We start from the raw sequence: 72,089 nt of genomic DNA on the forward strand, positions 1-72,089 counted from the left end.
TCGCAAGCTCAGCGGTGCATAGTTATGGAAGGTCACTATTTCGAAGGACAGTAAGGTAACTGTAAGACCATAACTTTTCCCGGCGAATCGAATGTTCAAATAACTTAAGGGTTTGCTGCCGGGTGGCGTCGTCGAACACCGCCGATATTTCGACAGGAGCACACCCTGACATTCTCAAGGCACAAATGCAAGGAAAAAAAAATGTGCAAGCAAATTTAATACCTCGGTTCACAGAGGAGAAACAAGGAAGACACCACACACAGAAGGCTGATGGCGCAACGCACGTCTGATCTGCCTCTCACTATAACCATTCTGATGAAGGTGACTTCGCACCTGGGTTCACAGGGCCCACGTTATCTCAGACCCTGAAAGTTTGGCAGCTGAGCTAGCACATCTCGAAGTCACCTTTCGTCAGAATGGTAGTGAGAGGCAGACCAAACGTGCGTTGCGCCTTCAGCCTTCTGTGCAACGGGTGAGTGACGATTGCAACGAAGTGGCACCTAAGTCTACGGCCTTTTTGCCTTACGCAGGAAGCCTTTTCAACAGGATTGGCCATATTTTGCGGCAATATGATGTGAAATGTGTTTTTCGACCACCTTCTAAGATTAAGGCCCTGTTGGCGTCCGTAAAAGATGATCTTGGTTTGCGTAAGGCTGGGGTCTATCGTATTCCTTGCAGTTGTGGCATGTCATATATTGGCCAGACATTCAGGACGTGGAAGACCGGTGTATTGAACATATGCGTCACACACGCTTACAACAGCCGAGCAAATCCGGTCATCCTATGGAATACAACAACACGGAGATTTTGGCTTGCACGTCCAGATATTGGGATAGTGTTATTAAGGAAGCTGTTGAAATCAGACTATCAAGCAACCTTATTAACAGAGATGGTGGATTTTGTTTAAATGCTGCTTGGAATCCGGCTCTGTCTCTCATCAAAAAACAGAGGAACAGAATTAGTGCTACCTCACCTGTTGATTAATAGTAACTATCGATATTTCTGATGTTGGTTATCTTTGGTTATGTTGACACTTGTCCTGTGTGTGGTGTCTTCCCTGTTTCTCCTCTGTGAACCGAGGTATTAAATTTGATTGCACATTTTTTCTTCCTTGCATTTGTGCCTTGAGAATGGCAGGGTGTGCTCCTGTCGAAATATCGGCGGTGTTCGACGACGTAACCCGGCAGCAAACCCGTAAGTTATTTGAACAAGGTATCTGTAGTTCATAGTTCATCTACGTTAATGTTACATGACTATTCACCGGACTTTATTGACAGAGGTTGTATAATGATCTTGCAACTTTCCTTACTGTACGCCCAAAGTTACTTTTTACGCGGAGGAGTCCTCTTCGTTAACAATGACTTGGTGTGCTCTGTTTGCTAGTAACGAGAAATAATGACGTTGTTTGATTCCAGAATAGTAGTTCTAGATGAGTTTTGTTGCTCTTAAGGCCTTCTCGATAAGGTAGTCGATTGCCAGTTAATACCTCATTACTAGAATTCGTTGTAGATCTAAAACGCATTTACGAATTAATAACGCTGAGATACTAAATATTTTATGAGATGGACAAATTAAATGAAGTGCGACATATACCGCAATATGCTTGATCTGCACAGACTTTGATTTCACTTAATTTCATTCACATCTTCGGAAGGGCAATACACTGTTAATCGATTATCGCATATCTCGGCGAAGCATGATACTGTTCAGAGTACTGAACCCATAACAAAATTTAGGCCGGCCGCTGTGGCCGAGCCGTTCTAGGCGCGTCACTCTGGAACCGCGCGGCCGCTACGGTCACAGGTTCGAATCCTGCCTCGGGCATGGATGTGCGTGATGTCCTTAGGTTAGTTAGGTTTAAGTAGTTCTAAGTTCTAGGGGACTGATGACCATAGATGTTAAGTCCCATAGTGCTCAGAGCCATTTGAACCATTTGTTGCCATGGTGCTAACTGCTGGTCAAATTGCTGCTGCAGATGCAGTACGATGCCGTAGAGCAATATGCCGAACACGATGGTCTTCCTTCTCTGTAGTACCACGAGACCGTCCGGAGCGCGGTCTTCTTGTGACCTTACAGTCTCGTGATATCTGCTACCAGCAATCATGTACAGTGGCTACACTCCTGCTAAGTCTTTCTGCAATATCGCTGAAGGTTAAAAAAAAATGGCTCTGAGCACTATGGGACTTAACATCTATGGTCATCAGTCCCTTAGAACTTAGAACTACTTAAACCTAACTAACCTAAGGACATCACACAACAGCCAGTCATCACGAGGCAGAGAAAATCCCTGACCACGCCGGGAATCGAACCCGGGAACCCGGGTGCGGGATATCGCTGAAGGAACATACAGCTTCTCTTAGTCTTATTACACGACCTCGTTCAAACTCAGTGAGGTTTTGATAATCGCGTCTTTATCACCTTAGAAGCATTCTTGACTAGTATTAGCATACCACGTCCAATCTCAAACGTAACTAACGCTGAAGTTCGTTACGGCGTGTATTTAAAGGAAATCTGATTTGCATACACATAGTGACGCTTCTAGCGCCAGTCTTAAACGACTGGCGTGAAATTTTAATAGCCATCATCTTTCAGATGTAGAAACACGCCTAGCAACTTTCGTTTATGTCGTACAACGCCTTCTTGGTGCTGCAGTATGTTATTCCGTTCCTAGAAGACCACATTCAATTTTATGTGCTGCAGTATTTTTCTAAAATTATAAAAACTACTCCGAAAAATTGTTTTCGCAAATGTGAAAGATGTTCCAAGGTACAACATGGCCATGTATCTAGGATCAAATATTTAACTGAAGTTTAAAAGTGTTGCAATCGAGAAAATCTTGCGACTACTGTTTTTAATAGTCCACATGTTACATTATTACTTTACTACACACTAATAATTAATAAGTGAAATCATGTTAAGCAGAAGAACCGATTACATGTTAAATACATTTTGAAATAGAAGCTAATGGAAACCAACACAAATTTCCATTCTCAGTATAGGTGAAACCGTAGAAATTAAAGGAACCCAGTTAATTTGCAAGTATCAGAAGTCCCGTGGCAAAAGATCTTCTGTTGTAAGGTACAAGACGATACACGACCGACAAAGTATGTCCGCACTATATATATAAATATTTCGAAAAGATATAGCATTTTACCCACCATAAAATTTTGTGCCTGAAGAATTAACAATGTATTCTAAATAGCTAGTATATATTATACGGAACTTACAGGGTGATAATTATTGAACTATTGGAGAAAGAAACGGAAATTAGTTACAAACGACGTCGTGCTCACACTTTAGTGAACATCTCAAATTCACTACAGATATTCGGATTTAGGTTATGACATGTTCGATACGCCTGCCATAGATGGCGATGACGTGTCGCAGACGAATAGGGAAATTCCGCCTGACCCACTGAAAACTCGGAACATCGATGCTGTCTATGACCTCCTGAAAGGCTGTTTTCAGCTCAGCAATGGTTTCAGGGCTATTTCTGTACACCTTATCTTTAATATAACCCCATAAAAAGGAATCACATGTGTTCAGATCCGGAGAATATGGCGGTCAATCGAGGCTAATGTCAGTGGTCTCTGGGTACGCCAGAGCCAGAATGCGGTCCCCAAAGTGCTCCTCCAGGACGTCAAAAACTCTCCTGCTTCGATGGGGTCGAGCTCCGTCTTGCATGAACCACATCTTGTCGAAATCAGCGTCCCTTTGGATAATGGGGATGAAATCATCTTCCAAAACCTTCACGTACCGTACGATAATCACCGTGCCATCAAGGAATATCGCACCGATTATCCCGTGACTGGACATTGCACACCACACAGTCAGCTGTTAAGGGTGAAGAGACTTCTCGATCACGAAATGCGGATTCATAGTCCACCAAATTTGCCAGTTCTACTTATTGACGAACCCATCCAAATGAAAGTGGGCTTCGTTGCTAAATCAAACCATGCGTGCGCTTACTAATTCTCATCATGCCCGCGGTCAACCATGCAGTTTGAAAATCCTAACGCAAACCATTCCGAAGTTACGACGTCACCCTTTAAAAGAGTAGAATGCGAAATTTTACAAATGTCACGCAAACCACAACGTGTCACCTAACAACAACCAAAATTTTAGAAAATGTCAGAAATAGCTTATGGTCATCTCGAGCACGTATTCCTTCACGTTTTCCTGAAATCAGTTACTAGCCTGAAGCAAAGAACAAACATCGTGTGTTCATAGGAACGCTATCCTCTAGGTACAAAACTTTCTGATACTTCTGCAAGATGAATGTGTGAAGCTACATTCGCTCCAGCATACCTCTTTCTCTGTAAGATACGTAAAATTTGATAGAACACACACTGTCAAGGTACGTCCGTTGTCTTTCATCCAATGACAGTCTCATCAGTTTACTCATTGCCTCGTATGATCCCACAGTAGATAACATGAGGGAGCGCAATAGTTGAAAACACCGTATCACTAAACAGTTAACCGGATGCACTGCCTAGCTCCGTTGTAGGCAGAAGGTGGAATATGGCTTCCTCTCGAACAAGATTGCTTAATTATTTGATCTTCAGTGGTTTCTGCTCTGTGGTTTCACGCTAAAAACACCCTTACTTCAAAATAAAACGAATAAAATGGTGGGTTGCCGCGAAAACGACTGATTCACAGAATTAACGTGCTCATCCGGTGCACCATTGACATTGTCTCATGACTGCACTCCAGTAACACAATAGCAAGAAGTTGCAACAGTAACCCAAGACATTCATGTGATGAGGAAATGGATGCCACCATCTCGTCTCTCCTTGAATGCCTAATCGTACTTCTTGCACTGTCAGGACTCCTACTGTTCCGGGTCGCATTAGCATGTGTGAGCGACCTTGGCTACACCGGCGCGCTATTCTACAGGCAGCTGCATTGTAATGCTATTTGAAGGGCATCGGCACGGCTTAAGGGGGAACGAATGAGAAAATACACGGATGCATATAAACTAATGTAAATTTTACAGTCTCAGAGATAATTGAATCAAATTTTTTACGTGTTGCGATTATGTTATTGGTTATAATCCGATTTTTCAATTTTTTTGACAAGTAAGTGTCAGGACGTTGCTGGATACTTTCAGGAGATACGCTGTGGCATGAGAAACATTTTCTCAAAGGTTACTTTGCTTATAACTCTCAGAAAGTGGTATGTTATTTTTAGTAATTACGTATACAAACCTGTGTATCATTTTTTAAATATTAATCTTAGAACTCTCGTAACACGTTTTTAAATTTATGTGTATACTACAAAGCAATTTTTATTTGAAAGTAAATTAAATGAATTTGAGAATAACGCAATTTGAAAAATTTTGCACCACAGGAAGCTGTGTTATAGTATGTACAAAAGTTTGTAAAAAAATTCATCTTTTTATTTGCAATGGTTCATTGAAAAATGAAAACTGTGGGAAATGCAGAGAAAATATTTCTCTAGGATTTATGCCGGAAACTAGTTCCTTAATGCTGGAACTAATCACTAGTCATAGTTTCATAAGTATCCTGATCGTTCCAGTTTTATCATCATTGTACCCCAAACAACATCGTATGACGAAATTTTAACAATAGTGAATGAGCAAAATGTTGTCTTAGGGAGTCTCTTCTAAATGGTGCTATTAAAGCTGTCATTTGGGATTTGTGTTCCATCATGTATCCATTTTTTGTAATAAATCTTAATTAATCTCATGTCAAACGGGATCACAGAGTAATATGTTCTACTGTCATGTAGAAAAGTGGACGTGACACTGCGCATTGATTGAAACAAGATGGCTTTTTAATATAAACTAAAACTCTGAAAATTGGTGAGAATATTTCTAACATGCTACAGAACTATCTGGTGAAAAAAAGAAATAGTATTTTTGATCACTTTTACACAAATCCTCTCTTAAGGATCACAAAACTCTTCTGCAAAACGTGCAAAACGTGGAGTACGTCAAAAAGTTAAAAACATGACAACCTGTGAATTAGGGTGTACGTTTTTCTCTGTCTTGATCTGATGCAGGTCCTTAATTTCTAGAGACTCGTCTGTTACTGCTATAATCCGTTTAACAACAGTACGAGCAGATCATTACTCAAGGACTCTCGTTGTTGATAGAGAAAAATGACACTGGTGAAAGTATAACGGGTTGTCAGATGAAAATGAAATACATGGAAAAGTGTAAGTAAGCTGTTTATTATTTAAAAAGTAATCGCCATAGCTGTTAATACATTTATCCACTGTGAGAAAAGACGGACAATGTCATCATGACAAAATTTCTGCGGTTGCGTATGGAGCAATTGTTGTATCCGGCGTGCACCTCTTCGTCCAAAGCAAATCTAAGACTACGATTGTCTTTCTTAACGGCTCCAAAACCAGGGAAACCGCATGATGGCAGATGGGGACTGAATAGAGGATGTGCAAGGGCTTCCCAGCGAAACATCTGCAGCGTAGTCCAAACAATCTTGGCAACAAGTGGGCATTTGTAGAGTACGCTGTAGAAGTTTCGCTTGAAGCCCTTACATATTGTCCTTACAGTCCCGATCTCTCCCCATGCGGTTTCCAAATCTTTGAAGCCCCGAAGAAACCCATTCGTGGCATCGTTTTGCTTCGGATGGTGATTGTCTAATAGTGGGATTAATGTATTAATAGTTATGGCGATTAGAATAAACAGTTTACTTACTTTTTCCAACAGTCTTGCTTTCATTCGACTGCCCCTTATATACGATAACTGAAGCAAATACATGTGTGCACCAATGAAACGTTTTCGAGATGATTGTGACTATGTGGCTGCAAGGCGTCATTTACTTCAGAATGGAATATGGTGGCATTTAATACAAATGTATGTTAAACGTCAATTCGTCGATTTAGTACGCAACTATTGGCTTAAATTTCACCCATGGCCCATGTTCGAGAAATGTAGTAAATGCATGATTTGGCACCGGTATCTTTTGCTGCTGACGTAACCTATCTAACACGTCAATATGGTACAAAATGGTTAGGTGGAAAAGAGCCTGTACCTTGGACTCCAGCGTCTCATGAGCTCTATTCTTTGAATTTTTCTGTCGGGGGTCATCTTTGAATTAAAGTGTACATCACTCTCTTTGATACTGTCGAAGAAGTCTAGCAGTGAACTGTTTTCAGTCAGACTTTACGAGATGATGCGGAGATGTTTCAAAGAATTCGTAACTCGCCACAGGGTCGGGTGAAGCATTGCATCGAAATGAGAGGATGACACATGGAACGCCACCTTTAACAGCAAGGACTTTACAGTAAACAGTAATATGTAAAGTGCTGAAGCAGTATCATATTCCTTGTTCAGGTGTGACACGGTTGAAGGTTGAGCCAAATTACGTGGGGAACTAAACAAATTCAAATATATTTCTTCTAACTGTGATAACAGTTCTTACGGAACTTGATGATGTCCTGTAGCCACACATTCAAAATTATCTCACGAATACCTTGTCTGCGAACTCTTTGTAACGTTTCTGCTCCTGTTATTAAATGTTTTCACCATTGACAGTTTTCGTCGCTAATTTTGTTCTGATGTTGCAAACTTCAGTGAATGGAAGACAATGGCTACTGAATCAATCTGAGATGGTGAGATGGAGAACTCCTGACCAGAGCCAAGTACGAGGCCTGTCTAAAAAGTATCTGACCTTTAATTTTCCCACGCAAAATAGAGATGATAGCGCGGCGCCACTGTACACAGTAAAGGAAGAGACCTTTATGCGCATGCCTGAATTTTGTCCCCGACTTCCAGCCCGTCAGTCGCTGCCTGTCGGTGGCTGAGTGAGGTGCTACACAACGTGTTCGTCGGATTACCGATTCTCTCAAGGTGACTGAACGTGTTGAGCAACGACACTGCATCAAATTTTGTCAAAAGCTCGATTATTCACAGAGTGAAACAATTCGTAAGATTCAACAGGTGTTTGGAGAAGATGCGATGGGTGTAACACAAATTAAGTAGTGGTTCAACCGATTCAAAAATGGCCGCACATCAGCGGAGAGTGATCAGTCTTCTGGCAGGCTCCAAACTGCTCGGAATGGAGCTGTTGTTGAGAGGGTGCAAAATTTGGTGATGGCAGATCGTCGTTTGACCGTGTGGGAGATTGTCCAAGAGGTTGGAGTGAGTAAAGATTCTGGACATGCAATTTCGCGTGATGATTTGAACTTGCCCCGAGTGGCTGCTAAATTCGTGCCCAAGTTATTGTAACTGGAGCAAAAGACCTCCGTTTTGACGTTGCACAGGACCTTCTGGACACCAGTAATACTGCTCCTAGGTTTCTGAACACCGTGATAACTGGAGATGTCGTGGGTGTACGGGTATGACCCAGAAACAAAAATATAGTCTTCGCAATGAAAGCATCCCGAGTCTCCAAGGCCAAAGAAAGTGCGGCAGGTGTGAAGCAAAATCATGGTAATGCTGACTGTCTTCTTTGATGTCCGTGGAATTGTGCATCACGAATACGGACCCCAAGGACAAACAGTGACAAAGGAGATCTATCAAGATGTTCTCCGGCGATTCTGTGACGCTGTTCGGCGCAAAAGACCAGACACGTGGACGGAGAAAACGTGGACGGAGAAAACGTGGACGGAGAAAAACAGGCAACTACATCACAACAACGCCCCCACAGATTCATCCCACTTGATCCAGAATTTCTTGGCCGAACATGGAATTACAGCCATTCGCCAACCTCTCTACTCTCCAGACATGGCTGCTTGCGACTTCTGGTTGTTTCCAAAATTGAAGACGCCACTGATAGGATCCCATTTTGAGAGGAGAGAAGAGATAATGCGGAACACGAGGACGGAGCTGAACACCATTCCAAAAGAAGACTTCCAGAGGTGTTTCCAGCAGTGGTAGGATCAGTGGGCTAAGTGTGTGCAAGCACAAGGGGCCTACTTTGAAGGGGATTAGGGTCCCAACCCAGTCAGGTCCTCGAAATATTTTTTCTGGCCAAAGGTTGGATACTTTTTAGACAGGCCTCGTAGATTCACTTTTATAATACTGCTTATTTTACTCTTCTGCTTGTAAAACATGTTGTATTCTCAAATGCTGACCAAAGTATCGTCCTCCATCTTCTACGCCTGCAGAATAATGTCGCGCAATGTTCCCCTTATTAGATCGAACATCGACGACGTTGTTCGAACAATATTAGAGACAGTGAGTATTGTCGCCACGAGATCGTCTTCGGTCTAGGCACACAGTGATAAGCCAAATATAGTGACCATTGAATACCGCTAGACTGAATGCCGCATGGTATTGTGGGCACATGACACGTTGTTGTTGTAGTTTTCAGTCTAGAGACTGGTTTCATACAGCTAAGGAAAGCACATTAGCGGAGCAGAGAGCAATGGGGAACCATTCTAGCGACGCTGCGGCCTGCATATAAGGAAATCCACTGACATATCGACTTTGGCAAAGGGCAAATTGTTTTGGCTCTGTACTAGGGAACGAATATTTCCAAACTAGTTGGCTGTTTGAATGCTACTGTCTTGCGCATTTGTGGGAAGCTGAGAGACGGTCAGATCCCAAGGAGACGACAAGGTGTTGCATGTCAGGATCTTCGTCATATAGGCGATGAGCTGCTCGAAACATGCACTTTGCCACTGATGCAGTCTATTATGGGCAGTATTATGCTAGAGGAGATATTCACCTGGGTAGTCTTCTGTGGGGCCTATAGTACAAATATAAAGCAACATAACAGCTGTGGATTATGTGAGCATTATCGCGGACAACCACGGTTGATGTCATTCCTGATGGTGATGGTATCTTCTAACAGAATAACGATGTGCGTCGCTAGTCCAGAATAGTGCTTCAGTAGTTTGAGGTGTATTATAGTGAAAGGAAGTTCATGTCATGGCCACCAATTTTACCTGAGTAGAACCCGATGGAACACGTCTGTTACGATATCCAGTGTCAGCTCCACGCCCACAAACCACTTTACCGAAATTACGGGAATTGCGTGACCTGTACGTTGACAACAAATGCTACACACCTCCATAAACCTACCAAGGTCATGTCTAACCCATGCCATTCATATTTGTTCCTGTACTGCATTCCAATAGATGGACCGTCACTCTGTTAAGCAGGTTGTCATAATGTTTTGCTTAATCAGTATCACGTACACAAAACTTTTCACATGACTCGAAAAAGAGAAATTATGTGCGATTAGATTAGGTGAGCGAGTTGATCACGAAACAACAGCACCTGTTCCCATCCACACCTCATTTGTCTTTTGACGCAGAAGATGAACAAGATGTTCAAAGTGAACTTTAGCTCCATAGCTCTATAACCACGTGCATTCACCAAGATCACGTGCTATATCTTCCAACAAAGTGAGGAGTGTTTCATTGGTGCAGTTAAGCGGGCACGAAGCAGAGTCTATTAACGTAGCCTGCCTATAAATCCACTGAATATCTGTGTTGATGAATTTTCATCACTGTAGCGTGGGGATTCTCAACGACCGACAGGACTATTTCTACCATTAAGCACTCCGTTCCTTGTGAAAAAAGGCGTCAGTCCTATACTGTTTGCAACTACGTACATAATAAATAAATCAGACAGCGATTCGTAGGTTCTCTTATTTCACAGGCGGAATCATTCACAAGAGGTCTGGCTTCTTAACTTTCAACTCATTCACTTCTGGATCAAGATTCATTATATCGAACTTTCCATTTATGCTTCACCATCGTCAATGAAGACTTCTGTCATTACCATAGAAATGCCATTTGGTTCCTTACGTGCTGCAAGTTTTTTTTGTTTTTTTTAGTATGGTTGTTTATATTTTAGTATATCGCAGAACATTTCGAGCCCGATAACATACAGGCACGCTGAAACGTTACATAAGCTGATTACTTACAGTGCAGTATGAAGGTCCGCCTGATGTTGACTGCGCACGGTTTCTGGAGCATGTAGGGAGAGAAAACACAAAGGAGGTAATAACTACTACTGTGTTCAGCTCGTACATGTTTACAGCGACCAACTGTGTCCAGAGAATCCCTCTACGAGCATTACACACTGCCGCTTTTCCCTGACGGTTCAGAACACTTTGCAGCCCTTGATTTTTTTGTGATTAAGCCCAATGACATATTCTTGTATCTGCGAGTAGCTGGCACTGAACCATTTACTTCCTCGTACTGAATTAAATTGCCAATAATAATAAGCAACGAAAATATTGGGCACAAACTGTTGCGCTTCCGAATATATTGTAGTCACTCACTGTGACGTGCTATTCACTTTCTGCCTGATTTCAGTTTCTGTAGATATTGTCATGTTTCAGCACAGAATCGGATATCATGAAAACATATTTCCCCGAACTGCTGATGTTGAGGACTCTAAAATGCTAATTCCATATTCGATGTTCATAATGAAAGGTTTATTTTTGACTTGAAGATCCCCTAAAATCGATGCTATTTGTGGGAAAGCAGTCATGCCCACATGAAAGACAGTTTATGTGTAAGTATCTTCAAATTTCAATAACTAGTCTACAAATAGACTTGGTATCGCTTTAAACAGAAAATGTCTGGGACTATTTGAGACACCGAGTGAAACGTAAGTCTCAACATCCATACAATTTGGTACCTCGACGTTAACTAATCATTAGTGTATCGCTTCAGCTGGAGATGGCGTACCAGAAAATAAAAACAGAAAAAACTAAAAAGAAATCGTGGACTCTCTTCCTCAATGAACTGTGGCCATTTCCAGGTTAAAAATGGCCACAAGCACTATGGAACTTAACATCTGAGTTCATCAGTCCCCTAGACTTAGAACTACTTAAACCTAACTAATCTAAGGACATCACACACATCCATGCCCGAGGCAGGTTTCGAACCAGCGACCGTAGCAGCAGCACGGTTCCGAGCTGAAGCGCCTAGAACCACGCGGCCATGTTTGCTTATAAAATAAAGTAAGTTTGAGGATTTCACCTTGAGCAAAACACAGTTTCATCATGTTGGTTGTTTCCTGGCATTTTTCGGTGCTGTTACACCTCCCTCATTGCATTCATTTTTATTTTCCTGCAACAGATCTTGTTTGTTGAATGTTACTTACATTCTACAGTAAAGTAAAGAGAACTCACTGAGGGTGGAGTCACAATATGTAAGATACCATGGGTACAAGGGATAATTTAGCAAACCTCAAAATGCGAAATTACACACACACACACACACACACACACACACACACACAACTACACATTCTAGTACGTGAATCAAAATATATAACGATCATCTACCTATATCACACATACCTATCTGTCTCCTGGGTGCTTGGAGGTACCGGTACTGTAATTCTTTATTTACGTAAAGGTTGGAGATGCATACACGTAATGAGGAGAAATATTTGGTGAAAATCGGCTTATATTCTACAAACACTCACACACACACACACACACACACACACACACACACACAAATTGTGAGTAGTACTATCCAGAAACCGTTTGAATAAAGCAACAGTCACAAACTGTAATTAATGCTTCAGCCACAGTGGTCTGTTTGCAATACATCACGACCTATTGATGTGCTGTCCAATCTTATTGTACTTTCACCAACTCCCCGACCATTTGAAAGTCACCGTTCGCATATTGAGTTCTGCGTTTGGTAACTGATTCAGTTTCATGTAATTAACATTGGCTCATATTGAATGACGCTGGTTATCTGTACCACTAGTACATGCGTAACCGTTTTACGACGCGGTTGGCTGCTGATATTGCGACACGATACACGAACAAATAGTATCTTCACTCGTGAATTATAAACACACATAGTGTATAGCGTCTCTAGAATAGAATGTTTACCGAATTATGTTTAAGTCTACGTTTGTTGATTCCGCAACAGCCACGACGCTGTGGACCTCGACAAACCTGAAACGTGAATACGGAAAGTACACTTATTAATAAAAATAAAATATGAACACTTGTACTGATGAAGCACTGATATAAACATACAAAACTGCTATTGTGAAAATTCTAATTGCTCTTCTTGGAAATGCAGCGGTGGCGTCCTATAAGCCAAACATTTGCAATACTTGTGTCGCCCACAACGAAAGCAACTAGCGTTTCTGAGACGGACAGCGATATTACGCTATGCTTGGAAGTAGCGAAATCTGCATGAAGCCGGCCGGAGTGGCCGAGCGGTTAAAGGCGCTACAGTCTGGAACCGCACGACCGCTACGGTCGCAGGTTCGAATCCTGCCTCGGGCATGGATGTGTGTGATGTCCTTAGGTTAGTTAGGTTTAAGTAGGTCTAAGTTCTAGGGGACTTATGACCACAGCAGTTGAGTCCCATAGTGCACAGAGCCATTTGAACCATCTGCATGAGATACAGTGAACAAGGATATTTTTATTATTAAGTCTGAACGTCCAAATGGGATATAGAATACAGAGAATTACTATTTTATTGGCTGTACTATAAGAAATATGAGAAAAAATCCATTTTACAGTTAAAACCAGGTGACATCACACAAGTCCTTCAGAGAGCAACCTAACCAGCACACGATTCAGATAATACGTGCGAGTTCATGTACATTTCAGCATACGTATCTGACTTACTTGTAACATATATTTCACCAAGGAATACACTACGCTAAAGTGGCTGGAGTGCATCTGCCAAAATTTTCGCACGTTTTATGTATGTTTTTATGTATATAGCCTCTAACTAAACGTAATGTAACTGGGTAGAGCAAATCTGATTTATGGAGTGCATTGCAAGATGTAATTCGCTTCGAGCACGAATGCGTATTCGCTCTATTCTTTTATGTAATACTCAGCATTATCCATCTGTGCTCTGTAAACCCAGTGTAGTGATTTCATTCTAATATTTGGTTTTTACCTTACCTAAGAATATCACTCAGGACACAGTACCCCCAGTTCCTAAAATTGTTGCATGTATTATGAAAGTCACTGAATATGACGGCAACCTGGAAACCGATTTGGCTAAATACAATTTTCGGTAATTAATGAATGGTTGCTATCGTTATTGGTCAGCGTGAGTGCGAAAACCACATATCGAATATGCGTCTAACGTTTAGATGTGGAAGTTGCACTCAACGAACTCGCGGCCATATTGAATATCCGCCGTTTACTGCGAGTGTTAGCGACGAGGAAATGTGGCACAAAAGTTTAACTGATTGCTGGCGCCAGTGTGAAACGGTTGCGTGACATTTTTTACTGCCTGTGATTATGCTCCCCCCTCCCCCTCCTCGTGATGAATTATCTCTCTTTGTTTCTTCTGCTTTATTCACGTCTTGTTCGACGTGGAGTTAGTAGTTCTTTTCCTGTCCGCATAATTTGGCTGTGGGCGGGCTTACATTTATGTTAATGATCACTTCCTGCTATTCTGCGTTGTTTCTACGAATGTCTCACGGAGTGTTCGACTTAAGCGACCATTGTGTCTGTAAATAAATATTATACCAATGCCTGCTACTGTTGCTCCTTTTTTTTCACTCTTACTCCTCCGTTCCTTCTAGCGTGTGTCTGTCATTTTCCGGTCTGATACTTCAGTGACACGATTTCGTCGTGATTATGAGGATTATTTATTTATTTATTTAACGCACCGCAACACAAAGCGAACTGCAATTTGCACACATGAATTACACTATTTTACGAAATAAATAGAATTAAACGAGTAAATCTACAAATTAATATCTAAATATTCAATCAGTTCAAGTGCTGCCTCTGTCACTTCAAAGAAATGTTCTAGATTTCCAGGATAAGTTCGTATACTACATCTTGTTACATTGTGTTTGATGGTCTAATGTTCATTGCCACAATCAAGATGAAGCATTTCCCCATCGGTGGAGGCTTTCAGCACAGATTATATGGCCTGTACGATTCCTATTAACTGTTTTCGAAGCACATTGTGGTAATTCCTTGCCGGATGTTCTTGGCCAGGTATTATATGGGTCTGATATTCCTCATGGGCAATCACTGGAAACTGAGGAGTTTTAATTAGTTTTCGTATTCCTGGAGGAGGGCATTTGTCTTCGAAGATCTGGAGGTGCAGTGTTGCTTAAAGTTTGTAATTTGGCTGTTTAGGTTTTTATGTTGGTAACGTCACGTAACGCTCTATATGAAAATCACTGACTGTGCTGTGTGCAGTCTGTGGCTGGTTTGCGTTGTTGGAATATTTACTATTGTAGTGTTGGGCAGTTGTAGGTGAGCCGCCAGCAGTGGTGGATGTGGGGAGAGAGATGGCAGAATTTTAAGAGCGGACAATCTGGACGTGTCCGCCAGAAAGAGTAAATTTGTAATACTGGATATCTAGAACTGATGACTTTTGAACATTATTAAGGTAAATACATTGTTTGTTCTCTATCATAATCTTTCATTTGCTGACTATGACTAACAGTAGTTAGTGCCTTCAGTAGCTAGAATCTTTTGTTTAGCTGGCAGTATTGGCGCTCGCTGTGTTGCAGTAGTTTGAGTAACGAAGATTTTTGTAAGGTAAGTGATTCGTGAAAGGTATAGGTTACTGTTAGTCAGGGCCATTCTTTTGAAGGAATTTTTGGAAGTCAGATTGCGTTGCGCTAAAAATATCGTGTGCCTGTTTAGTGTTGATCAGAATAAGTAAAGAGAGTAATGTCTGAGTAGGCTCAGTTTTGCTCAGCTGTTTGAAAATCGAGTAACGTAGAGGTTTACCAGCACAGTAATTCATGAATTTTTTGAAGGGGATGTTTCAAGTTGACAAACAGTGAAAAGGGACAGATTTGATGCAATCCGTTGTCCTCACTACTGTGTTTAGCTAAACACCGATTTTTCCTAAATGTGAAATATGAAACCACTCTGGAGCACAGTGTCCGGCAGCAGACTAGACGAGTCCTAAGGAAATTTTGGAAATTTGTGGTAAGTTCCTATAGGACCTAATTTCTGAGGTCATCAGTCCCTAGGCTTTAACACTACTTAATTTAACTTAAACTACTTACGCTAAGGACAACACATACACCCATGCCCGAGGGAGGACTCGAACTTCCGACGGGGGGAGCCGCGCGAACCGTGGCAAGGCGCCCATAGACCAAGCGGCTACCCCGTGCGGCGAGTCCTAAGGAAAAACATCATAGTGTTATATCTCCCGGCCTAAACATGAATGCGAAAATGCATCAAAACGATCATAAGCCTAATTTACGCCGATAAGACGAACGCATTCGTTATGAAATACTTCCTGTATCCTCTAGCTGGAAAGTATTGCAGGTTTCATTAAATAACGCTAGTGAATAATGCAAAACGATACAACAATGGTATAAATCGCGTCGGACTCGGAGGCTCTGATGTACAGTGAACCAGCTAAAAATGATAATGTATTTATTTGCTGCCATTATCATTATGCCTGCAGCCTAAGTGCTATAGCAGGTCGTGTTACATCTATCACTGCAATTTTATTTTCGCAATTTTTAACTGAATGTGTATATATCGTCTATGCTCAAAAAGTTTAGAACCTTTTACTACAATGCAACAATGTACCCCACGATAAATTGTCAGTGTATTATAACTAAGTTCGAAATACGATGTAATGCCTAGCCCACGTCAGTATAGTTAAATAACCTATGCTCTTTTATATCCTTACATATCATAAAAATCGATGTATGGATGTGTGTACATATGTGTGTATATATGTATGTTCCGCATCTGCTCCTAAACCACTCACTGATTTCAATCAAACATTGCGCACACATTACTTACTATCTGGAAAGGAATACTGCGTGGGTAGGAACCACCAACCTCCTATTCGGTTGGGGGTGATAACGTTGAGAGAGAAGGGGCGGGGCGGAGGAGATGGACAGACAGAGTTGGGGAAGGAGGAGGTGGACACAGATAGGAGATGGAGGAGGAGGAGATGGAAAGAGGGAGGGTAAAGGTTAAATGTACAGAGATGGAAACAGAGAGGGCAGAGGAGGAGATGGGCACAGAAAGGAGATAAGAGGAAGGAGAGAGACAAAGATGTGGAAGCTCATCTCTGGGTGTTGCCAACCAATAGTGCCAGTTGCCAGTTCGAACTGTAAAATGAGATTGTGAATAATAAATTTCTAATCCCTGCAAATTTCAATAATCTAGTGAATATACTGCAGCAGTGTGACGGAGGAGGCAACTCTGCACTCACGACAGTGGGCGGTGCCGCGGGAAGTGTGTCTATTGCCTCCTTTGTTGGCAGAAAGACATTCACTGCATCTCGTTAGGTCAAGCTGGTCTGTATTGAGTGTAATGGGCAGTTCGTGGATCTCAGGCAACGACTCCGTCTGCGGCTATTGAAAGCCGGGCTGGCGCCTGCGCCTCCGGGGTTTAGTTTATGCCATGGCCGCCTAACAGCCCTCAGAGAATAACTGAAGATGAAATTCTATTTTTTCTGTGTGACTTCAAAAGTTCAGACGCCATAGCACCACCTCACTTGCGTGGGAAAGTTTGTTGCGTTCTCTCTAAAAACGTAGTTCAGCCAGTTGTATTGCATCAATATGGACAGAGCTCTTGGTGCGTAAAGTTCACCAGTCATCACGACACTGCTTCGCCGCAGTGCCAACTTTGTGTACAGAAATTTGTTTTTGTATACAACGGAAGGTACGTTATGTGCGCTTTCCCCTGCTATCTCACGAACACAGCAACAGATCTTTCCTGCCACATTGGCAACAGCATTTCCTCCATGTAGGGTTTTTATGGGAGTATAGAGTTGAGTGCCGACAACTTGAAGTCTGGACATTCTTTTCTAGGCCATCGTGGAAAGAGCCTTCTGGTTCAGGACAATAGAACAACCAACCTCTCTGGCCAACGTTTGGTGCTAGTCGGCTTAAGGTTTAAGAGAATCTAAGTAGCACAATTATGGTAGCACTACCAATATTCTGTGCAGTTCATCACTTATTTACTTTCGTCCTTAAAGTATATTCGCAAATTTCATCTGTAAGCACACGTACCTTTATGTACATCACGCTAGACAAGAAAATACACTGAATGAGTAATGTTGCATTGACCTTAAATCGAATTTCTCCCAGCAACCACTGGTCTACATCTGCTATTTTCCAACTCTCTGAATCAAAGGTAAATCCGAATCTCAATAAACATCGTCGTACATCTGCAGCCATTTCCATTGCGCTGTGCTCACAGTTCGTCGATTCCCTGCGTCTTACTTCTTACATCTTGCGTCGAAGGCGTCAAACAATTTCTGACGCTTCTTGCAGCCAAGCTCCTGAATGAGGAGTTAGTCCCGTTTTATGACGTCAGAAAGTAGATTTTCGTGTTCCACAGCAGTCTGCTGTAGATTTTCGTGTTCCACAGCAGTCTGCTGTGTGAAAGACAGAATATGAGAAGTGAGATTTTTGTTTCGTTGACAGGAACGTTGCCAATAAGATGCAATATCGCGTTCTACATCGCAAGCAGAACTTTTGAGGGGCAATACTGGTTATTGTTGTCTTTAGTTGAAGTTCATATTAGATCAGATTTATATTATAACTTACGTTCTGTGACTATACACTGATTATCCGGAACATTACCTAATAGCCGGATAACAGGGGCGTCGCGTCGTGGCATGGATGCAAGGTGACATTGGTAGGTCGCTGGGTGGGATGTGTGTGTGTGTGTGTGTGTGTGTGTGTGTGTGTGTGTGGTGGGGGGGGGGGGATTGATGAGCTCTGACGCCGCTTTCATCCCTGATGTATTCGATAGGGTTCAGACCTGGATAGTTGAGGGGCCAGCACATCAACTGGAACTCGAGACCGCGTTCATCGAACCACTCCATCATAAGCCTGGCATTAAGACATGGCCCATTATCTCGTCGAAAAATGCCACTGTCTTCTGGAAACATGATCATCATGAAGGGGCGTACGTAGTTTGCAACCTGTGTACGATGCTCTGCTGTCGTCATGTAGCCTTGCACAAGCTTCACTGGACCCATGAATGCCGATGTGAATGTTTCCCAGAACACAATGGAGCCGCCGCCAGCTTGTCCCTGTCCCGCTGTACAGGTGTCTTCCTCTGGAAGACGAGAGATTCGCGCTCTCCCATCGGTATGACGAAGAAGATATCGGGCTGCATCAGACCATGCAACGCTCTGACACTGCGCCAACGTCCATCGCCGATGGCCACGTGACCACTTCAGTCGTAATTTCCGATGTCGTGGTATTAACATTGGCACATGCATGGGTCCTCAGCTGCCGAGGCCAGTCGTTAGAAGTGTTCGGTGCACTGCGTGTTCAGACACACTTGTACTCAGCCCAGCATTAAAGTCTCACATTAGTTCCGCCACAGTTCGCCGCCTGACCTGTTTTACAAATCTGCCCAATCTGCGACATCTATAATGATGGGTGGCCGCCCAACCCCACGACGTCTGGACGTGCTTTCACCTTGCTTTCGACACCTGTTGAAGACACTCACCACAGCATTCTTCAAACACCCAACAAGTCGTGCAGTTTCCGAAATGCTCTTGGCGAGCGTCCGGGCCATCACAATCTGCCATCGGTCAAACTCAGATAGATTTCCTGCCTTCCTCATTCTACGCACGGACAGCACGCTCACTGATACTACAAGCACAGTGCGTGTGTCTGACTAACAGTCGTTCCTCGCCAGGTGGCGCTGCTATCGCCTGCACGGGCTTATATCGATGGTAGGTCGGTAGTCATATGTTCAGGCAGATCAGCGTATACTGATTCAATACAGCATCACATTCAGTATCTCTGTAAAACATGTCATTGGTGGTGCGATTTGGTGGTTAAAGAATTTTCGTATTATAGCTTGTGTTAGGAAATTATGCCTTATCAACGTTATGTTACACTGAAGATTAATGAAAAACACGTCAAATTTATATGATTTGTTATAATTAAATATCAGCTGACCATAAAGTAACAGTTAAAGACTACAAAAAAGAAATGGTCGCAAATTACACAAGTTCGCTGTAGTGTAGTGGATAAAGGTGAGAAGATACGAAATCTAGCGGACTTCTTTCACAGCATGCGATGCAAAAATATATTTATATTTGCTTTCATGTTTCTAAAGGATTCTGGAACCTTCTTATTCATTTAACAGAATAAACTCAGGATGAGTTTGTCAGATTTTGTGGACATGCGAGGGAATACGAACCAACGGAATGCAAGAATGCCTTCTACGTCACTCCGTGATTGATGATGATTTAATATTCATTTATTTATTCATAAAAATCTTTCCAGATTGTGAAATACATAATTCCTTTGTAAATAATGGGTGTGATTCTTAGCACGAGCATACATGTACTATTAAAACCAAAAGTATCCAAACGACCGGAATTGCGTTTCGCCTGACTTCCATGCAGCCCACATATCGTAACTGTCCCTCAGATCCTCTACTCTCTTTGCAGTACTGTCGTGTGGCTATTCAAAATACACTACTTGCCATTAAAGTTGCTACTCCACGAAGATGACATGCTACAGACGCGAAATTTAACCGACAGGAAGAAGTTGCTGTGATATGCAAATGATTAGCTTTTCAGAGCATTCACACAAGATTGGCGCCGGTGGCGACACCTACAACGTGCTGACATGAGGAAAGTTTCCAACCGATTTCTCATACACAAACATCGGTTGACCGGCGTTGCCTGGTGAAATGTTGTTGTGATGCCTCGTGTAAGGAGGATAAATGCGTACCATCACGTTTCCGACTTTGATAAAGGTCGGATTGTAGCCTATCGCGATTGCGGTTTATCGTATCGCGACATTGCTGCTCGCGTTGGTCGAGATCCAATGACTGTTAGCAGAATATGGAATCGGTTGGTTCATGAGGGTAATACGGGACGCCGTGCTGGATCCCAACGGCCTCGTATCACTAGCAGTCGAGATGACAGGCATCTTATCCGCATGGCTGTAATAGCTCGTGCAGCCACGTCTCGACCCCTGGGTCAACAGATGGGGACGTTTGCAAGACAACAACCATCTGCACGAACAGTGACGACGTTTGCAGCAGCATGGATTATCAGCTCGGAGACCATGGCTGCGGCTACCCTTGACGCCTGCGATGGTGTACTCAACGACGAACCTGGGTCCACGAATGGCAAAACGTCATTTTTTCGGATAAATCCAGGTTCTGTTTACAGCATCATGATGGTCGCATCCGTGTTTGGCAACATCGCGGCGAACGCACATTGGAAGCGTGTATTCGTCATCGCCATACTGGCGTATCACTCGGCGTGATGGTATGGGGTGCCATTGGTTACACGTCTTGGTCACATCTTGTTCGCATTGACGGCTCTTTGAACAGTGGACGTTACATTTCACATGTGTTACGACCCGTGGCTCTACCCTTCATTCGATCCCTGTGAAACCCAACATTTCAGCAGGATAATGCACGACCGCATGTTGCAGGTCCTGTACGGGCCTTTCTGGATACAGAAAATGTTCGACTGCTGCCCTGGCCAGCACATTCTCCAGATCTCTCACCAATTGAAAACGTCTGGTCAATGGTGGCCGAGCAACTGGCTTGTCACAATACGCCAGTCACTACTCTTGATGTCCGCAGCTCGTGGTCGTGCGGTAGCGTTCTCGCTTCCCACGCCCGGGTTCCCGAGTTCGATTCCCGGCGGGGTCAGGGATTTTCTCTGCCTCCTGATGACTGGGTGTTGTGTGATGTCCTTAGGTTGGTTAGGTTTAAGTAGTTCTAAGTTCTAGGGGACTGATGACCATAGATGTTAAGCCACATAGTGCTCAGAGCCATTTGAACCATTTTTTGAACTACTCTTGATGAACTGTGGTATCGTTTTGAAGCTGTATGGGCAGCTGTGCCTGTACACGCCATCCAAGCTCTGTTTGACTCAATGCCCAGGCGTATCAAGGCCAGAGGTGGTTGTTGTGGGTACTGATTTCTCAGGATCTATGCACCCAAATTGCGTGAAAATGTAATCACATGTCAGTTCTGGTATAATATATTTGTCCAATGAATACCCGTTTATCATCTGCATTTCTTCTTGGTGTAGCAATTTTAATGGCTAGTAGTATATATACCACAAGACATCACTAGGGAACACTGTTCTTTACGGTAATCAGTTCAGATGTAAACCACCACCATGATACTGTAAATACCTAGAAATGCGTCATTAGACATTAGACCTTCCTCAACTATTGTAAAATCAATTTTATTACAGCAAGTGTCATGTCAAAATCACCATAATAATTATTACAATTTAAGTTAACTTACTCCGTCACATAAGTTATTCCAAATGGTTCAAATGGCTCTGAGCACTAAGGGACTTAACATCTGAGGCCATCAGTCCCCTAGAACTTAGAACAACTTAAACCTCACTAAGCTAAGGGCAGTACACACATCCATACCCGAGGCAGGATTCGAACCTGCGACCGTAGCAGTTGTGCAGTTCCAGACTGAAGCGCCTACAACCGCTCGGCCACAGCGACTGGTAAAGTTATTCCAGCAATCTTTAGATACACTCCTGGAAATGGAAAAAAGAACACATTGACACCGGTGTGTCAGACCCACCATACTTGCTCCGGACACTGCGAGAGGGCTGTACAAGCAATGATCACACGCACGGCACAGCGGACACACCAGGAACCGCGGTGTTGGCCGTCGAATGGCGCTAGCTGCGCAGCATTTGTGCACTGCCGCCGTCAGTGTCAGCCAGTTTGCCGTGGCATACGGAGCTCCATCGCAGTCTTTAACACTGGTAGCATGCCGAGACAGCGTGGACGTGAACCGTATGTGCAGTTGACGGACTTTGAGCGAGGGCGTATAGTGGGCATGCGGGAGGCCGGGTGGACGTACCGCCGAATTGCTCAACACGTGGGGCGTGAGGTCTCCACAGTACATCGATGTTGTCGCCAGTGGTCGGCGGAAGGTGCACGTGCCCGTAGACCTGGGACCGGACCGCAGCGACGCACGGATGCACGCCAGGACCGTAGGATCCTGCGCAGTGCCGTAGGGGACCGCACCGCCACTTCCCAGCAAATTAGGGACACTGTTGCTCCTGGGGTATCGGCGAGGACCATTCGCAACCGTCTCCATGAAGCTGGGCTACGGTCCCGCACACCGTTATGCCGTCTTCCGCTCACGCCCCAACATCGTGCAGCCCGCCTCCAGTGGTGTCGTGACAGGCGTGAATGGAGGGACGAATGGAGACGTGTCGTCTTCAGCGATGAGAGTCGCTTCTGCCTTGGTGCCAATGATGGTCGTATGCGTGTTTGGCGCCGTGCAGGTGAGCGCCACAATCAGGACTGCATACGACCGAGGCACACAGGGCCAACACCCGGCATCATGGTGTGGGGAGCGATCTCCTACACTGGCCGTACACCACTGGTGATCGTCGAGGGGACACTGAATAGTGCACGGTACATCCAAACCGTCATCGAACCCATCGTTCTACCATTCCTAAACCGGCAAGGGAACTTGCTGTTCCAACAGGACAATGCACGTCCGCATGTATCCCGTGCCACCCAACGTGCTCTAGAAGGTGTAAGTCAACTACCCTGGCCAGCAAGATCTCCGGATCTGTCCCCCATTGAGCATGTCTGGGACTGGATGAAGCGTCGTCTCACGCGGTCTGCACGTCTAGCACGAACGCTGGTCCAACTGAGGCGCCAGGTGGAAATGGCATGGCAAGCCGTTCCACAGGACTACATGCAGCATCTCTACGATCGTCTCCATGGGAGAATAGCAGCCTGCATTGCTGCGAAAGGTGGATATACACTGTACTAGTGCCGACATTGTGCATGCTCTGTTGCCTGTGTCTATGTGCCCGTGGTTCTGTCAGTGTGATCATGTGTTGTATCTGACCCCAGGAATGTGTCAATTAAGTTTCCCCTTCCTGGGACAATGAATTCACGGTGTTCTTATTTCAATTTCCAGGAGTGTATTTAAATATTTCTATAAACGAGAGATTTTGAGACATTATCTGGACCCCTGAAGTTCTACCACAATTCGAAGTATTTTTGCTCTTTAGAAGGTTTTCTCACAACTGTGAAACGTTGTTGTTGATACGAGTGGTTTGTCATAAACTTGATTCTGAAAAAACCAGTTAAAAGTAACGCAATTAACAGCGTCAACTGCTGTGTTTAAACCTCAAAATTAAGATTGTATCGCCACTAATTTCTCTGTACTCACGATTCAGCAATTATTTGTGCGCAATTTAAACTTTAAATGATATGACGAACGTTTTTGTTCTGCAGCTATATTGAAACCAAGCACCTATGGCCATTGTAACAACGCAAAGCTATCATGTCTGACCGAGACTCGATCACAGCAAAGATCGACACTGGCGACTAGGGTTGAACAGTCGAGAAATATCGAAGTTCTCACCAGTATCAGTTAGCAAATCTGAATATAATGTGAAATGACAAAGTTTACACGTATTTAAAACGAAGTGCTATGACCTAAGTTTTTGTGACGGGGAGTCGAACGTAGCACGTAATCAAATTTTTAACTAAGTGGAATCATATGCTAGATATTGAATTTTTCACCAGCAGCGAGGTGTTTGAGTCTGAATTGAGGATACAGTTTTTTGCCTTACCTGGAACCTAATCCGGCACCTACCTCGTTTGTTTTTTATCCACGAATTGTTTGCTTACCAGTAGTGAGATGTGTGCATATTTGACTAGAAATAACGGCACCTATCGTTTTTGTTGACAACACATGAAGCGACATTAGAAACGAAAATTATTTATCACTAGTAGTCCGATGTGCGTGTAGTAAGGCTTGGAATGAAACCTTGTATATTTTTGTACTGGAACAGTATTGGAACCCATATATATGTGCCTTTCGTGGAAACCTATAGCAGCTTGGTGTCTTGGGGAAAACAACGAAATGATAAAGCTATATCGTCCCATGTGGGTCAAATACCACAAAAGTAGAGATTCAAATTCTAATCCCAATGCAGCACCAAACTTTTCAACGTCCCAAGATCAAATAAAATAAGAGCTCTGTGACCTTAAATGAGCATTGGGTCATTAAATTAAATAAAGTTTCTAGTGTAAGGAAGTTCACTGACGTTAGAGTTTCTGTTTGCCGTGACTCCCCCCTCTGCTATGGTCCAGCCTTACGGGCTCTGCCCCATCTGGTAGCGAAGCGATATGATATTTATTATGCGGATACTGAACTACGGTGCAACCTGTCTTTCTTCACTTGGAATTACCAGAGGCGAAGGAGATCTGTTCGTGTGCGTTTAAAATACGTATCTCTCAACTAAGAAACTACAGGCTTCTGACAAGGAAATTACGTTAATCTAATGTCTGTGGGATGTAAAGATACTTTTCGCCACCATTGCCTCGATTCGAGGCCATTTTGCAATTTTCACTACTTCAAGAAACTTCTTAGATCGAGAGTATGAAGTGACCAAATACTTTGATTGTTACTGCCATTATCACTATCAGCTTCTTTATACTGCTGCTGCTAGACGTGTGCTTGTAGGAAACATTTAATATTTCTTTGTCATTTTTAGAAGCAGTGGTCAAAATACATGGCAGTGTTTAATTCGGAGCAAATAGCTGCTACGTTCAGTGGCAACTGGCCAGTTCTTTTTCTAGTCATTACTAATTCAGAAATACTGGAGACCATAATGCTTCCTTCTGTTCGTAAGAGATTTTCAGGAGGCAGAATAATGTCCATAGAGCGAAATGTGGAAAACATTTGTTTTAGATGAGCGGAGACGTTGAGCTGTTGGACTGGTCTCCCAAAGGTGCTGACCTCAGTGCCATAGAGCACGTGTGGGTAGATGGAGAAAATTGTTGGTTGTGGAAAATCAGAAGCCACAACCAAGACAGCATTGTCCGAAACAGTTCATGACGCATGGGAAGCGTTGCCACAGAATGACAGACTCATCCAGAAACTTGTTGCCTTAATTTATTTTTTAAAGGGGAGTAAATTATTCATAAGAACTATGTTGTATATTTCACTCTTTTCAGTCGTTCAATAGGTTCCTGACATCAACTTATTTTGTAACCTGTGATCAACGAAACTGAAACAAACATGAAACTAAACTTTTTGTCACATGACACATGACGCAAGTGCCGATGAAAGCATCAAAGAGGAAGTATTTAGCTTTTTACACGAAAAAAAAACATCATATTAACTTGTGTTCTCTTTATGGATCTGTAGGCACGACACCAATACCGACTAAAACACAATGGAGATATATTCTTTTAATGCCAAGCATAAATCACAGTACATAAAGAGAAAAAGTGGTGCGTGACTGGCGGTGTGCACGTTACACTTTAAAGTTGTGAATACTTAATAATTCACGTTGTCCTCCTAAACTAAATCTCACCACCAATTAAAATTCATAACGATACATCTACCCGCAGATTAGAAACTGAACGGCTTAACTGCCCCGCCATTCTACCAACGGCGCACAGTACGCTTACGAAATGATTTGATTTGATATGATATGATATGTTCTGTCACCCCTTTTCCATGAAAAAGAAATTATGTACCGAGTGAAAGTGGCGCAGAGTGTCTTCGACGGAAATGCAGACAGTCCATCTGACTCCGAATTCCATGGGCGGAGTTATGAAGAGAGTAAGCTAGCTGGAAGTGACACAGTAAGTATTCGTCTAGGTTTTATCAGATCTGCTTGCTTTAGAGAATCCGTGTCTGAGAGATGAGAATTTAATAGCTGCTAACGCAATTGTCATAAAATTTCAACATGCGAAGTTACTCATGTGGCTGTTGCTCATGCAGAAAATTGGTTGAGAATCTATGAAGCATACATTCTATCACCACGATTGAAATGTGTTAGAAAATACAGTTGAATTATACACTTACCCTAACTGTCTTGCTACGAAAGTCTGATGTAATGAAAGAAAACTTTTTGTTTCAGTCACAGTTGTAAAATGATTCAAGTATATCACACAGTAATCAAAATCTTTATTTACAAGGAAAATTTATCTGTCCTGATGCAGATAGAAAAAGAAAGATATGAAAAAGTGTGTAATTCTGCTATACCTTACGGTCTTCGCCTCCAGATTTGCCTCAGTATGTTCATAGGTTCCGTAACGTTTGTCTCAGGTGAAGATCCCCTAAACGACAAACAATAGGGAAATTACTGTGATTAATTGTCCCTTGGAGCCTTTTCTGAGCCTTATTTTGAAGTAATTCAGTATTTCCAGAACAGAATCTTCTGCTCAATCGTACGATGTATTGAATGGAGGTTGTGATATGGCTTATGATGCAGAGCTTTTCATATGATTTAATCACTGAATTTCGTTCTGGCCGTTTGCAAATCGGAATAAGGAAATGAAGAAAAAGACTTACAAACTGTAGTGTCTCCACTAAGCTAACACGACACTGGTGTAGTATATGTTTTACATTACGTCCATATTTCCTAATGTAGGTTACTTAGAACGTGACATTAGAGAGCAATCTTAGCTTAAGTGGCAAATGTCAAATCTGTGTCCAAACAATGAGTTTTACCTTCAAATCTGTGTTCAAACAATGAGTTTTACCTACTGAGTGTTACATGTTAAATGGAAGCCATTTTCAATATTTCATCTAGTATTAGTCACAAAATCTGGCCGCCAGCTGGCTAACTGAGAGATGAAGTCCGAGTAGTTTACTTAAGGCGGCCAATACTCCCAGCCGCACCTCTGAATTGTAAGTCCAGCGATAAGTAGTATTTGGTAACACTGTAGGAGGCAAAAGAATATGTAGGAACTTTTGTCAGTCTTCTCTAGGTGTTACAGAAACGTATCTGCTCGTGCTGTAGTGGTAGGCTTCTGTGCTATGTAAATGTGAAGTCGCGCTTTCGAGTCCACTCAATTCCCTAGTTTCTTTGAATCACATATACCATATCTGTTACTGTTATTACTCTGATGGAGCCTCAAACATAATTCGTTTTATTTTCTAATCCACCTGCAATAGCAAAAAGTTCCAGAAACACTTCCATCAAACAGCTCGTGACTGCGTCAAGGCCAGAACAGTCGACACTCAAGTGTTTCCTCGTCCGAAAGCAGCTACTGGCTACCCGCCCACCAACGTCAGACGCCTCCGACTAGGTAAACGTGGCGTGGCGCTATGAGTATATTTATCAACGGTTATTTTCTTATTTGAAGTTCTATTATTTATCTCGCAGTTTCGGTTTGGATTTCGCATGCCAGAAACTTATGAACTTTGTTCAAGTGTGATAAAATATAGTCGCAAGTGGAAAAAGGTTTAACATCTGCGGCATCATGTTCGCTTTGGTTTTAGTAAAGGGGTGAAGGCAACAGAGGCAGCTCTGAGCCTTTGTGTTGCGTGTGGGGCGAGTGGTTTTGGGCAAAACACAACAGAAAAAGACTTTCTTGCTTCAAGAAACAATGCCATGACTAATTTTGCACATTCAGGATGCCACTGTAACAGTCATATGTGATGGAGTGCGACAATTTAAGCGTCGTGCGACGTTTGCATTTAGCAGGCAAGGTTCAGAAGTCGGGAGCAGTAGTACTCCAATTTAAAACAACGAACATCAAAGGGGTGACTATTAACGAATTTTTCCTTACTCGTCGTCAATTGGCTCATTGAGAATTCCAATGCGTTATTCCTACTGGTGACTGATTATGCTGCCTTTATATTGACTTCTTAAGAAGAATTAAAGGCTGAACCCTAACAAAAAGCATATCCTCGAGAATAGCGCAAAGTGAGCATAATATTTTACCTATGGTCACTAAAAAAGGGTGTTGTAAATCGAAAACCTCCCCAGGGAAGTGCATACCACAGCTGGTCGTTTTGGCAACAACTAAGACACATATTAGTCGCACTGTAAGACTGTAAGAAAAACGGCCCACAAAACTTTATCATGTGTTGATACTACACTCCTGGAAATTGAAATAAGAACACCGTGAATTCATTGTCCCAGGAAGGGGAAACTTTACTGACACATTCCTGGGGTCAGATACATCACATGATCACACTGACAGAACCACAGGCACATAGACACAGGCAACAGAGCATGCACAATGTCGGCACTAGTACAGTGTATATCCACCTTTCGCAGCAATGCAGGCTGCTATTCTCCCATGGAGACGATCGTAGAGATGCTGCATGTAGTCCTGTGGAACGGCTTGCCATGCCATTTCCACCTGGCGCCTCAGTTGGACCAGCGTTCGTGCTCTACGTGCAGACCGCGTGAGACGACGCTTCATCCAGTCCCAAACATGCTCAATGGGGGACAGATCCGGAGATCTTGCTGGCCAGGGTAGTTGACTTACACCTTCTAGAGCACGTTGGGTGGCACGGGATACATGCGGACGTGCATTGTCCTGTTGGAACAGCAAGTTCCCTTGCCGGTCTAGGAATGGTAGAACGATGGGTTCGATGACGGTTTGGATGTACCGTGCACTATTCAGTGTCCCCTCGACGATCACCAGTGGTGTACGGCCAGTGTAGGAGATTGCTCCCCACACCATGATGCCGGGTGTTGGCCCTGTGTGCCTCGGTCGTATGCAGTCCTGATTGTGGCGCTCACCTGCACGGCGCCAAACACGCATACGACCATCATTGGCACCAAGGCAGAAGCGACTCTCATCGCTGAAGACGACACGTCTCCATTCGTCCCTCCATTCACGCCTGTCGCGACACCACTGGAGGCGGGCTGCACGATGTTGGGGAGTGAGCGGAAGACGGCCTAACGGTGTGCGGGACCGTAGCCCAGCTTCATGGAGACGGTTGCGAATGGTCCTCGCCGATACCCCAGGAGCAACAGTGTCCCTAATTTGCTGGGAAGTGGCGGTGCGGTCCCCTACGGCACTGCGTAGGATCCTACGGTCTTGGCGTGCATCCGTGCGTCGCTGCGGTCCGGTCCCAGGTCGACGGGCACGTGCACCTTCCGCCGACCACTGGCGACAACATCGATGTACTGTGGAGACCTCACGCCCCACGTGTTGAGCAATTCGGCGGTACGTCCACCCGGCCTCCCGCATGCCCACTATACGCCCTCGCTCAAAGTCCGTCAACTGCACATACGGTTCACGTCCACGGTGTCGCGGCATGCTACCAGTGTTAAAGACTGCGATGGAGCTCCGTATGCCACGGCAAACTGGCTGACACTGACGGCGGCGGTGCACAAATGCTGCGCAGCTAGCGCCATTCGACGGCCAACACCGCGGTTCCTGGTGTGTCCGCTGTGCCGTGCGTGTGATCATTGCTTGTACAGCCCTCTCGCAGTGTCCGGAGCAAGTATGGTGGGTCTGACACACCGGTGTCAATGTGTTCTTTTTTCCATTTCCAGGAGTTACATAAGGCTCTCTGGCGTTTTCAGCTCAAATGGTTCAAATGGCTCTGAGCACTATGGGACTTAACATCTGCGGTCATCAGTCCCCTACACTTAGAACTACTCAAGCCTAACTAACCTAAGGACACCACACACAACCATGCCTGAGGCAGGATTCGAACCTGCGACCTTATCAGCAGCGCTGTTCCGGACCGAAGCAGCTAGAACCGCTCGGCCACAACGGCCGGCCGTTTACAGTAACAAAACTATCCATGAGTTAGGAAAGTCATCCATAATGCACTTATTCTTCTGATATGACGCTCTTAAATGTTTACCTTCCAAGCTCCTTAACGAAATACAGTCAAGAAAATTCCTGTTTGAACGGTAATACACTTCCAACCTGGTTTGACGATGTCTTTAAGTCAAATCCAGTAGGTTTCTACGGGCGTGGATTTGGTTAACACCTGAGTATTGTTAGACTGTTTTAGATATTAGGAGACAATATACTGTTTATGATTAATTTCTTTCTGATGCTTACTGTATTGTCCAATAAAATAATGAACAACACCTTTCAAGTCTGCACTGTACTAATTCAACTGAAATATGGATTTTAATGGAGCTTAAAGCACCTGTAACAGGAGCATGTCTATATCAGCATTAATTAGTAAGATACACTCCTGGAAATGAAAAAAAGAACACATTGACACCGGTGTGTCAGACCCACCATACTTGCTCCGGACACTGCGAGAGGGCTGTACAAGCAATGATCACACGCACGGCACAGCGGACACACCAGGAACCGCGGTGTTGGCCGTCGAATGGCGCTAGCTGCGCAGCATTTGTGCACCGCCGCCGTCAGTGTCAGCCAGTTTGCCGTGGCATACGGAGCTCCATCGCAGTCTTTAACACTGGTAACATGCCGCGACACCGTGGACGTGAACCGTATGTGCAGTTGACGGACTTTGAGCGAGGGCGTATAGTGGGCATGCGGGAGGCCGGGTGGACGTACCGCCGAATTGCTCAACACGTGGGGCGTGAGGTCTCCACAGTACATCGATGTTGTCGCCAGTGGTCGGCGGAAGGTGCACGTGCCCGTCGACCTGGGACCGGACCGCAGCGACGCACGGATGCACGCCAAGACCGTAGGATCCTACGCAGTGCCGTAGGGGACCGCACCGCCACTTCCCAGCAAATTAGGGACACTGTTGCTCCTGGGGTATCGGCGAGGACCATTCGCAACCGTCTCCATGAAGCTGAGCTACGGTCCCGCACACCGTTAGGCCGTCTTCCGCTCACTCCCCAACATCGTGCAGCCCGCCTCCAGTGGTGTCGCGACAGGCGTGAATGGAGGGACTAATGGAGACGTGTCGTCTTCAGCGATGAGAGTCGCTTCTGCCTTGGTGCCAATGATGGTCGTATGCGTGTTTGGCGCCGTGCAGGTGAGCGCCACAATCAGGACTGCATACGACCGAGGCACACAGGGCCAACACCCGGCATCATGGTGTGGGGAGCGATCTCCTACACTGGCCTTACACCACTGGTGATCGTCGAGGGGACACTGAATAGTGCGCGGTACATCCAAACCGTCATCGAACCCATCGTTCTACCATTCCTAAACCGGCAAGGGAACTTGCTGTTCCAACAGGATAATTCACGTCCGCATGTATCCCGTGCCACCCAACGTGCTCTAGAAGGTGTAAGTCAACTACCCTGGCCAGCAAGATCTCCGGATCTGTCCCCCATTGAGCATGTTTGGGACTGGATGAAGCGTCGTCTCACGCGGTCTGCACGTCCAGCACGAACGCTGGTCCAACTGAGGCGCCAGGTGGAAATGGCATGGCAAGCCGTTCCACAGGACTACATGCAGCATCTCTACGATCGTCTCCATGGGAGAATAGCAGCCTGCATTGCTGCGAAAGGTGGATATACACTGTACTAGTGCCGACATTGTTCATGCCATGTTGCCTGTGTCTATGTGCCTGTGGTTCTGTTAGTGTGATCATGTGATGTATCAGACCCCAGGAATGTGTCAATAAAGTTTCCCCTTCCTGGGACAATGAATTCACGGTGTTCTTATTTCAATTTCCAGGAGTGTATTACTTATTCTGGACTTCGAAATGGCCTGTATTTAGTTGCTGTCCTGTGTCACATTGAAGTAGTATGGAAATGCAACATTTTATAAATAAAATAAATGAAATTTCCTTATTGATTTTCGATCTTACTGCATGCAGCTCTGTTGCGAAACGGCTAAAAATGTGTACTTCAGCCAGACGGACTGGGGACCAAAGAAGCTTCCAGTTTGCAGGCGACAATGTTACCTCACAGTTAGCAGAATACTGCAGCGTTCCGCTTTAACTTTTTGCTCCGGTACTTGCTAGGACAGATAAGCCCGCAATACCAAAGATGAGAGTAATTGCAATTTCCATTGCAAATGACTTCCCTAATATCATAACCATAAATTGAATATTTAGTTCCACACATTATGTGAAAATCACTCAAATTATTTAACGGGAATGATACGAACATATCAATGGAATTTTATAGGCTAATTCCGTATCATCCAGGTAGCAACTCGTCGGTCAGTAGTTATACTGTAAACGTTATGGATAGGCAAAACATCTTTTTTCTAATAGTAGAATTAAAAAATATTTTTACTGAGATCGATGTCAGCGGCATTATCCATTAAAGACAGGCACACACGTGAAGAGACAACATACCATCTGTTGCTACATACTAGTGAAATCAAGGACACAGTAAAACTTCTGCTCACACACACCTTTATTCTCACACGTCCATTTTACAGTTATCGTAGAAATATATCCACTGCAGAGGGCAGCACAATGTACAGACTTAACAGAACGCCAATAGATGGCGTAGGAGTCTTCATTCCCCGACATCCTCCCCACCCTGGTGCATCTCGAGGGGGATGACCAGCTGGACCGGTCGACAGATCTTCATACCATCTGGCTGGCGGAGGATGATGCACCGTATTTTAGTGTCTCTGCCATGCCGCACTTCTTCTACCACAGCCCTCTTCCACAAGTGCCGTGGTTTGCTGTCTTCTTGGAGCAGAACAACCTCTCCAATTCTCGGTTTCCTTTGCGAAGGATAACCCTTCACCTCATGATATTGTCTTAGCAGCAGGAGGTATTCTGTCTTCCAACTGCGCCAGATTTCGTCATTGACCATTTGTCTGAGTTGGAACTCCTTGGCAAGGTCCTTTCTAGTTGCTGGCTCTGGCCCACATGGAATTGTTACTAATTTCCCACCATTCAGAAAGTGAGCTGGCGTCAATGTAGTGTCGCTCTCTCCTTGAGTGATGGGTCGTGAGTTTATTGCGGCTTCTATGCTGATCAAGGTGGTGTTTAAGCTCTCTTCATCCACCTGGGAGCGACCAAGAACTTTCCTCAGGCAGCGCTTGACTGAGCCTATCATGCGTTCCCACCAGCCTCCCCACCAAGCCGCACGTGGTGGTATGAATTTCCAAGTGATTGCATGGTGGGCACAGTAGAGCTGTACGTCAGTATGCTGCATGGTTTTGAAAAGCTCTGCCAGTTCTGAGTTGGCTGCATGGAATGTTGTAGCATTGTCTGAGTCTGAGATCTTGTCTTTCAACTTTTCGTCTTCCACAGTAGACTTCATGTTGAAGCAGTAAGACTCGAGTCCATTTTTCGCTGCAATAGTTGCCTTCTGCTTCTCGTCTTCAGCGCGGTAACGTTCAGCTTCATTGACCATGCGCTCTATTTCTTCCTTGCTCAAACGGCCCTTGTCATTTGTAATTGTGATTTTGTTCTCCTTGCCAGTTGATTTCTCCACAGCAGTTACATTCAAGATACCATTAGCATCAATATCGAAAGTGACTTCAATTTGAGGCACACCTCGTGGGGCAGGTGGAATTCCTGTCAATTCGAATTTACCCAGAAGATTGTTGTCCTTTGTCATGGCACGCTCACCTTCATACACCTGAATGAGCACACCAGGTTGGTTGTCCGAATATGTTGTGAATGTCTGGGTTTGCTTTGTTGGGATGGTGGTATTTCGTTTGATAAGAGTTGTCATCACACCACCTGAAGTCTCTATACCAAGTGATAGTGGTGTAACATCGAGCAGTAGCAAGTCCTGCACTTCTTCAGACTTGTCACCTGCCAATATTGCTGCTTGTACAGCTGCTCCATATGCAACTGCCTCATCTGGGTTAATTGATTTGTTCAGTTCTTTGCCACTGAAGAAGTCTTGAAGCAACTTTTGTACTTTTGGAATACGAGTTGACCCACCAACCAACACGATGTCATGAATTTGAGGCTTGTCCATCTTCGCATCACGGAGTGCTTTCTCCACAGGTTCCATAGTTGACCTGAACAAGTCAGCATTGAGCTCTTCAAACCTTGCTCTTGTTATAGATGTATAAAAGTCAATACCCTCGTAGAGGGAATCTATTTCAATGCTGGCTTGAGTTGACGAATATAGTGTACGTTTTGCTCTTTCACAGGCAGTTCTCAACCTGGTGTGCTCATTCAGGTGTATGAAGGTGAGCGTGCCATGACAAAGGACAACAATCTTCTGGGTAAATTCGAATTGACAGGAATTCCACCTGCCCCACGAGGTGTGCCTCAAATTGAAGTCACTTTCGATATTGATGCTAATGGTACCTTGAATGTAACTGCTGTGGAGAAATCAACTGGCAAGGAGAACAAAATCACAATTACAAATGACAAGGGCCGTTTGAGCAAGGAAGAAATAGAGCGCATGGTCAATGAAGCTGAACGTTACCGCGCTGAAGACGAGAAGCAGAAGGCAACTATTGCAGCGAAAAATGGACTCGAGTCTTACTGCTTCAACATGAAGTCTACTGTGGAAGACGAAAAGTTGAAAGACAAGATCTCAGGCTCAGACAATGCTACAACATTCCATGCAGCCAACTCAGAACTGGCAGAGCTTTTCAAAACCATGCAGCATACTGACGTACAGCTCTACTGTGCCCACCATGGAATCACTTGGAAATTCATACCACCACGTGCGGCTTGGTGGGGAGGCTGGTGGGAACGCATGATAGGCTCAGTCAAGCGCTGCCTGAGGAAAGTTCTTGGTCGCTCCCAGGTGGATGAAGAGAGCTTAAACACCACCTTGATCAGCATAGAAGCCGCAATAAACTCACGACCCATCACTCAAGGAGAGAGCGACACTGCATTGGCGCCAGCTCACTTTCTGAATGGTGGGAAATTAGTAACAATTCCATGTGGGCTTTGTTTCAAGGCCTTTGACATCCCATATTGCCTTCAGATCATTCGAATTAGTCGCCCATTTGGACAATGGAAGACTTATCTGCTGGAAAAGTTCTGTCAGTTCATGGTAAACAGTTGCAGCGGTGTCGCTGTCTCTAACACTGGCTACGAAATCGTCCATGAACACTGACTTGTTTACAAGTCCTGAGGATATTTTTCACTGATGTCGGGGAATGAAGACTCCTACGCCATCTGTTGGCGTTCTGTTAAGTCTGTACATTGTGCTGCCCTCTGCAGTGGATATATTTCTGCGATAACTGTAAAATGGACGTGTGAGAATAAAGGTGTGTGTGAGCAGAAGTTTTACTGTGTCCTTGATTTCACTAGTATGTAGCAACATTTTGGTGCCGAAACCCGGGAGAACATGAAGAGATGTCGGGGAATGAAGACTCCTACGCTATCTGTTGGCGTTCTGTTGGTACGTAATTTTCGTGTGGTACAGTATCTCCACGAATTTTGCGTGTGTTGATAGCTCCTTTTTTTTTTCTTCTGAACAGCTCTTTAATTAAAGCCAAACAACAATTTACATGGATTTGAAATGGAAAACATTTGTAACGAAACAAGATTTTTGAGCTATATTGAAGTTCTGTCTGTAACATGTTGCTGCACACTTCAAGTTAACAAAAAATCTCGAAGCTTGAACTGAAAACTGCACTGGACTGGACAGATTCTGCAGTAGCCATACCACAACAGTAAATAAAATTGAAACTATGACTTCTAACTTCACATACCTGCAGACTGCTCGTGTGAGTATCACAGGACCCACTGGTAAGAGCAAACAGACACGTGCCATCCTGGACACAGGGAGTCAATCGAGTTTCATTCACCATTCACTGATCGAATCTCTCCAACTAAGTGTCATTGGAAGCACTACTCTCGAGATAACTACTTTGGAATCCATTTTACAGTTATCGTAGAAATATATCCACTGCAGAGGGCAGCACAATGTACAGACTTGACAGAACGCCAACAGATGGCGTAGGAGTCTTCATTCCCCGATACCATCCATGGCAAAACTAATATCACAGGGAAACTTCGTGAGCTACAAATAATACGAAGCTCCACATCAGTAAAGGCTACTATGCTGGAAAACATAAGAAAGGACAGAAAATGCAGGCTCAGAATTCATCTGAAAATTAAACTAGGGAATGAATGCAGCGCATCTTCGTTTCCAACATCTGGTAACGTGAAAGGAGAAGCAGTTATGAGAGAGTGGAAAAAGGAACACAATACGCTGATAGTAATGTCTAGAATAAGTCATCCTGAGTAAAACTGTCATTCACTCCATAAATACTAAAAGGAAGATACGTATCATCTTTTCGTTATGATTAAAATATATCGGCTGTGATACTTTGTCAATGAAAGCAAAAAGCGCCTGTCCTGAAGATCTTTTTAACAAGCAGTTTGCTTAAAACAGAGAGAACTTCGAAATAACAGGAGGTTCAGCAAGGTGAACCCGATGCTGAGGTTCTATGCATCGCTTGCGCAGACTTACTATTTCATCCTCTGGCGGTTTAATGTTAACGACGTCTCTTAGCTACCACAATAATCATACGAGAATTATCGAGTTCTATTGCTGCGGCACAGACGTGCAGACAATTCTAGAGTTTACAGAGACTATCCATATGCTGAATCATAACGTCAAATTACCATTACGTCAGATTATTGGCCATACTTAATTTCTATCTTTGAAAGAATTGCTCAACAGTGCGTGAATAACATCAACGCCACCAACCCCATCACCCTACACACAACATAGTGCCAGTACATGAAAGCAAATCGCTTCAAAATTCTTTGTGCTGGCGTCTTTCGGCCAATGACTATTTCCATCGCAAGACTGTCACCCCATTAGCGAGGCGATAAACAAGTGGTATAGTCTACCACACGACTGTTCACTCCCACTCCCTCCCCCAACCTGCCATACCCACTGTAGATGTCTCATAAATTATGACACCAAAGCCATATTTACACTTAAATTAACCAGACTCTTATCAGCTTTTGTGCCTGGGTATTCTGCCGTTGCTCTGAAGAGAAATACTTAAAGCAAATAAGAATATTCTGTAAGGTGTTCATCCAATGTTTCCATTCTTCCAAGTCCATAATTCGAAAAAATCATGAAAATAAGTAACAGAGAAGCACCTATGAATTAATAAATTATAATAAGTGAAGTCTGAAATACTCCATCAGTCATTTGACGATTATGAAAAACTGCTTTCTGACCTACACGAAAATGATAGGTGCCGTTATTTCTAGTCAAACATGTACACATCTCACTACTGGTGACCAAACAATTCGTGGACAGAAAACAACAACGGCAGGTGTAGGTTCGATTCCCGGTCAGGCAAAAAATTTTATCCTCATTTCAACAAACATCTTGCTGCTGGTGAAAAAATTCATCTAACAGTAATTTTACTTGGTTAACAATTAAATTACATGCTGGGTTCGAGTCCCTGTCGCAAAACTTTACGTCATAACACGTCGTTTTAAACACATGCAAACTTTGTCATTCTACATTATATTAAACGATTTTCATGATTAGTTAACGGGAAGATAAGGGTGGTGAGAGGATTCCAGGCAGATTTGCTAACTGATACTGGTGAAAACTTCGATATTTCTCGATTCTTCATGCCTAGTCACTAACGACGAACTTTGCTGTAATCGAGTCTCGGTTAGGCACGATATGTTTGCTTATTTACAATAGATATAGGTGAGAATGCAGACTTTCTCGTCCAATCTCGATGATAAAATCTTCTCAGGTTGACAATCGAGTCAATGCGTTGTTCTCCAGCAACGTTTCAGCAAGTTTCTTACTTGCCATCTTCAGGCGAAGACAGCACTTCGCCTGAATATGGCAAGTAAGAAACTTGCTGAAAAGTTGCTAGAGAATAACGCATTGAATCGACTGTCAACCAGAGAAGATTTTATCAATAGCTATAGGTACTTGGTTTGAACACAGATGCAGGACAAAAATGTGCTTCATGTCATTTAAGGTTCAAATAATTGTTGAATCATGAGTACAGAGAAATTACTGGTGATAAGATTTTAATTTTGTGGTTTCCACAGGATGCTTGCTGCTGTTAATCGCGTTACTTTTAACTGGTTATTTCAACATCAAGCTTATGACAAACCACTCGTATCAGGAACAACGTTTCACAGGTGTGGGAAAACCTTTTAGGATGTAAAGATACTTCAAGTTGTGCTAGAACTTCAGGAGAGCAGATATTATCCAAAACCTCTTCTACATAAAAATATTTAAAGTTGCTGGAATTACTTACGTGACGAAGTTAGTTAACTTAAATTCTAATGAGCGTGGTAGTGAATTTGAAACGTCACTTACTGTCGAAATGTAATTCAGGTCGTTCGGATACTTTTGACTATGATTGTACATGCATTAAATGACATGTACACACACACACACACACACACACACACACACACACACACACACACACACACACACTTCTACCATACAGAAATTTACCCTAAGATTGAATTAAAATAATTTTTTTCTCTTTTCGCTTTTTCGCTTTGTCTACAAGAGATCCTGCACTATTTGTAGTAGGATATTTCGCCCTTTCTTGTTTAAAGGGTTGTACTTCAAATTTTCTAAAACTTATGTCACTGAAGAGAAACGGTAATTTGTAAGAATGGCCTTAGAGATCTACTAAAAACTAAGAATGATGTAATAATTTTTGTCTTATGAGGAAGACTGTTGTAAAATTGTGTCCCACTGTTCATCATGGAATTTTTAAAATCAGATATTCTTACTCACTGGATATGGAACATTACACTGTGCCTTACGATACTGAAGTTTTTATCTGCTTATCCTGCAAAGACAACAACATAGCTAGCCTATGGGCAAGGGAGGAAACGTGCGTTTTAACAGAGCTAACGTAGCAATTTTACATCCGTCCATTTTTGTGAACAGACTGTGTTTTGTTTCCAGATATAACAAACAACTGCAGCTGTAGGGCGCTGCTGTCGGAAACCAAGAGAAGGAGCATGTTGTATGTGACGCACCAGTTCGTTTCTAAGCGTACGCCAACCACTATGTAAAACCACTTCTGGAGGGCTTAAAGATGAAAACCCCGTGCGTGGGCTGTTTCAGGGGTAGCTGCTACGTACGTGTACTTTGAGTATAATACGTTACAATGTGCAAGCAAAATTTTTGAGAATTACTTTGCCTTTGAACATTGAGGTACAATAGAACTAAACTCTGGGCTTTGAATCTTGTAAGTCCCTTATTACTTGATATGTTAACAATAGCTTGTGGCAACAACACTGATACAGATGCTCATCTTATTCACTGAGTAACAACGAATTCACGTGTTCTCAACCTTGTATGTGTCCCGGGCGTCCCCACCACCTGCTGCAAGCTTGGACGATTGCACAGTTGCCATTGCGTAAGCGTAAGCTTTCTTTGTCAGGAAACCTCAACTAACCGAGTCTCCAACGGAGGCACTGTTCTGCTTCACATGTCCGACAGTGAAAATCGCCTACGTTTTACACTCTGTTGCGCTAACCACAATACGTAAATCTGCACTGTGGAGCAGCATAGGGGACTACCGCCAAGCCACGCCGTGTGATACAGCATCAAAAACCGTACTCCGCTACTCCACTCTGAACAGCAATTCAGTGTTCGGAAGATGGATCTATTGCCCTTCCTTCAATCTGTTGTTGTTGCCGTCTTCAGCAATGTGAAGACTAGTGCTATGCAGCTTTTCACGTTAGTCTATTCTGTTGAAGCGTCTTCATCTCTGCGTAACTACTGCGTCTTACGTCCATTTGAACCTCTTACTGAACACAAGCACTTGTCTGCCTTTACAACTTTTAGTCCATAGACTTCCTTTCATTACCAAATTGACGACTCAAAGTTGTGCCATTAATTGCTTCCCACTCATTTCGATTCAGCACCTTCATATTAGTTATTAGATCTATACATACAATCTTCAGTATTCTTCTGTAGCGACACATTTCAAAAGCTTTTGTTCTCTTGACGTTTGCACTGTATATCCTCCACGTTTCACTTCCACGAAAGGCTACACTACAAACAAAGTACGTTCCAAAAGTCTTCCTACTATTTAATTTAATATTAGGTGTTAACAAATTTCCCTTTTTCAGAAATGCTTTTCTTGCTGTCGCCAGTCCCCGTTTTATATCCGCTCTTCTCCGTGCATAGTCCTTTATTTGACTACACAAATAGCTAAATACAATCTAATTTTAGGGTCTCATTTTCCAACCTATCAGCGCCACCTGATTAAATTCGACAACATTCCATTACTTTTGCTCTATTTTTGTTGATTTCCGTGTTATAACCTCTTTTCATGACATTATCCATTGCATTCGACGGCTCTTCCCAAGTCCTTTGGCGTCTCTGGCAGAATTAAAATGCCATCGACAAACCTTTAAAAATTTTGCTTTTTCTTCCTGAACTTTAATTGGCGTTCCAAATTTCTCCTTGGTCTCTTTTCCTGCTTGCTCACTGTACGGACTGAATAACATTGTAGAGAGGCTGCAATCCGGTCTCACTCCCTACTCAACCACTGCTTTCATTTCATGCCCCTCGAATCTTATAACTGCCGTCTTCTGTACCACCTGCATATCTTACCAAAAGATCTGGCAGAGAACCCGAGAAAATTCTGGTCCTGTGTAGAATCGCGAAGTGGGTCTAAGACTTCCGCCCAGTCACTTGTTGACCGGACTGGTACGGCGGTTTAAGACAGCAGAGCGAAAGTCGAAGTTTTAAAATTTAACGTGATCGGGCACGCAGGAGAATCGCACGAACATACCTTCGTTTGACCAGCAGAGAGTCACGTATGGACGACGTAGTAACAAGAACCCCTGTCACAGTGAAACAACTGAAAAAGCTGAAAACCAATAAGTTACCAGGTCGAGATGGAACCCCAATTCGGTTTTTGAAAGATTATTCTCCGGCATTGGCCCCTTACGTAGCTTGCGTTTATAGAGAATCTCTCGCCTAGTGCGAAGTCTCAAGACTGGAAAAAAGGGTAAGTGACTCCTTTATGTAAGAAGGGCAGAATAACCGATCGAAAAATTACAGACCAAAATCCCTAACATCGGTTTGCTGCAGAATCCTCGAACATATTCTCAGTTCGAATTTCATAAATTTTCTTGAGGCCGAGAAGCGTATGTCAGTGAATCAGCACGGTTTTAGAACGCATCGCTCGTGTGACAACCAGCTCGCCCTTGACTAACATGTTATACTATGAACAGTAGATGATGGGCAACAGTCAGATTCCATATTTCTAGATTTCTGGAAAACGTTTGACATGGAGCCGCACTGCAGGCTCTTTAAGAAGATGCGAGCATATGGAATAGGCTCACAGATATGTGAGTGGTTCAAGGACTTCTTAAGTCATAGAACCCACTGTTGTCCTCGACGGCGACTGTTCATCAGAGACAAGGGTATCGTCAGGAATGCCCCAGTAAGTGAGATAGAACCGCTATTATTCTCTATATACACAAATGATTTGGCGGACGTGGTGGACAGCAGTCTGCGGTTGTTTGCTGATGCTGTGTTGTACGGTAAGGTGTCGAAATTGAGTGACTGTAGGAGGCTACAAGATGACTTAGATAAAATTTCTAGTTGGTGTGATGAATGACATCTAGTTCTAAGTTTGAAAACATACAAGTTCATGCGGATGAGTTGGAAAAGCAAACCTGTAATGTTCGGATAAAGCATTAGCAGTGTCCTGCTTGACAGAGTCACGTCGTTTAAATATCTAGACGTTATGTTGCAAAGCGATTTGAAATGGAACGAGCATGTGAGGATTGTGGTAGGAAAGGTGAATGGCCGACTTTGGTTGATTGGGAGAATTTTAACATAGTGTGGTTCATCTTTAAAGGAGACCTATTCTTGAGTATTGCTCGAGTATTTAGGCTACGTACCAGGCCGGATTAAAGGAAGACATAGAAGCACTCCAGATGCGAGCTGCTAGATTTGTTACTGGTAGGTTCGAACAACAGGAAAGTGCTACGGAGAGGCCGGCCGGAGTGGACGAGCGGTTCTAGGCGCTTTAATCTTGAACCGCGTGACCGCTACAGTCTCAGGTTCGAATCCTGCGTCGGGCATGGATGTGTGTGATGTCCTTAGGTTGGTTACGTTTAAGTAGTTCTAAGTTCTAGGGGACTGATGACCTCAGAAATTAAGTCCCATAGTGCTCAGAGCCATTTGAATCATTTGTTTGCTACGGAGATGCTTTCGGAAATGAAATGGGAATCCCTGAACGGAAGACGACATTCTTTTCAAGGAACGCTATTGAGAAAATTTAGAAAACCGGCATTTGAAGCTTACTGCAGAATGATTCTAATGCCTCTATCATAAAATGCGCATAAGGACCACGAAGATAAGAAAAAATTTGGATCGTGCGGAGGTATGTAGATAGTCGTTTTTCTCTCGCTTCATTTGCTAGTGGGACAGGAAAGGAAATGACTAGTACTGGTACGGGGTACCCTCCGCAACGAGCTATACGGTGGACTGCTGTGTATCTATGAAAATGTATATGTAGATGTAAAATTATAAATAACATTTCTTCCCTTTATTTTACCTCTGCTACCTTCATAAACTTAGAGTATTCCAGTCAACATTGTCAAAACCTTTCTTTAAATTTACAAATACATCGGAGGTTTGTCTTTCGTCGTCTCTCTTCTAAGATAAGACAAGGGTCAGTATTGCCTGGCATATTACTACATTTATCCAGACCCCAAATTTATCTCCCCCGAGGTCGGCATCTACCAGTTTTTTCCTTGTTGTGTAAATAACACGTGACTTTTTTTTTGCTCAACCCTGACTTGTTAATATGGTTGTTCGGTAATTTTCACACCTGTTAGTTACCGCCTTCCTTGAAACAGTGATTATCATGTTCTTCTTGAAGGGTATTTAGCCTTTCTCATGTATCTTACAGAACAGTTGAAACAGTTTTTCCATGTCTGGGTCTCAAGGTTGTCAGTTTACATTTCAGAGATTCAAACTGAAGTCAGTAGCAGATAGAATCACACATTCGCAAATATCTCACAAATGTCTCGCTTATGGAGTAAGGTTTACGAGAACATTATTGCTTCTACTATCGCATGCGATCGCTCGCTTTCGTTTCCTTTCACTACTAGTCGACGAGATCGGCTTTCCAACTGACCTTAGTACCTTACTCATTTAGACTCGTAAGTAATGAAAAAACGACATTAAAGTAAAACTTATATCGTTTTACTGTGTAACAGTGGCGTGTCGGTCCAAGTGCCCAAATATATACTATAGTTTTTTTTAATTGGATGACGACCCGTTACCCAAAGTCTCATCTACGCCCTGTGACCCCTCACTACTGCCACTCCCCCTCCCCCTCCTCCAACAGCTTTGTGAAACCGCGTACATCAGCATAGCCGGCCACCAGCGTTGGTGGTTAATTTGTGCGTTGTTATGTAGTGGCGCCGTAAGCAAAGGTGAGCGAGTTTTAACGAAGAGCCGGTTCTGTACTGGTGGCCGGCGTCTTGTAAATGACTCGCGAGCCTCGTAACCTAAGTTCGTGAAAGCGAAAGGCATCTCGCCTTTAGAAGGGGCAGGCCATGGGCGGCCCGCAACAATTGTGGCGCCTCCCGCTGTGAAGCACAAAGCAACCTGCCGCAGCCGCGGCTGCCCTCTCGCCACCCGCTACTTTCTTCAAGGCGTGGAAATCATCAGGGCTATACAATATGAACTTTCTAAATTATTTACAGAATGTATGTGGATGAGAACAGTTCACCAAAAAGAGGTAATTCATGTAATTCCTTTACTACCAGGGCAAGAGTGGGAAGAAAACATAATGAAAAACATTCCTTTTTTTCTAGATAATTTGGCTTTAGAAAAAGATATAGCGTAATGGATAAGTCATAAAACAAATTGTAATATTATACAATGAGCATGAATTTCCACTTTAGGTTTAAAACAACTGTTTTATCCCAGTTTCAACATAATTTGTACTAACTTTACAGCAGAAGTGGCCACGGCGTGCCAAACTTCACGAGTGCAGCGTGTGCTTGCTGAGTACGGGCCAAGGCCCGCTTTCTTGGTCGGCTTTGCCCGGTCTAGGAAGTATCTGGGACAATACGACACTTTTTTTAGCATTGCGTTGTCGCATTTTTCGTTCGGCGTAACTCTCTAAGTTCAGAAAAATCGTGGTGTCGGCGTTGTTTACCCTTTGTAATTTGCTCGTGGTCTGAAGGAGCTTCACAGGTCCAGTGGCTGTCTGCACAAAAAGAGGCAATCTAGTGATCTATCGTCACAATCCTTTAAAATGAATGGAAGTGATAGAAGAGAGGGATGAGAATTTTGAATTCGCATAAGCGACAGGTACTGCATATTTGCTGAGAAACGACATTACAACACCAAGGAGAAAGACTTTAAAGATTTAGTTGCCAATGAACAAGTAAAAAGTTACGACGGTTGACAGACAGGATTCATTGCTCTGTACTTCAAGGTACGCTTTGTGCTAAATTTTCAGACGTAGAACATGTGAAGAGGTTGGTCGTATAAATAGCAATATTTCTGAAATCACACGCATTATTCCATTGTCAGTTGCAACAGTTTGCAATGGAAAAGAGCGAAGACTATGGAGATATCATATATTACTGCAAAGAAGGTTGGTTAAGTCAACGGGCGTGCCCAGAAAAAAGTTTCCGATTTAAAAGATGCTATTGTTGACTTTATGGAGGAAAAAGGAGTGTGGAAACGAAAATTAGAATTAACTGCAGAATGCGCATTTTAAGTGGACTTTTCTACACACTGCCGACAGTAAGACATTGCATGATTCTCTCTAATTTGGTAGAGATGCATTTGAAAAGAAAATCGCGTTGTAGATGGGACACATTCTGACAAAGACAGTCCAGTTTCCAGAACTCACTGGCGTCGAAGAAAACGAGAGGTTTGAAGAATTCATTGTGGCCTTGAAATAATTGCAAGGATGGTTTCATAAAGGTTTTGAGAACACTGCGAATTCCAGTCCAACAACAATTTTCAACTTCCCCCATTGATTTCAATCAAAGCCCGCTCGCAGCAAAAGTCTTTAATTCCTTGGTGTCTTAAACCTTTTTTCGTTTTCTAGCTATTTTCGAGACCGTATGTCGTTTCAGTTAAAAGTTCCCCTGTGCATTTGTGGATGTAAGTGATGACCTGCAAGGTAATTTCAGTTTCAATTACAGATTACAGGACGCCTACATTACTTTCCTCAGGTAGAGTTTCCCAGTCTCCATAATAAGGCTGCAAAAAATCTGCAATATTTCGATCGACATATTTTTATAGACGAGATTTCTTCGGTTATAAAACTAAGTATGTGACGATTACGTGGTAACGTGACTACGAAACTGTGTGAAATTGTCTGCGTCTGTCCGTATGCCGACAATTCGTACCAGATAAAAATTTTATTTTTCTTCAGTGTGCCAAAAATAATTAAATAAAACTTTGTTTTATTTCTGATCTATGATGATGAGAAACGTGCAATATGAAGCCAAGTCGTAAGCAGCGCGACTGTACTGCTATTTAAATGCGCCGCGTTCACAGTTTCCCCGTCTTCGCCATCGTCGTACTCATACAGGTCGGCGTGGGGGTGGGGAAAATGTGCAGCAAGGCTTAGAGTCTTGGCACTCGGGCCCGGGAACGGCCCGCGAGCCGAAATCTTGGCCACCCTTGCTCTACAGGGTGTAAACTACAACAGTTTACAACGTACTACAGTGGTGTTGGTGAAGTAAGAAACAACAAATCGATATAGACGCTTGTGGTCTGTCAAAAATAATGGTTCAAATGGCTCTGAACACTATGGGACTTAACTTCTGGGGTCATCAGTCCCCTAGAACTTAGAACTACTTAAACCTAACTAACCTAAGGACATCACACACATCCATGCCAGAGGCAGGATTTAAACCTGCGGCCGTAGCGGTCGCGATGTTCCAGACTGTAGCGCCTAGAACCGCTCGGCCACTCTTTACCTGAAAATATTTATTGTGAATTTTAACAGCACAAAATCAAGTTCTCAATCGTTTTGTTTGTCTGGCCTTTTTACTACGAAGCTACTGTGGTTGTAATGGTTAAATTTAGATCGAGTTTAAACGTCATTAGTTTCAGCATGACGTTTACAGAAGTCTTTATTCTTTCATTGCCTTCACGGGAAAGTATAAATTGCTAATGTCAACTTAATAGCTTACTCAGCCAGTGCCGTAGCTGTGAGAGAAGATGTTGAGAATCTAGCGCGGTGCTCACGCGTTGTAGCTTAGCTGTCCTGTGTAGGCCAATTTAGGTTACTTCAAGCCTGACAGACCGCAAGCGTTCGTCTCTACTTCACCTACACCACTGTGGAGTCTTGTAAATAGTTACAATTTACACTGTCTACCTTAGGAAACGAGGAATTGGATTAAAGATATTGATTAAGAAAACGATGTCCCAGGAGGAATGATTAATAGTCATTGATGTGACAAGAACGATCCTTCAAAGTAGAAATGTCTAGTAAACGTGGCTTCTAAAACACATACCTTAAGAGCTATGAACACTTGTTCAGTAAAAGAGATGCGTTTGACAGTAGCGAAGATAAGTGCCTATAGCACTTACATTTTAGAGCTCATGTTTACTAGACATTTTGCTTCGAATGATCGCTCCTGTTTCATCTTTCAGTATTGACCATTGCTCCCTGGACACCCTGTATGTGTCAGAACCAGTGGGGTAAATTGAGTGCAGTGTGTGCCTTCGACGACGTTTCAGTGAGGGTGCGTTTTTGTAACACGAGAAAGAAATGAAAAATGAAGCAGTAAAAGGGGATGAAGGAGGGCAGCGTATAAGGGATAAGAAGAAGAATTAGGAAAATACATGAGATCACTAAAATCTGAGTGAGCGGTGATGTATGAAGGAAATCATGACATGTGGACTGGTTTGCGTCGAGCAATAGTTCCAAACGACCTATGACCTTACTCACTCTGGTAATGAAGTGTGGAGAGTATATATACTTCGGCTTCGCATTGATTGACAGTGAAACAACTGAATCCCGTTAATGTTGCAAGCAATACATCTTTGTGAAATTTGAGTTTCTCCTGCCGTATAAAATGTTCAAAAAATTTACAGGAATGAAGCCAAATGACTTCTTAGACAGCCATCAATATTTCGACAGGTTAATACTCCGTAATTTTCAGAGCATAAATGCTACGAGAGACCACTGTACAACGAAATCGTAGCTCGTTAGGCGGGGCTACACCGTTCAGGAACCATAGCGCAGCGTACGCAGGAAGAGAACACATTCATCATAAACAATGCCGCCATACAGCCAAGGATGACAACATTGGAAGTTATCGATACTGAATATTAACCATAATCTGGCGAGCGGGTAGCATTAACTCTGTTCCTTTGTTGTTTGATCAGGAAGCGAGCTGGATTCCAAGCAGAATTTGAACAAAATCGTCCGTCTTATAAATTTTTGATACTATCTGGAAGTTTGTAATTGAAATACGGTCTGTATGTGTATTAGGGAACCTTGGCAGCGTAGTTACAGATCAGTAAATGTTGTAATCTTCCTCAAAAATACGTTTCTGTAAATTATGACAAGTAGAACTAGTTTAAATGTAATAAAAAGCAGTGTCAGCATCTAAATAACATTAATTATATTTTTCTGTTGTAGAACATTAGAACATGAGAACTATTTTCTTCCACCCCCGCCCCCCTCCTCAAATGGTGCTTGCTAAGATGAAGCATTACTGAAAAGCTTTTAAAAATGTCAGTTGATGTCAGTTCGTTCTATGAACCTAAAATAACATATCTGTAGATCAAAATGCCAGCACCCTTTATGTATTTTGAAAGATATTTTAGATGTGGAGATACCGTTGTAACACTTGATTAGCGTGTGTGTGTGTGTGTGTGTGTGTGTGTGTGTGTGTGTGTGTGTGTATGTGTGGAGGGGGTGGAGGGGATGGGAGAGTTGGTGGGAGTATTTCTCACGTATTTCTTCACAAGATGTGGAAATAACATTGATAAAAAAAATGCATTGCCGACGTATTTTCGCAGGTATTTCATACTCTGAATTAACATTGTGACCATTGACAAGCATTGTAGACCAATTAAGCATTGGAAATATGGAATGTGACGATGACACGGTTCTTACAGTAGCTGACAGTAATTTAGACCGTCCATTTGTTTGTCCGCTTGCCTATTAGTATAATATTTTAGCTAACATCTGTTTGTACAGACATAGGCACTGTTAGGTTCGTTTTGGTACATTGCCTCGGTTAGAACTAAAAAATGGAATTTTAATTGCCTTCTTAGGATGTCATTTTTATACCGCACACCTTTTGTACCGGTTTAGATTCAGAAACAGCAACTAGCATTGCAGCACTGAATTTGAGAGTTACAACCATGTTTTAGGCACCAACTTCGACAAATGTGTGTGCGTCTGCGGATGTGTGTGGAAAAAAATTGTGACACACGGCATAAATATTGCATTTCTTTTTGATGGCGTGTTTCTGCAGACATTTTAGACATAGAATTAACATTGTAACACTTGAAAAGCATTGTAGAAAAATTAGAAGTGGAAAATATTTAATCAGAATGTCCGCTGTGGCCGGCTGTTGTGGCCGAGCGGTTCTAGGCGCTACAATCTGCAACCCCGTGACCGCTACGGTCGCAGGCTCGAATCCTGCCTCGGGCATGGATGTGTGTGATGTCCTTAGGTTAGTTAGGTTTAAGTAGTTCTAAGTTCTATGGGACTGATGACCTCAGAAGTTAAGTCCCATAGTGCTCAGAGCCATTTGTCCGCTGTGCCTTACAATAAGTATGGAACAGAGATCAAACAATGAACATTCACAATTGCAACTCAATCTGTGGTTTCGGGGTATATGCATTGTTTGTTGTGTGTGTGTGTGTGTGTGTGTGTGTGTGTGTGTGTGTGTGTGTGTGTGTGTCATAATTTTATTATCATCGACGGGCAAGTCGTCCAATGTGGTGTCAACTGAAAAGACTTACATCTCAGCAGTCGAACTTCCCCAAATGAGTGGTCCTAGCAATCGTTACCATACGATCATTTCATTTCATTTCATTTTGTGTGTGCGTTGTTGATTTATTTTAGATCTGAAAAAAACGCAAGTTAGTGACTTTGCATAATTTTTTGGATAAATACTTTAGAACATGACACAAGAAATTCAGATCCTTCAAATATTTTTAAGCGTAGTCAATATGCCTGCTACGGGCTGCATTGTGAGTGTCTGTTATTTTAATGACCACTAAAATACTAGGTCGTTTTAGTGGGAGAGGGAGGGGTAGGGGAAGGGGAAGAGGGAGAGGATTATGGTGACATTGTTGAAATAAGGCATTGCTTCTGATGTGGTGATGATGACATGACGGATAAGGAGGGTGTGGTTTGAGGGTCCCACTTGGTGATGTTTACACTGACGGATAGGGTGAACAGAAATCTGAGCCTGTTTGACAATGACGCTGTAGTGTACAGGGAAGTATTGTTGTTGAGTGATTGTAAAAGGGCATAGGATGACTTAGAATTTCTGTTTGATGTGATCAATGGAACCTTGCTGTGAATGTAGAAAAATGCAGATGAGCAGGAAAAATTATCCTGTAATGTTCAAATACAGTAATAGTGGTTTCCTGCTTGCCAAAGTCACGTCGATTAAATATCAAGGCGTAACGTTGGAAAGCGATATGAAATGGAACGAGCACGTGAGTAAAGTGGTAGGGAGGAATAATGGTCGACTTCGGTTTATAGGGAGTGTTTTAGAAAAATATTACTTATCTATAAACGAGACCGCATATAGAACACGTGTACGACCACTCTCAAGTGCTGGCCGGTGTGGCCGAGCGGTTCTAGGTCCTTCAGTCTGGAACTGCGCGACCGCTACGACCGCAGGTTCGAATCTTGTCTTGGGCATGGATGTGTGTGATGTCCTTAGGTTAGTTAGGTTTAAGTAGTTCTAAGTTCTAGGGGACTGATGACCTCGGATGTTAAGTTGCATAGTGCTCAGAGCCATTTAAACCATTTGAACTCTGCTCATGTGTTGGGGATCCCTACCGGGGCGGATTAAAGGAATAAATCGAAACAATTCAGATGTGTACCGCAATATTTGTTATCTGTAGATTCGATAAACTCGCGAGTGTTACAGAGATATCTAGTGAACTCAGGTGGGAATATATGGAGGGAAAACGACGCTCGTTTCACAATACACCATCGAGAAAATTTAACAGGCATTTATAGATGACTGCAGAATGATTCTACTGTCACCATTGTACATTTCGCGAAAGGATCGAGAAGACAAGATAAGAAAGACTAGTGCACGTATGGAGGCATACAGACAGTCGTTTTCCTCTCACTCCATTTGCGAGTGGAACAGGAAAGGCAAAACGTAGTACTGGTACATACATCGTACGTTGTCTTGCGGAGTATGTATGTGTTGTGGGTTGGCAGGAGAGCCAACACCGGTTTACTAGAGGAAGCCGAAAGGCACGCGTTTTAGCTCATACAGGCTGGCGTGAAGTCTGGAACAGGTCAAGGAAATTAGAATTTAGAAAAACGGACGTAGCTGGTGGAATACTTAACTTTAATCCATTAATGAAGAGCGTCGCTCTTGACTGTACATTATTCACAATATCAATAGTAACTGAACACGGCGCCTTGCTAGGTCGTAGCAAATGACGTAGCTGAAGGCTATGCTAACTATCGTCTCGGCAAATGTGAGCGTATTTTGTCAGTGAACCATCGCTAGCAAAGTCGGTTGTACCACTGGGGCGAATGCTAGGAAGTCTCTCTAGACCTGCCGTGTGGCGGCGCTCGGTCTGCAATCACTGATAGTGGCGACACGCGGGTCCGACGTATACTAACGGACCGCGGCCGGTTTAAAGGCTACCACCTAGTAAGTGTGTCTGGAGGTGACACCACAGTATGTAGATGTAGGTAAGTTTGCCAAGGTCCCATTACATATACAGCGAGTGCAGTGTATCTTCGTGCACAAACGTGGTTTAACAGTGTCCCAAATTCGGCAGTTCTGCGTATTCGCTGCACCCTGCAGTGCAAAATGTGTTCGTAGAACATCGCAGGGCCACGTGCCAGAAACTGAAGAGCTAATTCAGAGGGTTACTGGGCCTCATGCGGTTTTAGTTACTACACCGTCTGGATCTTGTACGGGTAGCAGTGGAAAATATAACGCAAAACTTTCAATACTCTTGGCTGTGGGATGGATAATTCTCGTGATACTATGGCGAACACTGGCACTACCTTGGGCACTTGCTGCCCGATCAATTAAGGCAACAACCTCGTCAATAACTTCCTACGTCTTCCACGTTCCCCGTGTTTTCCAATTTAGTTATCAACTTCTTTAAATCATCAAATTACATCGGAACACTCCTCAAACCTTTCATTCGGCGATATTCGCTGAATGCAGCACAGTAATTTGCCGTTCACGTAAAACAGTTTCACTGACAGCACACGATCTAGCCTCTCGATAGCCACACTTTTCACTCGCGTTATGGCTTCTCAGCTGACAGCGTGGATGTCATACTGTCGTACAAACGGTGTACGGCACCAGATTTGCACCTGGTGGTCACAAGTGGAACTAATTTTTTCCGTCGTAAATCGGTTCCACTTTAACGCATCAGGATATCTACCAAGTTGCGCTGCCATATGATAATTATAACCCACACTTGACCTCCGTGAGTAGCTGCACATTCATTATAACCACCTGGTATTAACTCTGTACAGTTGTAACTATGATCAATGTTACCTAAAGTCAAAATAAGTAAAATAATTAAATAATCAAAATAGTAGCGCCAGGAGCTATATTGAACTGTCAAAATTTACTTCAAAAATTTACTCGCCTCTTGATAGATTGTTCCGTCGATGTGTCGCAAAACAGTTTCAGATTTAACCGTACCTGCTCAGGTAGTTTCGGCCAATAACTCACGATTATTATTGGCACCTGAGTCCGAGGTAATCGTTTAGATTCCTGGCTGGTTGAAGAAGTTTTCATGGCAATTATTTGACCGGCAAGAGGTGTGGAGGCGGAAAACTAGGCTTTGAGGAAATCTCCTGGGCTACATTCCGAACTGATACACTGAGTACCGTCAGGTCAGAACATTCTGCACTATTGATGATGACCTGAGCGTCAGACGCAGACGTCAGATTTTGAGACATCTTTGGTGTTATTCGAGTCCACTCAGATTTATCCTCTCCCTTCTCTCCGTTATCAACAAAATTAAACTGTACATGCACTCATCTCAGTCACCTACAGTGGACAGACAACACTTACACTTTGCGGACGTAAGCTAAATGATTTTTGAAATTATTAATTAATCGCGAGCATAATTTTTTTAATATCAGGAGATGGAAAAGGAATGCAAAAGACGTCTGCGTCTTACTCAAGAAAGAACACACAATTTGCTGCATGCCTCTAAATATGGTTACTGAACACGTTTTACAACCTCCAAAGACTATGGAGACGGACCAGATGAATGACGCATTTATGAAAAACTCATAAATTACAAGTAATAAAAATAATTTGGTTCTTCCATTTGTATTGAAACGGAACAGTGTTAATAAATTAGAGAAATTGCAGAAAGGTAGGAAATAGACGAGGTGGAATTTAGATAAGTTAAAAGAACCAGAGGGTATTGTGAGTTTCGGAAGGAGCAACACATAACAGTAGATGAAAGAGCGGAAACGAATACAGGAAGACAAATGGATAGGTTTGAGAGATGAAACAATAAAGGCCACATAGGATCAAACGGGACAAAAGACAAAGCCTAATAAAAATTCTTAGAAAGTACGAGAGATATTTAATTTAAATGATGATATGAGTAAATATAAAAATGTAGCAGAAGAAATACGCAAAATGGAATACAGATTTATAAAAAGGTGATAGGAACTGCAAAATGGCTAAGCAGGAATGGCTAAATGACCAGTGGTCCAATGCAAGGCTATAGAAGCACGTATATGCTGTGGAAAGATAGACACCACCCGTCAGAAAATTAAAGATATCTTCGGGGTTGTGGCTATGCCCTCGTGTAATGTTTTGTGATTCCTGGCTGGATGAGGAGAGGGTGGTATGATAGATGGGTGGCTGGTTTCCTCTCACAACACAAAATGTACACGTGGTTAAAATACACTTTATTACGGGAAGCAATTGAGTACTTCAGTGATGTCCAGTCTGAAGTTTTGTGGTTAACAGCAATCAATTAGCATGTACTAATTCTCGAACCTCGTCCGTGTCCACATCCTAACTATATACAATGACTAACGTTCCCTCACAGCTAGCTAAGGTGCGAGGTGACGACTATTACTGTGGAAGACTAGAGCACTGCGCGATGTATTGAGGTGTCACGCGAACTGAGTCCCGATGCGACGCACTGAGGTGCTGATATCTACACTCCTGGAAATTTAAATAAGAATACCGTGAATTCATTGTCCCAGGAAGGGGAAACTTTACTGACACATTCCTGGGGTCAGATACATCACATGATCACACTGACAGAACCACAGGCACATAGACACAGGCAACAGAGCATGCACAATGTCGGCACTAGTACAGTGTATATCCACCTTTCGCAGCAATGCAGGCTGCTATTCTCCCATGGAGACGATCGTAGAGATGCTGGATGTAGTCCTGTGGAACGGCTTGCCATGCCATTTCCACCTGGCGCCTCAGTTGGACCAGCGTTCGTGCTCTACGTGCAGACCGCGTGAGACGACGCTTCATCCAGTCCCAAACATGCTCAATGGGGGACAGATCCAGAGATCTTGCTGGCCAGGGTAGTTGACTTACACCTTCTAGAGCACGTTGGGTGGCACGGGATACATGCGGACGTGCATTGTCCTGTTGGAACAGCAAGTTCCCTTGCCGGTCTAGGAATGGTAGAACGATGGGTTCGATGACGGTTTGGATGTACCGTGCACTATTCAGTGTCCCCTCGACGATCACCAGTGGTGTACGGCCAGTGTAGGAGATTGCTCCCCACACCATGATGCCGGGTGTTGGCCCTGTGTGCCTCGGTCGTATGCAGTCCTGATTGTGGCGCTCACCTGCACGGCGCCAAACACGCATACGACCATCATTGGCACCAAGGCAGAAGCGACTCTCATCGCTGAAGACGACACGTCTCCATTCGTCCCTCCATTCACGCCTGTCGCGACACCACTGGAGGCGGGCTGCACGATGTTGGGGAGTGAGCGGAAGACGGCCTAACGGTGTGCGGGACCGTAGCCCAGCTTCATGGAGACGGTTGCGAATGGTCCTCGCCGATACCCCAGGAGCAACAGTGTCCCTAATTTGCTGGGAAGTGGCGGTGCGGTCCCCTACGGCACTGCGTAGGATCCTACGGTCTTGGCGTGCATCCGTGCGTCGCTGCGGTCCGGTCCCAGGTCGACGGGCACGTGCACCTTCCGCCGACCACTGGCGACAACATCGATGTACTGTGGAGACCTCACGCCCCACGTGTTGAGCAATTCGGCGGTACGTCCACCCGGCCTCCCGCATGCCCACTATACGCCCTCGCTCAAAGTCCGTCAACTGCACATACGGTTCACGTCCACGCTGTCGCGGCATGCTACCAGTGTTAAAGACTGCGATGGAGCTCCGTATGCCACGGCAATCTGGCTGACACTGACGGCAGCGGTGCACAAATGCTGCGCAGCTAGCGCCATTCGACGGCCAACACCGCGGTTCCTGGTGTGTCCGCTGTGCCGTGCGTGTGATCATCGCTTGTACAGCCCTCTCGCAGTGTCCGGAGCAAGTATGGTGGGTCTGACACACCGGTGTCAATGTGTTCTTTTTTCCATTTCCAGGAGTGTAGTATTGAGCCAGCTCGGTTGGCGGCGGCGGCGGCTGCGGCCGATATGCACGCTGCCCATGGGGCGTTGTCGGCGCGTAGTCTGGGGGCGTGTCTTGGTCTTGTCTTCTCATAGGCGCGCTTAGTTCAGCGCCTGATACACAATGTTTCCTAGTACTGACCGGTGTGCTGCCGAAGGCGTACCCCAGCACATTTGGAGGGAGGGGAAGCTGCTGTATGAATATCAAGAGCTCAGATAGTATGCTGGTGGTAAGAAAAAACAAACACTGGACGGTGGGAGGAATACACTGACGGAAAAAAATCGCAACACCAAACGCTGTGTAACATATTTATACGATTAACATTACAAGATCACACGTTATCGAAAGCGTGAGATATGTAATTGCAAATGAGAAACGCTTGTACATGTTAATGACTGGTGTAACTGTACATCGATTGTGTTGTACAGGTGCCAGATGTCAGTTTGTGTAATGGAGTTCCATGCCCATTGCACTTGGTCTGTTTGTGGGTAACACTGGAATTTTCGGCCGGTGACGTCTCATACGTGCTCGGCTGAAGGCAGATCTAGCGATCGAGTAGGCCGAGGCAACATATCGACACTCTGTAGAGCTTTTTGGTTTATAACAGCGGTATGTGGGCCTTAGTACAAGACACCGTTCAAACGTCTGGTCCCTTCAACTCCACAAACCTACCAACCAACTCGTTCAAACAGAGAGGTGTTGATAATGGAGTCTTAACTAACATCAACTCAGCACGCCCAATCTCTAAGGTAAGTAACCCTCACGACAGTTACAGAGCGTATCTAAAGCAAACCTGATTTGCACCCTCACTCCGGGGCTACGAGCACTAATATTACGCGGCTGGCCCGAAATTTGATAGACATCATCTTTCAGATGTAGAAACACGTCTACCGACTCCTCCTTGTTGTTGCAAGGGTCTTAGAGGGACCCTTTGCCATTTTATTCACGCATGTATCACTGGCGCAACACCCTTTTGATGCTTTCGTCGAATGGTTTTGAACGGTCACTATTGGTTCCAACCCGTACACGAGAGCTAAAATTTTGGTCGCTCTGCGCTCCAGACGTGTGCTATTACTTTCGAACTGCTACGGTCGCAGGTTCGAATCCTGCCTCGGGCATGGGTGTGTGTGATGTCCTTAGGTTAGGTAGGTTAAAGTAGTTCTAAGTTCTAGGGGACTTACGACCTAAGATGTTGAGTCCCATAGTGCTAAGAGCCACATTACTTTCGATGGAGTGCAGCCCCACGAAGTCCTTAAAGAATTATTAAAACGCCCGAGGGTGTCAGCAGTGTCAAAGGTTGCGAAGAACCTCTTCCTGTTGCTCGTCGAGCTACAAATTATCGTTGGCGACCGCGAAACGTCTGGGAATAAACATCCCAGGGAAAGAGGTTGTTTATTGACACCTTCTACGCCACCCCTGCTGCCTTTCAGCGCCGATTCTGAGCGGTGGTATGTCTGGAATGTTCTCTTGGCACTCATAAGGAAACCACGTTATATCAAAGCTTGCTGGCTGCCCTCGCAAAGCGTGAAATGTGAGTAATAGGGTGTCTGATCGCGTTACACGTCCATGGCTGCATTGGGCAGAATTATGGTGAAATTTGGTTCCCAATGTGTCATCATTAATCACCTTCACATCACACGAATTTCTGAGCTGTGGACACTTTTGCGCAAGTGTTGGCGCCTCGCTATTAGAAGCGCCTTCGAGTTCGAGGGTGGCACTACAGTTCGCCACGCTTTTGCACCATTACAGAGGAATATCGTACGCACCTTTGAGCCAGATTTAGAACTAAAGCCTCGAAATATGTGGGAATTACAGGATTTTGAAAAAGTGATCGTTTAATTCTGTTGCGTAGTGTAATAAGTAGGATCAAATTGATGTACGCTGCAGTAGTTACGCAGAGATGAAGAGGCTTTCACTGGACAGACTAGCGTGGAGAGCTACGTCAAACCAGTCTCCGGGTTAAAAAAACCCAGTCACATAAAATAAACTTTTACAAAACTTAGGATTTATATACTCCTGCAAAAGGTCGTTGTTGCTGGCATCCTGTCTGTTCCTTGCATGCTTTAGAGTGTTTACGCAAATATTGTTCCAAGTTCATTTTCGGATAATCGATCAGTGAAGCCATGTTCAACATCGCAGGACTATACTTCATTTAAAAGTTATTTACAAGATTTTACTGTTAAAGTCTGAAATCACATCAGTGCAGTTAGCAATGAATAGTCACTGGTGAGCAAATAAATCTGCATCACCTCTCAGTTAATGTTTTTGCTTGTTTATATTTTCACTTCTGTACAAGGCTACGCTCCATATAAACAGAAGGTTGTTGATACGTATATCGAATAACTAATGAGGCGGCACTGAGTGAGACTGGGAAAAAATAAAATTCGCTTTAGAGCTTCACTAAAACGAGGCATCTGTTGATACATATCTCCCGTTACATGTATCCTGAGAAATCAAGAACACCGCAATTTGGTAATGGAATGAAGTGTGAGTGCAAGAGGCGTGAAAACTGTAGAGGATGGCCGAAGTTTGTGTGCGGCAAAGAGGATCAGATATATGTTGGTTGCAGTAGTAATGCAGACATGAAGACTCTTGCGCAGAAAAGACTAGCGTGGAAAGCAGAATCAGACCGATCCTTGCACTGAAGACAACATCATAAACAGGTTTTAACAACAACAACAAAAAGACGCATTCACTGAAGTATTTATGATACCACTACTTAAACGGAACATTACACTCTTCTACTCATTTGGAATTGTTTCACTGTGAAGCTCGAGTTCCCGCCAAAGAGAAGCGAGACAGTTCTCAAAAGCCTCCGGTCAGACGCTGACCACTGCAACTACTTTAGCTCTCATTCCTGTAAATGCTGTTTATACTTTCACTAAATGTCACAAGTTTGTATTTTTTGTGAGATTTCCCAGGCGCCTGACATGTAGATCGTGTTACAGTAAAGTAAAACTTAAGTTTTATGGAGTCTATGGCTTTACACACAACTAGTTTGAATCACACTTAACAACCAGAGCGAAACAGTTATGCTGAACAACTCAAAAAATGCTGGAATTAGAGAAAGTTTTAGTGACTTGGAAGAAATCCAGAAGGGAGTCCCACAGGGTTTAATCTTGATCCACTTGTATTCCTAATAAATGTGTGAACGATCTTCCACTTAACATTCAACAAGCAGAATTGGTATTTTTATCAGATGATACTAGCTTTATAATAAATTCCATTAGATAGAAACCCACAGAAGAGATTGTTAATGATGTGTTTCAAAGAATTTCTCTGAAAATAGATTTCCCTAAATGTTGAAAAAGCACTCCATATTCAGTTATGTACAACAGACAATCATACCAAAAATTAATATAGCACATGAACAGGAGTCAGGGACGAGGTACTCAAAAATTTTGGTTGCACTTATTGATGGGGACTTGAACAGGAAGAAGCATATTACTGAGCTTCTTAAACAATTAATATCAGATACTTTTGCTCTTCGTATAATTGTTAGTCCTGGACAGAAGCGAGTCAACCTCCTGACACATTACGTTGAATAAAGTCTTATGGAATAATTTTCTGGGGTAACTCACCCCTTAGATAGAAAGTACTGAATGCACAATAGCGAGCAGTAAGAATAGTATGTGGTGTTCACCTGCGGTCGTCATGTAGGTACCCGTCTAAAGGGTTAGGCATTTTAACTCCACTGTCACAATACATATATATGCTAATGAAGTTCGTCATAAATAATCCATGGTAATTTGAGAATAACAGTGACATCCATACCTACAACACTAGAGGAAAACATGACCTTAATTCCCCATTATTAAAGTCGTCAGAGGCTCAGAAAGGAGTTCAACATGCGGAAATAAAATATTTTTGTCATTTTCCCTGTAACGTAAAATGTCTGACAGATAGAAAAGGAAGTTTTGAATCTGGGCTAAAATAATATCTCGTGGTCAACTCCTGTTACTTCATGGACGAATTTCTATTTAGAAACTGGCAGCCTGAAAAAAAAGTTTTTAAATGTAGTTGCAGAAGCGATGCTAAAAAATGATTTGTTCATAAATGTTAACACTAATCACGTATTTATATCCTATAAACTGAATCGTTTGACATAATTTCGATAAAAGAATCGTTCAAAAGATCTTTGGAAATGTATCTAAGCAAACGCCTTTTTGCCGTTTCTGGCTTGCAAACCTAACAGCCAACTTGTAACTTCATTCCATCTCACCATGTATGTGTATGTTTACTTCTGTGATCTCTCTCCTAGTCGATGTTTTTGAACCAGATTCGATGTTTCTTCACTTTCTTATTAGCAGCTCCGCTGAAGTTTGATTAGTAATCATAACAAATCGTTTCTTTTGTAGTCAGCAAGGAAAATAAAGCATAAATAACAAAGCTGCAATTATTTTTCTTTATTTTCGCTACTAGTTTTCAGTTGTGCTCTTTGTGAAATAGTATTTATAGTCAAGATGTTAGAAATATACAGAACGATTCTGTAATGACGTTACAAACTTTCAGGGATGGTGAATAAGGGCAAATGTATCAATTTGTGGTGAGGGATCTGGTCCGGAAACAACAGAGTCGAAAATTATAAGCGAAAATCGTTCTGATACCTCTCACAGTGTAATACGTGTACGAGTACTTTTGTTGCTTAGATCCCGGCGAGCACTTAGATGTAGAGTTTGTAACAATAACTCGACTAATCCAATGCAAATGGCACAGTGTGTACTGACCTTAGCAAAACCTGATGTACAATGTTTGTACTGAGGTAGATAGCCGACTGCGTTTACAAGATGAAGTACTAACGTCGATCAGTCCTACCCAAATGGAGTTGTACCCTGTGGCGCAACTTGCAGGCATGATTTTCGCGCACGAAACGCCTGTCAAGACAGAAGGGGATCTCCTGGCAAGAATTCTCGCTGCCTGCAACACTGTTCACACAACACCGGGGATATTACAATGGGTACGACAGAAATATGTGTGATGATGTCATACCTGCATAGACGCTGGGAGACGCCTGTTTAAACAACTGTTGTAAATATGGTAGCTTGTGAAACTTGTGAGGGTTAAGTAGTTCAAAAAAATGTTCAAATGTGTGTGAAATCTTATGGGACTTAACTGCTAAGGTCGTCAGTCCCTAAGCTTACACACTACTTAACCTAAATTATCCTAAGGACAAAGACACACACCTATGCCCGAGAGAGGACTCGAACCTCCGCCGGGACCAGCCGCACAGTCCGTGACCGCAGCGCCTCAGACCGCTCGGCTAATCCCGCACGACAAGTTAAGTAGTTCATTACTACTCTACCGTAGACGTAGGTTTTCGGTCTCTCTGACATCAAGTAGCGTGCGCCGTTATTAGACCGTTAACGTTGGTAATTATCTGAAGGTATCGGGAAGAATTCAGCAAGGATTCTGTACGTCATGACCAGAGTTCGGAAGTCTGGGACATAATTTGAGCACCGACTGATATATTTATCCTTCTCTGTCATCCCTGAAAGTTTGTATCATTATCAAGGAATTACCCTGTATAAATGAAACTGAAAAAAATTGTTAATTTGTGATAAGTTCCTATGGGACCAAACTGCTGAGGTCATCGGTCCCTAGGCTTACACACTACTTAATCTAACTTAAACTGACTTATGCTAAGGACAACACACACACCCATGCCCGAGGGAGGACTCGAACCTCCGACGGGGGGAGCCGCGCGAGCCGTGTTAAGGCGCCCTAGACCACGCCTCTACCCCACGCGGCCGTAAAATTGACATATAGTGTCAACGTTCATATAGGTTTCTTGTTGTTAAATTATAAAGCTATTATTCTTCACAAATAGGATCGGTAGCCTCGACAATAATTTCATTTGGTGTGATCTCTGACGAAGAGCGCATGTTCTGACTGTACAGTACTGTTTATTGTCTCGTAAGATATTTACATCTACATACAGCGTGTTAGCGATATATTTTTTGGTTCCTAGTTCTGTAATCTGTTTAGGATACTGTGTAGTAGTTTCATAAAATGTGTGTACAGGCTATTTTTATGTCGTCTAACTATTCATATATCCTCCTTTTTTCTCCATGATTCACCTCTGCTGGAACTGTAATGTCTGAAATACAATTTATACCGAGTGTGTCTACTATGGATTGTCAGGTGCATTTTTTCTGGTGTTTCAGCAGATATTTCCAGTTTCGTTATAGCAATGTGATCTGGATTCAGCCCATGCAGTTACTGCTCGTTGCGTCTTTCATGCAATGCCCAGTGACGCATTACGAACAAAATTGTTTTTAAATCGAAATATTAGGTGCTCATTCGGTAGAGCACTTCCACGTTAGTCTAATTCGATATTCGTTTTACCGATATGTATTAACAGGGACAGAAAACACGAAGAATATATAACAATCCAACAGCGACTCATTAGCCCTGCATGCTTGGCTATAGCAGTCAGCGAGCGTCAAGAAAGTGCTGTCGCTGCTACAGTAGTGTTTATTCTTCAAGTTTCACTGTCCCTGTTAATACATATCGATAAAACAAATATCGCAGGTAGATTAATCTACGGCCGCTCTAACGAATGTGCACTTAACAAAAAAAATGTTCAAATGTGTGTGAAATTTTATAGGACTTAAATGCTAATGTCATCAGTCCCAAAGCTTACACACTACTGAACCTAAATTAACCTAAGGACAAACACACACACCCATGACCGAGCGAGGACTCGAACCTCCGCCGGGACCAGCCTTAGACCGCTCGGTGCACTTAACAGTCCATTTTAAAAATCGTTTTATTTGTAATGGAAACAAACCAAAGCTTTGCGTCGGGATTAGGCGTCGCATGAAAGACGAGACGAGTTACACAGGGCGGAAACGAAATTGCAAATATCTGCTGAAATACCAGAGGAAATGTGCCTTGCGGCTCTTAGATCAGACACCCTGTATAAGCTGCAGGTCAACAGAATATACAAAAAAGAAATTCGATAATAAGAAAACTTCCTCAGACAGTTGATACAAAAAATAAAAAAATTAATAGTGATGTAATGTGGTATTGTTACGAACGGACGAAAGAGAATTCTCGGTATGTGTCAGATAAGGAAAAAATAATTACCAGTAATAAACATTTACTTCTTTCCATTGAATTATGTGAAAACGGTAGCTCAAATTAATGAAGATATATTGAATTCAATACTCCTTGGCGTTAACTGCTTCAAGTGCAAAGATAGGACAATCTCAGCAGTTTGCTTAACCATCGGTAAAGCAATAAGAGGATTACACAAGTAAACTAGCTACTACACGGCGATAAATGCAGGTCACAGTGGTGCACTAGGCCATAACACGGCTTGCAAAGGTACTTGCTCATTCATATGGGGGGGGAGCGGAGGGAAGGGGGGGGGGAGGCGTTGCAAGGGTGGGGGGCGGGGGGAGGCTAACAACGCTACACTCTGTCCGGTTTTTAGCCAGCGACTACACACACTTAGGCGCTAATATATAAACATGAAGACATAACGACAGTGATTTTGAAAGAGTGATGAAATATGATTGCTCATTCATTATAACTCACGTTATAAACTGAATTCTTCCTAAAATATAAAGCGAGTGTGTGCTGTGGTTGACGTACAGTGTCCATGTATAGTCGAGTCGAATTCAGATACTCTTCTGACTACCGATATTTACATTTATGTCTTCCATAAATGACTTCATGGCTATTTTGCAAAATTTCCATCGGCGAGCCGTCGGCCGGTTTCATTCCCCGTTCTTGTACAGTGACATCATCGTAATATCGACAATGACGAGGCTTTCAAACCATCGCTTTCCTCCTCTTCCTCAGATAAGACACAGTTCGTAAATGACTGTCTGTGCCCCGTACTCAGCTACAGAAAAAGCGGCATTGTATGGAATCTCCTCAGCGGTAACTTGTACAGCTGTAAATTCGTTGTGCTGTCAGCCATTAAGAGTAGGGCCCGTAACAATGCGTGCCTTGCAACTTCGTAAACACTTTCATGGGTGGGAAAGGAAACCTCTTTACGCAAAGTAGCATCCATGTCCCTTGCCATAGAGTAGATGCATTTATCGCCAAGAAACTTCGCCTATTGACCATAGGCAATTTACACATGTAGCACATGCAGCTAATGCTATAGGCCTGTAGTCTGTAATGACATAAAATCATTTGTGACACTCGTTTCCGCAGCAGCCGAAGAAGTGTATGAGTGACGTATATTGACATTATTTCTTATGTTTTAATGTATGTTCCTTTTGCAACTACAAAAATACTGTGCTCTGTTTCTTTTTCATGTAATTGGCGAGTACCGTGAAAACACGTGACATCTCTCCAGAGCGAGCTGTGACGAATATGTGCTCGCCAGCTGCAAATGCGCCGACGGCCATTGCTGCCCGGAAAAGCGCCTCCGTCTTGTCTTGGGAGATTTTGTGCATTATAAAAGACCAGAAATCTGTTATTTCCATTTAACTACGCTACACACTCTACTGTTCTCTGATATACTAATGTTATCAGTTAGAATTATATATTAATACCTTCAGCTGCTGACGGGCGTTGATATGTATCAACGGGGACAGGTGGAAATGTGTGCCCCGACCGGGACTCGTACTCGGGATCTCCTGCTTACATGGCAGACGCTCTATCCATCTTAGTCACCGGGGGCACAGAGGATAGTGCGACTGCAGGGACTATCTCGCGTACGCCTCCAGCGAGACTCACATTCTCACCTTGTATGTCCACACACTACTTTCGTAATGTCCCTACCCAACACACTCATCACTCGTGGAAGACGTTCTTACCAAGTACAGTAAGAGTTCGGGTAATATGTGTGCATCCGTACAGAAGAAGAAGGTCATGGCCGGTATTGCCAGAACTTATATGGATACGGTGTCTGTTCTTTCGGACATGTCCGAAAGAACAGACACCATTGATGACATGCACCCGTGTAGAACGAAATTAGAATAATATGTTAATACCTTCAGCTGCTGACATCTCCGAAAGAACAGACACCATATCCATATAAGTATAGTGTTATCAGTTGTCATCGTGGGGAGGTTGTAGCTAGATGTGCAGACTTACGTCGATTTTAATAGCGCTTTAAGTCCATCGCAAGATGCCGATATTTATTTGTGTGTAGTTGAATATTACGGAGGATAATTTCTATAGCGAATTTTTCTGTTTTTTTTCTGCTTGACATTTAGAGTACAGCTTACACAAAATTTTCAAGGGTACGTTTTCACTACAGAGAATTGGCCGAATTTTTCAAAATTTTTCACATATATACATTATTTGTCTAGCTGAGGCAGATATTTGCTTTAGTTGATGTCAGAGGATGTGGTGATAATCGAACTTGCAACACTGTTTAGAAATTTATTTACATGAGAGTTAGATATGAAGCATAGAAATTATACGCTAGGCCGTGCTGAAAAGTAAAGCCCCTAATCTTATATGCGAAAACTCTTAAGGCTCTTTAAATGAAACAAACATTATTAGAAATCTACATCTTTATTATTCATGCCTACATATTTGCAGCCTTCTGCCGGTAGAGGGCTCGGGTTTGTAACGTGTAACATGGCCGTATGTAATGTAACTATGGCGGTCTGTAAGAAACAGCGTGCTGTAACAGTGTTTCGAAATCGAAGATTTCTTCCACACATGCAGCACCCTGCCCTTCAGCATGACAGTGCCAGACTACATACGAGCGGCGCAACATCTCTTATAGTCCGACGGCTTTGGTTCGCTGTTTGTTCCTGGAGGTATTAGTGACAAAACATTATCCGTAATAGCATTTATCCTCCAGGATGAGTTTACAGAGGTGTAAAGTGTCTCAAATGGTTCAAATGGCTCTGAGCACTATGGGACTCAACTTCTCAGGTCATCAGTCCCCTAGAACTTAGAACTACTAAAACCTAACTAACCTAAGGACATCACACACATCCATGCCCGAGGCATGATTCGAACCTGCGACCGTAGCGGTCGTGCGGTTCCAGACTGAAGCGCCTAGATTAGAACCGCTCGGCCACATCGGCCGACAAAGTGTCTCACAGTGCATCGGATAGCATCCGGGCCTAATCACGAGCTGTGAAGAAATGCTAATGCACGTGTGCGAGTTGTGACGTCGGAGCCACAGGTCAGTGAGCTGCGGCTATGTTTTGTGCCAGCAGCAGCTTGGAGACGGAAAGGCATCGCCTGTCCAAATGTTCTGCGGTAAAGTGCAGCTCTCATCTCTTAGGCAGCCCGTCGTGCACTCACATGAGGATATCCAACTGTGTGGTCCAGGATGTCAGTTGTCATGAAGACTAGACCCCGGTCATCCACCAAAGATTGACCTAAACTGCAGCAGATGTTCACGTGTCCGCCAGCGACTTCGCTAATGTGCCAGTCCTGGATGATGTGGAGATGACATCTTGTAGATCATCTGAGTTGGACCGTCAGCTGTGGAGGACTCATCCGTGATGTCCCAGTAGGCTGCATGTTGATGTTGAACTCACCAACCCTGTAACAGACAGACGATCATCAGTCAACTTGTCATGGTTTCGCTGAAGCACAGTAGATAGTCATTCTAGCGATATGGACAGAATGGCAGCACGATTAGATGTGCCTTTGAGCTCTGAAAGCCTGTGCCAATGACGTGGTTACTCTAGGTGCATGATCGAATTTTCCCTCATTTATTGGTCTTGTGAGCGCTTTTTGTCTCACAGCGGTAACTCAGTAATTATTATGGATCTCTGAACTCAGGTATTTCTACAATGTTTGGCTATTGCAGTGGCGCCCTGATGCTAAAGGTACAGTATGTATCTTCATACTACCCTGTTATGTAGCGCTGCTGCGTTTTTGCTTCTGCTTCCCTCGCTAGGAGGTTGTGTAGCAATGCTTGCCTGGTGCCCTACCTTCCGCAACATCGGCGGTACGCCTTGTTGACTTTCCTGTCAGCACACTCGACCCTAGGTAGCCTCCTCAGCTCTGAGTTTGCCCGGTGAAACTTTTAAAAAATTAAGCAGTTATATCTAAGTTATTCTGTGCCGTAATAGAATCAACTGTTGACAGTTATAAACTGCAAGATAATGTTGCTGTTTAGGACTATGCCCACACAACTGTGAAGCACTATAAATAATAGATCTCTACTGTAAAATTGTTTTTAATTTTCAGTATTTGAAGAAGGCATTCGTTATTCTGCTTTTTTACCTTCCGCTTAACCAACTGAGATCACTTACGAACATCAATTCCTCGTCTTTTCTTTCTCTTTTATTTTTCTACAATTCCATCATCGTCTCCCCATTTTGTCTTTTCCTTTGTATTGTGCATTTTTCCCCTTATTTATTATTTTTTCTGCCTTGTAATCCGTTTAAGTTTAGTGTTATATACTTAAAAATATTCTCTTATTTGTTTTTCTTTTCTTATTTCTGACTTATTACATCACATTTTACATCATGAATAGCTGTCGGGTATCAAGCCTAGTAGCAGCAATGAGGTGTCACGTTATTGCCGCAACTCGGCTTGGATCCCTAGAGGCTTTTATCAGAAGTGTATGGCAGTAAAGTCTCTATTACATTTTACAAATAGTTACAAGTATTTTATTTAACTGTTCTGTTCCCCTATGATCTTCTGTGCGTTGTTACCAACATGTATCACAAAATTGTTGACAGAGATTGTATCCTTTAGAGTGTTAACAAAGCTCTCCTAGAAACCGGTTGTTAATATATACTCACAGCAGCGACGAAGGCACTTAACTGAAACAGTCCAATAACCAGGAGTATTTTAAATTATTGTTAGTGATAATTTAGGGCTGTGCTGTGTTTGTTACCCAGCTTCACATTCCTGTCATAAATTTTAAGTTCAACCAGTGTTTCGATAAAATAGATTCGTTTATTGCGTTCCAACGCGTTTATGTAAGATATTCTTTGATGTTTTAATGGTTCAGATGGTTCAAATGGCTCTGAGCACTCTGGGACTTAACATCTGAGGTCATGAGCCCCTAGAATTTACAACTACTTAAACCTCACTAATCTAAGGACATCACTCACATCCATGCCCGAAGCAGGATTCGAACCTGTGACCGTAGCAGTCGCGCGGTTGCGGACTGAAGCGCCTAGAACCGCTCGGCCACGGCGGCCAGCGATGTTTTAATGTTTCATCTATTCATATACATCTGTGTTTTCATTCTCTCTCGCTGTATGTTGCAGTTAAGCTTCCACCGATAAGTACAATGTAGATCAAACTTTTCCGAACAGTTATCTGCCATGTTTTACTGTGTGGGATGGTGGTAATGTGTGTCTCGTGACCTCTTAATCTTTTTACTTTTAGAATACGACGCATTTTAGCGTAAGTTGTAATAATTTATAAGCGATTTCCAGACATTCTGTACAAGTCAGCGCCTACACTGGTTGTTAACTGTCATTTCCACTTACCGGTGGTAGCAAAAACGTTGAACAGTGGCTGTCTTCCTTTTTACCCTTACTGATGACAACAGCAAGAACTGTTTGGTCACTTGGTTATTGCCATGCACATGTGGCCTAGGAAGGCAGTCGTTCAGAAGCTACATTTTAGTTTTACGATTGAGACATACTATTCATGAAAGGCAAGCTAGTGGTTAAATTAGTGAAATAAAATTTTATTATACATTTGATTTGGAAGTAAATCAACATTATTCAAAAAATGACATATCCTCGTAATTATGGGCCCCACAATTCATTATTGCTACAGGCCTCACGCGATCTTAAGACATATCTGCTCATGGCTCTGCCATCATCTTTGAAGAAGTCATAGCTTCCGTCAACATCGATCATCTCGTGGACCACTACCGGAAGTTATCGCCACAGTCACTCTCGGGCATACATCACCGAGGAAGCTATCGCTGTCTCCATAGCATAGGAACCATCGTCTCAGATGCGCTGATGGAGGTAATTTTCGTCTCAGTTTCACAGTTACCACCCATCGCGTACTGTCGTATGCAACACATCAATTCCTGCGACCACACACACACGCACACGCACACGCACACACACACACTTACGGGCAATATTCAAACAGCCTTCCTGCACTCAAATCTCTCCCAGCATTCTACCCCTTTACCACAATACTACAATTTTCAGCTTCAGCCCCATCGGTACTGTCAACGCAGTTACCTGCATCACCACATGCATCATCACCTGCAGTAGCAGCAGCCCAACTGTTAGAACGACCATCAGGAAATCACCACAGTCGCAGTCTGCTGGTAATATTTTTACGCATACCCACTTACTACCACCCACTGCCCAACAAGCAAAAGTGTATCTGATACCCCTAGAATAGACTTCATGCGTAACGGCTCTCAAAAATTCATAAACCAAGTGGTCGAAAAAGCACAAATGAAGAACAACATCATAATCTATATTGACTTAATACACACTATAAAGTCTCCTCTAAAGGTCTAACCAGGTTTTGTTGGAAATCAATTTGAAGCCCAGTCTGTAAATGCATACGACAATCCCCATTCACTGTGACCAAGGAGCCACCCACATAGCAATCTTTTCACACAGTCACCAGAAACCAATGACCACATTACAGGGGGGGGGGGGGGGGGTGAAGGCCGAATTTTACAGGTAATGCTAGGTGCAAAGTACCTCCACAAGCATCATGAAACCTAGTGCCAAGATTAGCCAGGTGACAGAGAACATAGGGGCTTTGTGAAGTGGTTTTGATGAAGTACGTCAGGTACTTGTGGTAGGAGGACCAGCTTAGAGTATAGTATTCAAAGTGACCTGAGGGAATGGGAGCACCAATAGCACACACGTGTGTGGTTCGTGGAGTTTTCTCAACGCCATGATTAACCTTGGGTTAACACACCTGTCAGCCACGTAAAAATAGAGCTAAATTAACTGCTTTCGACTGAGTCTCAACATTTGTGCTGTACCTGTTGCCGAAAGTGAGAGACGGGAACAGAAAAATCATGGCCTGCACCATAATTCGAAGGGGAGGACAGACTAGGTAAGCATTTTGCAAAAAGTGTGAGGGGGGCCACAAGTACACAAGGCACAATCCCTGTGATTCTGGAATCACTGGAACCAGAGGAGTATATTTTTAGGTTAGAGGCAGGTTGCAGACAAACAGTCTTGAAAGAAATTAGAATAGTACAAGACCATGACTTATTTAACAGTTTCCAGAAAAGTAAAATTAGATTACAGAATGAAATTCTCACACTGCAGCGGAGTGTGAGCTGATATGAAACTTCCTGGCAGATGAAAACTGTGTGCCGGGTCGAGACTCGAACTCGGGACCTTTGCCTTTCACGGGCAAGTGCTCTACCAAGTCCCGAGTTCGAGTCTAGGCCCGGAACACAGTTTTAATCTACCAGGAAGTTTTAAAATTAGATTGTTTCATCAGAACAACAATGGGCTGAAAAACAAAGTGGATGGGTTTCTTGCATGCCTAGGAGAGGTGAAAAATTCTGAAATGATAGATGTCCTGTGCCTCTCCGATACCATGTAACCACAGGAATAGAGAAGTTGAATCTAAGATATTGTAAACTAGCATCAGTTTCGTGTAGAGTGAACGTGGAAAAAGGAGGCGTTGCAACACATGTCAAAGTTGGATACAAAGTCAAAATATTTAAAGAAGCAGTTTTTGTATGCATCAGAACCTAAAAGCATGTGCTTGTGAGTTGTTATTGAAGAATACCTCTGTTGTAATTGCTACAGTTTACGGATTCCTTATAGGAAACTTCCAACTATTTATAAGAAATTTAGATGCATTGTTGATCTACCTGTCAGACAATAAGAAATAGTAATTTTAGGAAATTTCAAAGTAGATTTTTTTAAAAATATCCTGACTGTAATCATTATTTGGTATATATGAAGATGTTATCTGTTCTTTCGGAGATGTGACCATGCAGCTGGTTAGAATGAAATTACATTGAAATGAACACCCCTTGCTGCATACAGGCGTTGATATAAATCAAAGGGGACAGTTGAAAACGTGTGTCCCGACCGTGACTCGAACCCGGGATCTCCTGTTTACATGGCAGACGCTCTGTCCATCTGAGCCACTGAGAACACAGAGGATAGTGCGACTGCAAGGACTTGTCTCTGACACGCCTCCCGTGAGACCCACTTTCCCAACTTATAGTCCCGCACTACATTCATAGTGCCCCTGCCCATTATACTCATTGGTTCAGATGGATCTGAGCACTATGGGACTTAACATCTGAGGTCATCAGTCCCGCGAAATTAGAACTACTTAAACCTAACTAACCTAAGGACATCACACACATCCATGCCCGAGGCAGGATTCGAACCTGCGACCGTAGCGGTTGCGCGGTTCCAAACTTAAGCGACCAGAATCGCTCGGCCACACCGGCCGGCGATACTCATTACTCGTGGATTTTTTTCTCTTATGGGAATCGACAAAAAGCGGCGACTAATGAGTATAATGGGCAGGGGCACTATAAATATAGTGCGGGACAATAAGTTGGGAATGTGGGTCTCACGGAAGGAGTGCCAGAATCACAGTGATTGTGCCTTGTGTGCTTGTGGCACCCCTTACACTTTTTGCAAAACACTAAACTAGTCTGTCCTCCCCTTCGAATTATGGTGCAGGCCATGATTTTTCTATTCCCATCTTTCACTTTCGGCAACTGGTACAACACAAATGTTGAGACTGAGTCCCTGCTGTCACACTACCCTCTGTGTCCTCGGTGGGTGGCTCAGATGGATTGTCGGCACGGTATCTCAGCGTGTTCGGTCAGAGAGCTCGCTGCCCTCTGTAATAAAAAACTGAGTGAAAACATCAACAATGAGCTTCGACGGATGTCATGTGATGTCCACTATGACGAAATACAACGAACCATAAAGAACAAAAAAAAAGTGGATAGAGTGTCTGCCATGTAAGCAGGAGATCACGGGTTCTAGTCCCGCTCGGGGCATACATTGTCAATTGTCTCCGTTCACTGATATCAAAGCCTATATGCAGCTAGGGGTATTCATTTCATTGTAAAACCATTATTTGGGTTTTTCGTTCTGATTTCAGTGGCAAATTTTCCACAGCACATGCAGCAAGGTAGCATAATCCTCACTGATAACCATTCCGTAGACAGTAGAGGAGCCACGCGGGATTACCCGAGCGGTCTACGGCGCTGCAGTCATGGACTGTGCGGCTGGTGCCGGCGGAGGTTCGAGTCCTCCCTCGGGCATGGGTGTGTGTGTTTGTCCTTAGGATAATTTAGGTTAAGTAGCGTGTAAGCTTAGGGACTGATGACCTTAGCTGTTAAGTCCCATAAGATTTCACATACATTTGAACATTTTGTGAACAGTAGAGGAGAAGGTCCAAACATAGGCTAGCTAAGATTTTTATACATTAACATTTTTCTTTTAATGATTAAATTATTGAAGAAACCATGGACTGGTAAAATAACATGTGCTCTTCAAAGCTATGAGGAACTGAACAACTTTTAACTATAGTACAACATTCGAAGATTGTTTGCTATGCATCAACTGTCCCGATGTTAATCAGTATATGAGTACACATGGAAACTGTGCAGAACTTGTATTTCACTTATATCTAAAATAATTTAACCAGTTTTTGCTAAAAAGACTTTAAATGGCCCAACAATGATATGGAGTTTTTTAGTTGCATTGTAATATAAGTGTCAAGTATTTGACGCTTGATACACGTTTAATCATTATGTCTGAAATATATACTACTGTTATATAACAGTAATTTTATCTTTCAGCTTTTGCAATCATAGTTTCTCCATCTCCAAGAGCAATTTTGGCAACTCGATCACACCATAAAATAATCCCTGTGATTTACCCATCGTACCAACTGTATCCCACACCACATGTTTCTTACCACACGAAAACTCCAAAGCACCTTCTTCCTGCCTAGCTTAAAACCTAC

At 43.2% G+C, this 72,089-nt stretch overlaps 1 protein-coding gene across 1 annotated transcript; it reads right to left on the minus strand.

Moving 5' to 3' along the window:
- Positions 1-11,952: 11,952 nt before the first annotated feature.
- LOC124722622 (heat shock 70 kDa protein-like) lies at positions 11,953-39,817 on the minus strand. Its single transcript, XM_047247757.1, has 3 exons — positions 39,744-39,817; positions 33,721-34,726; positions 11,953-12,021 (listed from the first exon to the last, which is right to left on the minus strand). Exons 1-3 carry the CDS (start codon positions 39,815-39,817, stop codon positions 11,953-11,955), a joined length of 1,149 nt encoding a protein of 382 aa, XP_047103713.1.
- Positions 39,818-72,089: the final 32,272 nt, after the last annotated feature.

The sequence above is a fragment of the Schistocerca piceifrons genome, chromosome X (genome assembly GCF_021461385.2).
Source record: "Schistocerca piceifrons isolate TAMUIC-IGC-003096 chromosome X, iqSchPice1.1, whole genome shotgun sequence".
Lineage (NCBI taxonomy): Eukaryota > Metazoa > Arthropoda > Insecta > Orthoptera > Acrididae > Schistocerca > Schistocerca piceifrons.

Coding starts and splice junctions, on each gene's coding strand:
- LOC124722622 (XM_047247757.1), bottom strand. CDS start 39,817: ATGGCAACTGTGCAATCGTCCAAGCTTGCAGCAGGTGGTGGGGACGCC. Junction 34,727..39,743: donor ACATACAAGGTTGAGAACAC/GTGAATTCGTTG, acceptor CTCGTGGGGCAG/GTGGAATTCCTGTCAATTCG. Junction 12,022..33,720: donor AGATCTCAGACTCAGACAAT/GCTACAACATTC, acceptor GATCTGTTGCAG/GAAAATAAAAATGAATGCAA.